Below are 72,089 nucleotides of genomic sequence, written 5' to 3'. Positions count from 1 at the left end.
TAAAGATGAATTCCCTATCATGTTTGAGAGAGAAGGAGTTTTGGTTTTTGGAGTAAACATTTGCGTGAATCTTTGATTATGCAAAGGTAAAATAAAATCCTATTCTGGAATGCTGGATTTGGAATGAAAGAAATCCAACTGCTCCACAAAACAATGACCACTGTGTTTTCTGTGGTCACAGTAGCATTTCTGAAAGATTATTATGGGGTTAACTTGTTTGATTTCTCCTGGGAAGCTAGAACAAAGATGGGGTTTTGGCAGTAAGAGGAGTGAAAATGTCCTAGGAATTTAATTGAGAACTGAGGAATGACTGATGGGTTTTAGGAGTTGTATTTTCTTTTTTTTTTTTTTTGCACTGTAGTTACCTTTTCCCACAAACTTTTCATTTATTCAACAGGCTTTTACTGATCACATACTATGTGCTAGGCAATATTCTAGGTGTTTAAGATACATCAGTGGCAAAACAGACAATGATTCCTGACAGAGGGTAGCTTATATCATAGCAGAATTCCTTCCATGAAGTCTTTTGAAGAACAAAGCCCTGTGTCAGCTGTGTTTTGGAGAAAGGAAGGTGGTGTTTAGTTTTGGAGTGTCGCAGAGCAGAGACAACTTCACCCATATGGGGAGTAATTATGAAATGGTGGGGATGGAGAAAAATGGTGAAGCCATTCATGAAGGTCTTCACTCTCCCAGGTTTGTTTCCAACCTGTACATGGTGCAAAAGGAGTATTTTCCAAAAAGCCTGGCATAGCCACAACCAGGAGAGCATAAGCTCTATTTGCAAAGTCTCAGGACTTGTAAAGGGGTCTGGACTTTGTGTAGCCACACGTAATGGAGGCCCAGATTGTAATTATTTAGGTTTTAAAGGAGGGAGAAGCCAAGAAGCTAGTGGGCTTCTACGTTATACCTATAATCACATGAATTTAATTCTCAAATTGTTAACTATATCACCTGTAGTGGGAGAAAAAGAGGTGGCATCAGAAATACTATACAGGGAATTGAGCTTAAATCTCATTTATGTCCATTGCATTTATGAGTGTCATCATCTCTCATGAATGCTCACTGTGGAAGAAATGCTGAGAATCATTGGTGCGTCTGTTCACCAGGAATACACGTACTAACGTGGAGCTTGTCAATATAGTTTATTAAAAGCAACCTATCCATCCTCTATTTAGTAGAATCCTAGATTACATTTCTCATTAGCTATTGCCAGATGGAGATATTTTTATTATCAACCCAAAGATATTGTCCTTGTAAATATTTCTTCCACTCATCCTATAAGGTCATAGTTACATGATTAATCAAATGATTGTTCTTGAAGAACACAAATTGTGTAAGAATACTTTTGGTTATTATGGTACTTTTCTATTCATTATTCTATTTTCTTTCCAAAGTTCTTCTCTACTAATGAAATTATATTCATTTTATTCCAGGTACATCAGTAAGTAATGCCTTTTTGTGTTCTCTGATTACATTTATCATGTTAAGATGCACTTCAAAATTCAGTTTAGGCTTATATTTTACAATATGTGATGCACTTATTTGGTTTCCTAACTATACAGGACACCAAATGGACTTCTAATTCAACCTCGTGCTTATGGAGTTATTGACCTAAAACAGTTATTGACCTTCTGAGTAGTATTAATGAGATAAGGAGAACTTACAAGAACAAAATAAAAACACTTCAACTTTAAGTCATATATAAATATTTTTTTGTCCCATGTGAAACCCTTCCTTAGCTTCAGCTTTGTCTTAAACATCTCAATATCTTTTAAAATTCCTCATCAGATTCTTAAAATTAATCAGTAAAGTCTGCTGTGCTAGGTACAATAATGCCCCTCCCCAAAGATGTCCACATCCTAATCCCCAGAACCTGTGAATATGATGTTACAAAACAAAAAAGAATTAAGTTTGCTAATCAGCTGGATTTAAAATAAGGAGATTGTCCTGGATTATCTGGATGGGCCCAATGAGATCACAAGTGTCCTTAAAAATGGAAGACAGAAACAGAAGAAGAGTCGGAAGGAAATGCCCTTTTGACAAAAGGCACAGGAAGATGCAATGTGACTGGCATTGATGATGCAGGAAGAGAACCATGAGCCGAGAAATGTGGGTGGCCTCTAAAAGCTGGAAAGAGCAAGGAAAAGGATTCTTCTCTAGAGCTTTCAGAAAGGAAGGCCATCCTGCCAACACCTTGATTTTGGCTTCTGACCTACCTGCAGAATGGTGAAATTACACTTTCTGTTATTTTCAGCCGCTAGGTTTGTGCTAATTTGTTAGAGCAGCAATGGAAAACTAATATATCTGCTATTTGCAAGACTGTGATATTCATATTTTCATTGCCTCATCTTTCTCTTTGTACCTTCTCTGCTTCTTTAATGATATGAGAAGCATGGATAAGTCTGAGTAGATCAATTTGGGAGAATTGACATCTTTACTACATTGAGTCTTCCAATTAATGAACATGGTATGTCTCTCCAGTTTTTTGTTTGTTTGTTTGTTTTTATAGGTCTTCTTTGCTTTCTTTAATCAACATATGTAGTTTTCAGCATACAGAGTCTCAGAGTCTGATCCCTTTTGTTAGACTTATACCTTGTATTACATTTTTTAACTTATTATAAATCATATATTTTTAGAATTGCTTTCCAATTGTTCATTGCTAGTATATAGAAATATGATCGATATTTGTCTATTGACTCTGTATACTGCAACTTTGCTAAAGTCACTTATCAGTACTAGGAGCTTTTTTCCCCCCTTTTGATAGGTTACTAGAGATTTTCTTTATGGACAATCATGTTATCTGTAAATATAAAGAGTTTATTTCTTCCTTTCCAATCTGCATACATTCTATTTCTTTTTCTTGCCTTGTTGCATTGGCTAGGACTTCTAGATGATAATGAATAGGAATGGTGAGAGTCATATCATCGCCTTGTTTCCATTCTAGGGAAAACGTTCAATCTTTTACAGTTAAATATGATGTTAGTAATATTACATTGAGGAGTTGCCTTTTCATCTTAGTTTGCTGAGATATTTTTTTAAATCATGAATAGGTATTGAATTTTGTCAAATGCTTTTCTGCATCAATTGATATAATTTTGTGGGGCTTTTTTCTATAGACTATTAATATGGTGGATTGCATTTGTTGAATTTTGATATTGAATCAACCTTGTGCTCTTGGGATAAACCCCACTTAAGTTGTGGTATATTCTTTTTATATATTGCTGCATTCAATTTGCTAACATTTTATTGAGGATTTTTGCATCTATGTTATAAGGAATATTGGTTTATAGTTTTCTTGTATTGTCTTTGTCTCGTTTTGGTATAGGAGTAATGCTGGCCTCAAAATCAGTTGGAAAGTGTTCCTTAATCTTCTAATTTTTGGAAGAGATTGTGTAGAATTTGTGTTACTCTTTCAATGCTTTGGTAAAGTTCACCATTGCAACAATCTGGCTCTACGGATTTCTTGTTTGGAATGTTTATATCTCTATATTTAATTTCCTTAATTCTTATGATACTATTCCAGTTTTCTGTTTCATCTTGGATGAATTTAGATAGTTTGTGGTTTCTGAGCAGTCTATTTCATCTATGATGTCAAATTTATGTGCGTAGGTCTCTGCCTAGTATCCCCTAATTTTTCTTTCAGTGTGTGCAGATTCTGTCATGACATTCCCTCTTTCACTCCTCTTTTCAAAGTCTCTGCAGCCCTATTTGGATCTGACCTGTGTGTATATTTTTCAGTTGCAGGTCTGAGACATAAGCAATGATCTAACTCTTAGCTTAGTTCTCAGAGTCTTTCCTATGCTGACTAGGGTCAGATCCATGCATGTACAGCTTGAGGGTGAGCCCAGGAGTTCACAGCCAACTTTATAGTATTGCTTTCCTGAACTCCTTCCTATATGTGATTTCCCTATTTCTTTCCAGTTCCCCGAAGCTCCCCTTTTCAGTCCTGCTGTCAGAAAGCTGTAAGTTGATTTACTTTGCTCTGCCAGGCATTTTTCATGACTCCACCAGTGTTTGTGGATTGGTGGCTGAAAGATATATGGAGAGAAAAACAGTGAGGGTTCACCCCACTCTCTTAGGTCTTAGGACCGTAACTCTTCCAAGTGGAGAGGAAGTTTCCCCGCCTTCAGAGTTTTAGGTGACCCCTTACCTACTTCTCAAGCCTAAAGAGTTTTTCCTGGAACTATTTCTATCTTCACTGAGGCTTACTTCTGGGTTTTAGGCTGCTTGGAGTTGAGGTCAGGGGATACCAGTGGTAGAGAAAGGTCAATGCACTGCTGTTTCAGAGGTACTCCAATCTCGTCCTCTTTCCTGTCACACCTGCTCCGAGCCTTCAGATAGCTGCTCATGCAATCTGTCTAGGTTCTTAGCTACATTCAGTGGGAGAGACAGGATAGAATGTGTTTGTTCTATCTTACTCCATACTGGAACTGAATAGAACATTTTTATTAGATTGGAAGGTAATGCACTTTGAACTGATAAACTTTTGCAAGTGGACACTAGTTTCCTGTTGGGATGGTGATGATGAAGAGAGAGTTATATGAAGATTGAAGCTAAACAGCTTCTTCTTCATAACTTCACCCAGAGCTGCCTCAGCTCCTGAACTCATCTTCCTCTGCCCTTGCCCTCTACCCCACCCCCTATACTGGCAGCCTTGAAGGCCACATATTAAATAATTGGAGTCCTTTTCAACTCGGGGACACAGTTTACCATAAGACTCAGTGTCACAAGAGTGCCAACTGAACATCATAGAATTCCACCTCCATTGCCCTATTTTTCCAGTCACTGATGGCTTCATTTGTCACATTTGCTAATTTTGTCATCATTTTCATGTGACATCTGTAGTAACCTTGACGACCATTGCTTATAAGATTTCTTGGATAAAGTATAAGGATGCCTATATTTTTATAGCTTCACTTTAAGGTATTTAAAAACAATTGTTTTAAGTTGTTAGTTAACCAATTCAGGAGCATATTGAAATGGTGAGAGTTCGCACTGCTCTAAAGCACATAGAAAGATGATTACATGTAATTTGCTGGAATCCTCCTTGTGTTTATGTCATCAGTAAATCTCCTGTAAGCAGTTTAGTTGTTCACACACTGAAAAGTATGTGGATTAGGGAGAGTAAAAGATTGTGTGGGAATTTATAAAGATCAGGAACGTTGGCTGGCCCTGCTGAATCCAATTTTCTCTTCTTCATGATCAGCTTAGAATCAGAATAATATTGCTGAAATGGACTATTATTGCTGAAATTAGACTGTTAGTTTAACGTATGAAAAAATCCAATTAAATGGCTTGCTCCAGGTTACACAGCTGGTAGATGCCAAGACCAGGCATGGGTTATAGATCTTCTGACTTCCTGCCAATTGTACCATGTTTATGAAGCAATTCTAAAGAACTCACCATTATCGGGGATGGCATTCAGAGTGCCAGAGGCCATCAACTGTACTAGGCATGCAGGGAGTTTACAGCCTTTTGAAGCCTAGATCCTGGCTTTAGTTCTCGTTTGGGGTGGTTGAATTCTTTTGTACGCTTATGTATACATTCAGCTTAAAATTCAGGAAAGGGCTAAAGATCAGGGAGTTTATGACTCTGCACTTTAGTGTCTCAGCAGGACCTTATCACAAGCTTTTGCTTTTAGTATATACTCGGTTGTATCATCCACAACAACAGTAATGAAGGCAAACATTCACTGAGAGCACAGGTATGCCAAGCACCAGATTAGTCACCAGTGATAAAGCAGGTAAGCCAGGTTCAGTCTCTACCCTCAATGAGCTCAGTGCAGTGTGGTCTGCGTCTGCAGAATTTTTCCTGAGCTAAAAAGTATAATTGGAGGCCAGCCTTTTTTCTTCTTTGCCTCTTATTCTATTTCGTATTCATTACTCTTTCTAAACGTGAGATATGCATTTAAGAAATGTTTAGTCTTGCTTGCCTTTTTTGAAGACCCCGAGGAGTCTACAGTGAATAAAGAACCAGTGTTGGAAGCAGATAGATTCTTAATACTGCCTCATGTAAGGGGTAACCAGAGGTTTTTTTTTTTCCTGGTTTCTTCATCACCCCTGGCAGCCTCAGATCTTGGAGTTCTCCTAAGTCTTACGTTCCTGTCTCATCCCTGCCAGTATCTAAAGGGTGCTAGATATTTCTAGACCCAGCTCATCTCTGGTTCTGCTTTCTCATCACCTGTTCTGATCTTGAGTGGCTGGGCTGCATCCTCCATGGCATTTGCCCGGCTAGACCATGTTCTCTGGTTCACCACTCTTTGTTGGCACTGATATCTTGACTGGACTCACCCTGTTACACAGAACAAGTTACCAGCATACACCTATGTTCCTGCTAAATAAAATATGTGCTAAACACTGAATTATTAAAAAAAAAAAAAAAAAGAAAGAAAGAAAAAAGAAAACCAGAGAAATCTGTTGCAGTGTAGGCTTCTTTGGAAAAAGCGGTGGAGTGGGTAAAGGGATGGTTCGTAGTAGGAACTAAAGCTAGTGTTTGCTCTGCTTTGCACTTTAATTCTGCTAGGTTATAACATCCAATATTTTCAAAGTGATGATAGCTAATGAGGTCAAAGAAGCACAGTGGCTCCTAGGGATTTTATTTGTTTCCATTGACTCGATACCTTTGGCCTTTTCGTGTATTTTGTGTCTTCAAGAATTTAAACAAATACCTAAGAGAAAATGGTAACTCTTGTCACACAATATGTAATATAATATTTTTATTTAGAAGCAATGTAATTGATGATTGTGGTAAATAATCATCAGAGCCAGTTCAAGAAAGAACCAGATACACTGGCTTCTGCAATCTAGGTTCGGCATGTTTCAGAGTTACTAATCTTTGTAGTGCTTTGCTAAGATTGGAAGTCCACCATGTTTACCTGGAGACCTTCAGGTTGAGTCCCCATTCTTTAAAGGGGAATCCAAAAGACTACAGGCTACAACTCCAGACCTGAGGGCTCTTTCAAGGAGTTTTAGTGAGGATTGATTAAGGCAAAACACCTAGATTTCTTCAGGACTTACAGATCCAAGGCCTAGAACTTTTTGCAGCAACTTAGACTGAAGAGGATTCCATGAGGTATCTCTGGAGCCGTGTGCTGTTCTGTGTAGACTCTGAACCTATAAATGAGAGTCAGCCTAAAGTCACTGGCTTATACCTTCAAATATCAGGAGAGAAGGGTGGTAGGAATAATGGTCTGAGGGAGTCCAAATGCCATGGAACAAAATCATAATAATTTAAAAGATAATTAATAAACAATAATTTCTAAAAATGACTGCCATTTATTAGCTGCTTTACTTGTCATATCTGTTTACTCATTATAATATCCCTTAGAGATACTATTATTTTCTCCATTTTACAGACAAGCAAACAAAAATATTGTTAATTGCCCAAGGTCTCATGGATAGAAAATGGAATTTTTCTTTGTGTCAAATGCAAACTGTTTGAATGACTCAAGGTAGAGAAAGAGGACATTACTGCTTAACATTATCTTGTTCTTGCTATGGTAAGGATATTCACATCACAGTTTTAGATCTGGAAGATGCCCTTTGATTTAATGGTAGGTAATCAGAAACCCCAAAAGGCCCATTTGGCCAAGATCATAGTAATCAATGGAAGAGCTGAATAAAACTCAGTTTTTTGATGACCAAGGCAAAGTTCTCCCATTAACTCTGATATTAGAATTCACGGTGTTATGAAGGTTGAATTGGTGGCTACAACCATACCAGGAATCTGCTACCATCTAGTGGGTCAACTGAGTAATTTTTTCGAAAAGTTTCAGATACTGGGCATAGAGCAGCAACAAACACACACACAATATACTGTTGTCAGAGAATATGGGGTGAATAAAGAATTATACAAGTTATATAGACCACTGTCAATATTTTACAGGTGGGAGTTTCAGGAGATTGAATGAAATCTCCAAGGTCACACAATATGATGGTAGCAAAGCTAGGATAAAGCTCTGGTCTCTTCGCTTTCAATTTAGTGTTCTTTTTCTCTGGTACTCCACCAATGGGAAAGAAAGATTCCTTTCAATTCACAGAATACAGAATCAAAGTACTTGCCTGAAGTATTGTGAGGCTTTAAGTGCATATGATATCACTCAACTTCCCATTTTGGCAGTCAGTTCTTAGTTATATTAATAGAAGGAAAAACTGGTATATGTAATATGGATATTCATCTATATCTCCATATCTGTATATTTTATAGCTATGTCTGTACCTCCATCTGTATCTATAATCTTTTTTCTAAGGTTAACATTAAAATAAGTTTCCATTTCTTGGGGCCTTGATAACTTATAATAGCCTAGAAGTACACTGTATGGCAGCAGACTGCCTGGTCAGTATTTTAAAAAGTTACTAAAATAAAAAAAGTTTAGTAAAGTACACATAATAGAGTATACAGCATACATTATATAAAATACACTTTATGCTATTGTAGTCATAGCAGTAGAGGAGTTATGTAATAAGTTTCAATGATGCTTATTTCAAAAACAGATATTTATTTCTACTTTTGATAAATTAATTTTGCATGTCAGATAGCATACAAGATCTACCATGGTAAACTTTTAAATATTTAAGAACCGGTTTGTTGACTCTATGCTTGAAATGAACAATAACTTAAAATGGTGGATTCTTCTCTCTTCCTCACATTTGCTAGTTTGTTTCTTCAATTCTTTTACCTCAAACAATATATTGAATATCTGGAGGAGTTAAGAACTGTTTATTTGGTGGTGTTCTTTTGAAACACAGTGGAGCTAGGAGAGAGAGAAACACAGGCTTCTACCAGGAAAAAGCATTTCTTGTGTTTTGGGGGATGATCTTGTCTCTATGTGAAATATTGGAGATTTAACAAAAATTTTTACTTCTTTTCTAACTTCTCCAAGCCATTCTCATAGGTGGAAGCCATTATCAAATGTCTTATTTGTTATCTCCTTCAATTTTGCAGTATGCTGGACACATTAAAAAAAAATTCCACCACATTTTCAGCAATTTTATAACGACAGAAGAAAGAGAGAGAGAGAAGGGTGGGAGGGGAAGAAGGAGAGAGGAAGGAGGGAGGGAAGGAAGGAAAGAAAGAAGAAAGAGAAACAAAAACCTTTGGATCCAGACAAAAATATATTAAATGAGCCTGGCTATTAGAATATATAGGGAGAAAATGCCTTTCTGACCAAACCATGAACAACTTCTTCTATCATAACTTTGGGCATAATTTAGAGAATTTGCTCTTCCTAAACTACCAGGCCCAAGGGGCAGAGACTGTGGTGTACAAGTTGAGTATGTGGGCTCTGAGTCAGATTACCCAGCTTTGAATCCCAGCTCCACCACAATTTACTAATGGGTAACCTTCACCTAGTCACTTAATCTCCCTATGTGTCAGTTTTCTGATTTATAACATTGACATAATTATTGAACCTATCTCATAGAGGTTTCTGTGTGTGTTTTGTGTGAGTGTGTGAATATGAGATAGTGCAGTTAAAGTGTTTTGAACAATGCCTGGCATATAATAAAGAATAATTTTCAGTTATTAAAATAATTCTTATTAATGGGCTCTAGTTAGAGATCTTGAAGTAATCTAAGTCTAGCTTAGCTCAGTGGGGTCATGACTCACATAACATTTCTCTTGAACTAATCCCCATTCTAACCATTTAGAACTAATTCTGTTCCTTGGAGAATAGTTCTTCAATGTCTTGTAAAGAACAGGGTTTTCTGTGAATGTGTTAAATTTGACTCTGCTCTGTACTATGTGGGGGCTAGGCTACCACAGCAGGATGCAAATTAGTCTAATGCTGGAATGATTATTTCTTTTTTTTCCTCTGTAATTGTTTGAACTGCTTGACATCACAAGAGTAAATGACAATGTAGGCTACTCTTCAACAGCATACAGACAATGCTAAGTTCTGGCCTAGTCCTTGGCTAGCTGGTCCCTGGGCAGGAGACTACAGGTACAACTGGTCCCTGGGAATGATGTCTTAATGACAGGCTGGGCCTGGCCCAGAAGACCTGGACATCGGAGCCCTGGATGATTTACACTGGAGAATTCCTTGGGATAGCACATCATATCCTCCCTATCTCCCTCAACTATTGTTATAGACCATGGGAGAGGCCTTGGACAAAGCCAAGGACAGTGTGGACCTGAACTATACATCGTGTGTAGGAGTGATAAAGTCCTGGCGTAACATTTTGAGATTTCAGACCTAATTTCCATATCTGAGCTAGAATATTCTTTTTCTTGTTGGAGAAGGTTAGTTAAAGATAATCATACTCCTCAGTTAATGCATGTTCTCTTCTTTGGTTCATGTAAGGCCCAGATCTTATTTAATTTATCCCCATTCCTCATACCACATGTCCCTTTGCCTATAAGTAACCATTCTATGTGCTTCCTATGTATATTTTCGTTGTGTCTGTTTTTGTTAAATACAAAATTTTGTTTTGCATGTATGCATTTTAAATTTATGTAGATGGTAATGTGTAAAAATGTCATTGCATTTCTTGTATTTATTTGTCAGCACTATGATTTTAAGATCCACTCACATTGCTATATGTACATCTTCTGATGTTTTTAACATCTGTGTAATACTCCATGGTGTGCATCCCTCATGTTCTATTTGTTTATTCTTCTAGGCTAGGGCTGGATATCCAGTTTTTTTTTTTGACTCTGTTTCCACAACAGTATCCTTCTACATATTCTCTTAGGCACCCATGTGAGATCTATCTATCGATCAATCGATCGATCGATCGATCTATTGATCTATCTATTTCCTGGAACAGAATATTGAGTCAGAGTTTGTACCTATACGTAAGTGACTAATGGCCTCTTAGAACACATACACCAGGCTGCACTTCAACCAGCAGTGCACTGAGGGTTCCTTTATCTGCAAATCTCCAAAGCCTGCATTATCCAGTTTTCCAAGTTCATTCAGTCTCACAGAGGTAAAGTGATATCTCACTAATGTTTTAATTAGCATTTCTTTGACAACTAATGAGTTTGACTATCTCTTTATATGCTTGTAAGCCTTTTGGGCTTCCTCACCAATAAACCACACTTTTATTAATAGGCTTTATTCTTTAGAAGAGTTTTAGATTTACAGAAAAATTGAGCCGATAGTACAGAGTTTCCGTATTCCCTCCCCCACTCCCATAGAGTTTCCCCTAATAACATCTTACATTAGTACGTTACATTTGTTGCAATTAATGAACCATAGTTTATTCAGACTTCCTTAGTTTTCACCTAACATACTTTTCCTGGTCCAGGATCCCGTACAGGGCACCACGTTACACTCCGTCTTCATGTCTCCATAGGCTGTGATGGTTTCTCAGACTTTTCTTGTTTTTGATGACCTTGAAAATTCTGGGGAGTACTGGTCCAGGTATTCTGTAGAATGTCCCTTAATTGGGACTTGTTTGATGTTTTTCTCATTAATAAATTGAGTTTATGGATTTTTAAGAGGAAGACACCAGAGGTAAAGTTTCATTTTCATTCCATCACATCGAGGGTACACAATATCTACACAATTTATCACGGTTGATGTTGACTTTGATCACCTGGCTGAAGAGTGTTTTTCAGGCATCTCCACTGTGAAGTTTATTTTTCCCCTTCTTTTTCCATATTGTATTTTTTGGAAGGAATTCACTATACAAAGTCCATACTTAAGGAAGGAGTATCTACATAACTTATTTGAAATGCTTTTGCAGGGGAGTTTTATTTCTTCTCTCTTATTTATTAATTTATGCAATCATTTATTTATATTAGTATGGACTAATTTATGGACACTTATTTTACACTTTGGGTTATAATCCAATACCACTATATCTATTTTGTTCCAGACTTCACCACTGTAAACTCTTTACGTTGGCTCCTGTGTCCCTTTGACTTACCCCAACCTTTGTGTTTTTTCTTTTTTCCTTTTTTTGAGCATTTTCATTCTTCCTAGCACTACAAGGGTCTCCAGGCTTATTTTTAATATTTCCTCCCCAGTCCTAGAATAGCCAGTTCTCCAAGAATTCCGAGATCCCTTTATTGGAGAATGGCATTAGAAACAAAGATCTGGGTGCTAGGTGTGTTCATTACTCCTGGACTGTTGTTACCTTTAGGCCTTCTCAGGTGACAGAGCAAGCAAATATATGTGTGTAAACTAACCCTTGTATAGACACACATGTATAAATATTCCTGTGTGTAGCCATCTGTAGCTGCCTTAAATTAAACATGAGTCTTACTGGTATCTTCAACTCTAATCTATTACCGCACTGATCATTTCTGCCTCCCCCTCACTTATTTGTAAACTTCCTCTCCAACAGTGAGAGACCTGGCTCCTACTAACCTCCATCCACTTACTTAATTGCTCACTTCCAGAATACATGTATAGCAGTATCCGAATTGTTAACTTGTATCCCCATGGGAAATAACTTTATCAACTGGAGTACAGTGTTTATGTGCAATTCCTTTTGCCTTTAGTCCTACAGACTTCATTCATTTCTCAAGTTATGTAGGTTGATATCTTCTCCCTCTATCCCTTCAGTGAAGTTGTTTCATACATGTGTAATACGGTTAGATTCTCTTGTCACAGTCTGTATTCTTTCCTGGGATCCTCGACCTCCTAGGTGAAGATTTAGAATTGCATACATTAAGGTTCACTATTTGTGTTTTGTACATTTTTATGGGTTTTGAAAAATGTATGTCATTTATTCACCACTACAGTATCATACAGAATAGTTTCACCACCCTAAAAATTCCCTGTGCTTCACCTATTCATTTGATTGATGCATTTTTCTTTTCTTTGTGGATTTTGTCATATTTTCTAAATTTTAATGCCTTGCTGGTTTTAGATTTGCAAATATATTCTTTATCTGCGTATGGCTGTGAAATTTACCATGGTATCCTTTGTTGAACAGAACTCCGTAACATCAACATTTTGCCTATGATTTGTCTTTTTTGAATTTTTATTAGGTAGTTCCTGATTCCATGTTACAAATATATTTACCTACATTTTTTATTAACTCCAGAGAATTATCTTTTACTTTAAAGTCTTTAGTCCATTTGCACGTAGTCTACTTTGCATGTGCTGTTTGATAGGGTTTCAATTCAGTTTTTCTACATAATTTAAAAATTCTACACCATCCAAAATAATCCAACCTTTTCACATTGATTTCTGGTGCCATTACTATCGTGTTTTAAGTTTCCATGTATATCTGGATTTCTATTTTATTCTGTTTAACTCTTTTTATGTTATTACACTGTTTATTATTTGTATTATGTCCTAATATCTGGTTATGCACATTCCCACACATTACATTTTCTTTTTTAGGCTTCTTTGTTGTAGACTTTATATTTCTACACCCATTTTCAAATAAAGATTTTGAGTGACTGATAAAAAATTCATCTGGAATTTTAATGGTGATTGCATTTAATTTATAGATAAAGTTGGAGAGAATTGATATTTTTATGATAGCAAGTCATTCACTGCAGGAGCATAGACTGTCTTTTCACTTACTCAGGCTATCTTTTTTTTTTTTTTTTTCAACATCTTTATTGAAGTATAATTGCTTCACAATGGTGTGTTAGTTTCTGCTTTATAACAAAGTGAATCAGCTATACATATACATATATCCCCATATCTCCTCCCTCCCGCATCTCCCTCCCTCCCACCCTCCCCATCCCAACCCCCCAGGCGGTCACAAAGCACCGAGCTGATCTCCCTGTGCTATGCGGCTGCTTCCCACTAGCTATCTATTTTACATTTGGTAGTGTATATATGTCCATGACACTCTCTCACCCTGTCACATCTCAACTCTCCCCCTCCCCATATCCTCAAGTCCATTCTTTAGTAGGTCTGTGTCTTTATTCCCATCTTGCCACTAGGTTCTTCATGACCTTTTTTTTTCCCCTTAGATTCCATATATATGTGTTAGCATACTGTATTTGTTTTTCTCTTTCTGACTTACTTCACTCTGTATGACAGACTCTAACTCCATCCACCTCATTACAAATACCTCCATTTCATTTCTTTTTATGGCTGAGTAATATTCCATTGTATATATGTGCCACATCTTCTTTATCCATTCATCCGATGATGGACACTTAGGTTGCTTCCATGTCCTGGCTATTGTAAATAGAGCTGCAATGAACATTTTGGTACATGACTCTTTTTGAATTATGGTTTTCTCAGGGTATATGCCCAGTAGTGGGATTGCTGGGTCGTATGGTAGTTCTATTTTTATTTTTTTAAGGAACCTCCATACTGTTCTCCATAGTGGCTGTATCAATTTACATTCCCACCAACAGTGCAAGAGTGTTCCCTTTTCTCCACACCCTGTCCAGCATTTATTGTTTGTAGATTTTTTGATGATGGCCATTCTGACCGGGGTGAGATGATACCTCATTGTAGTTTTGATTTGCATTTCTCTAATGATTAATGATGTTGAGCATTCTTTCATGTGTCTGTCTTTTTTGATTTTATTAGAGTTTTAAACTTTTCTGAGTGCATGAGCAGATTTTAGAAGCTTTCCTCCAGCTTTCTCTGCCCAAGGATGAATCCACTACAATTCAACGCCCCTCTCCACTATGTTCCCAAGTTCAAGATAGCCTTTAGGGGATCCTCCAGCCTTCAGACTCTCCAAGGATTCTCATAATTATTATTATTATTTTTTTTAAATTTTAATTATTATTTATTTATTTATGGCTGTGTTGGGTCTTTGTTTCTGTGCGAGGGCTTTCTCTAGTTGCGGCAAGCGGGGGCCACTCTTCATCGCAGTGCGCGGGCCTCTCACTATCGCAGCCTCTCTTGTTGCGGAGCACAGGCTCCAGAGCGCAGGCTCAGTAGTTGTGGCTCACGGACCCAGTTGCTCCGCGGCATGTGGGATCCTCCCAGACCAGGGCTCGAACCCGTGTCCCCTGCATCGGCAGGCGGATTCTCAACCACTGCGCCACCAGGGAAGCCCTCCCATAATTATAATTATTATTATTATTATGGTTGTTAGTTCCTCAAATCACGTTCGTTTTCTTTCACAGTTTCCAGGCTTGATTCTGGAGAGAGGGCCAGCAGCTGCTTTAAGTCACCATCCTGATAAGCCTGAGTGCAGTTTGTTGTTGTTAAGCCTGTTTGGATGAGGCAGCTGAGTATTGCTTTTGTGTGGGGGGAGAAAGGGAAGAAGTCACTTACTTGATTCATTTTAGTACCTGCAAAATACAGACCTGACCTGAAACTGCAGGCCCAGGTGTAAGAGTCCAAATGGAGACCCACACTGCGTATGTCAAAATATTTGAAAATTTGAAATCAAGCTGGCAAGCTGTTAAATAAATAAAGTATGTTCTATCCTCCTCGCTTGGCAAATATACCTTCATAACAACCTGAAAATCTAGGTTTAAGTTTAAAATCCTTAGATGCCTCCAAACTCTGTACTAGAATTTGGCAGAATGCAGAAAGCCAGCCTCCAGCCCATGGCCTGTCCCTGTTTCCTTCTCAGTTCGAATCTGTCCAGCTCTCCGATGATCTCATTTACACGCATGTGCAGAGCTTGGCCCACGTGTCTAAACCGTGTCCACATCTTCTGCAAACAGCTGCCTCTTGGCCTGCTGACAGTGTGGTCTGCCTGGAGACCTGTGCAGGTGCTGGAATTCTGCAAGGAATTCTGGCATCCTGGGTCCTAGAGTGAGGTCTGGAAGGAGGAGAAATGGATGATTGGGTGGGCATATCCCTTTGGCCCCTTGGATGGCTGGCTCCATGGGGAGGGTCCTGGCTGGACGAAGGCTAGAAAACGATACCTTAAGGTGTGATGCCTAGAGCTGGCGCTCTGTGTGCCAGGTCTAAGGGAGGTCCTGGTCAAGAACTAGTGTTGCTTTCAGGCTTTGAAGAAAAAAATAGAATTCCTTTCATTTAAATTCTAAAGAGGCATAGTTGTTGCTTCACACGGTATAGGGTAGAGCTTTCTGTCTGAGGAGTAAAATGAACTGTGTATGTTGAGAAGAAAGACATCTCCCCGCAAATGCCTTTTCTTTCTGTTCTACTTGATAGTGCAGATTAGAATCACAAGTTCCCTCTTTCTCAGCCCAGCTATTAAATGAGAATGGAATGACTTAAAACAAGGCTGGGAAGTATGTGGATGATGACTGGGGAAACAGGCCACCTTTTAACAAAACCTCACTAAGTGTGGATAGTACAGTTGTTTTGAAGTTGTGTTATGGCCAGTTTTAAAATCAAATGATGTGTTTACTTATCTGTGTATGGAAAAAAGGGCTCAATTCTGAAAATTCCACATCACTGATGTTCTTAGCATTTTATTCCATGGGTAAGATGAATCTTTCATTAAGGAAGGGAGGGTGAAGAGGGCAAGGTATAGACCTTGTTCCTATATTGTAAAGATTGTGCTCTGAACCAGCAGTTGCACAAATCAACCTCTGATTGGGAGGGGTCAACAGTACCATATTTCATATAAAGTAGCAGAAAAGGCTCAAATCTCATAGGTATGCAAGTCAGACAGAGAGTGGAGTTCAAATGACTGGTCATTTATCATCCTTCCTGTACTCAAATGCTTGTGAAGTAGATGAATGGTGACTAGTGATGGCCTCATTGCACTTGGAGCACAAACGAAGGCATGGAGATATTGTGGGTAACGTGGTCTGATAGCTTGAGTTTCTGGGTAGAAGTCTGGTCCCTTGTCTGGTGTTTCCTTTATACAATCCGTCAATTTAAGCAGAGGGGTGGAGGCAGTGACTGGTTTCACGGACAGGTGCTCCTGAGAGAACAGTCTCTTTTTCTTAGTTAAGTATTTAAACCATAGCACACCCTGGCTTCATGGTTGTTTTTCAAAAATAGCTAAGAAATAGAAGAAAGCTCTGGAAGATCTATTTTCAGGAACAGTGATCGATGCTAAATTTTTGGCAATAACAGTGCTGTTTTATTTTTTTTTAAATTCATTTATTTATAAAATTTTATTTATTTATTTATTTATTTTTGGCTGCGTTGGGTCTTCGTTGCTGCGTGCAGGCTTTCTCTAGTTGTGGCGAGCGGGGGCTACTCTTCGTTGCAGTGCACGGGCTTCTCATTGCAGTGGCTTCTCTTATTGTGGAGCACGAGCTCTAGACGCGCAGCCTTCAGTAGTTGTGGCATATGGGCTCAGTAGTTGTGGCTCGTGGGCACTCTAGAGCTCAGGCTCAGTAGTTGTGGCACACGGGCTTAGTTGCTCCGCGGCATGTGGGACCTTCCCGTACCAGGGATCGAACCCATGTCCCTTGCATTGGCGGGTGGATTCTTGACCACTGCGCCACCAAGGAAGTCCCAACGGTGCTATTTAAAAATTTTTAACGTGTCAGAAAAAATTTCCTCAATGTTTGCATTATATAATGATGGAAATGCTTAGAGCAATAGCAATTTAAAATGCAGCTGTGCTAATGGAAAATTATATAATTGACTTTATATAATTGCCGATTGATGAGCGTATTGATTTTATTTGAATCAAAATTAATCACAGGTTACATCATTGCTGTCTTTTGAGTTAATAAACTGATGATCCTTCACAATTTAATTCTCTGCTTTTTATATAGAAACAATCCATTAGAATTAGAGTAACAGCTGAGTATAATTGTCGATTTAGCTTGAGTATATTAGGTATCATAACTGGGATCATATGAATGACAATGAGCCGTATATATGATAGACCGGATGAGAAAAACTTATTATAGATTAGAACTCATTTTTTTCCCTTCTATGTTAAGTTTCTAGCATTTTGGCCTTACTCTGAGTTTATATTAACTTATTTTCATCTGACTAATTTTATAATATCTAAATTTACTCTATGAATGACTTCTCAGATTATTGATGTTGAAATTAATTTTAAAAAATGTTGATGATTTTGTTTCTGCTCAGCAAGTCTACATTTGACTTAGGCTTCTATTTACATTATTTCCCCAACCTTAGGAGTGTTTTGTTCTATTCTGCATGGCCACTGCCAATGACAAATATGTCGATCTTAGAATTTTCCAAATGAGTAAAATTTATCTTAGATTCTTTCACTTTATCTTTTGGTGCCCCTTCTCCTTCTCCAAGGCTTTTCCTAACTCCTTCAGTTATTCCATTCCTGAACAACTCAGCCATATTGGGGGGGAGGTCCATCTGAATATCTGACTATTCCCTTGGGGAATATATAGATAGACACCCCCCCCAACCCCGTATGGCTGAGCCAGTTGCTGGTTGTTCATGGCCATCATCTGTTCTTACTGTTCAGTGTCCTGTTCTGATTAGTCAGGACCTGTGCCATATCAATTGTTAAATATTTTGAATCTCACCCCCATTAATGGCCTTTGGCCTCATTCCTTTCCTAACAGAATTTATTTTTAACAGAGTATCTGTGGTCTCAGTTATTTACACATTTCTATGAATTTGGGTCAGTGTCTTACATTTTCCAGGGCACTGCACTGGAGCATAGCTGAGATGGTTTTGTTTAAGGCAGGGGTAATTTGGAAGAACGGATAAGACCCCTATGGGGTTTGTTGGCCTCACAAATGGGCAGAGAAGACATGTCCCCATGCTGTGATCTGGTCTCCTGGAGAGTCTACTGTTCTAAAACATTTTCTCCCATCCGTGTGTTTCTAAAATTTGAGTTACATATTGAGTCCTTTGGCTTCTAATTTCAGTCAGTATATTTCTTTAAGAAAACAAATATTTCTGGGAAAGAAAATACTAAATTAAATCAACATAAGGTTTTTAGCCCAATTTGGAGACTGGATAAACATATCAAATGTACTAATAAAAACACAAATGCATTGAAAATAGCCAAAAAATATATAAACATAAGATGCTATTATCACTGTCATTAGGGCACTGGAAACCTTGAGGAGAGTTTGAGTAAAAAGGGGAATTAAGTAAAAAGTACAGAAGAAAGTCCAGAGCTGGACATTGAGGGACTTGGAAGACGTATTCTGTCTCCTCTTTATTTAACCAGGTGGGTTGTCTAGAGCCTGACTGTAGGGGTGACAGCATGACTTATTTCTCTTTTAAGTTTTAATATTCTTTAAATTGAAGTATAGTTGATTTGTAATGTTGTGTTAATTTCTGCTGTACAGCAAAGTGATTCAGTTATACATATATATGTATAAATACATATATATGTATGTATATATATATATATATATATATATATATATATATATATATATATATGCATTCTTTTTTATATTCTTTTCCATTATGGTTTATCATAGGATATTGAATATAGTTCTCTGTGCTATACAGTAGGACTTTGTTGTTTATCCATTATATATAAAAGCTTACATCTACTAACCCTAACTTCCCACTCCATCCCTCCCTCAACCCCCTCCCCCTTGGCAACCACCAGTCTGTTCTCTATGTCCATGATTCTGATTCTGTTTCATAGATATGTTCATTTATGTCATATTTTAGATTCCACATATAAATGATATCATGATCTTTTTCTTTCTCTGTCTGACTTACTTCACTTAGTATGATAATCTCTAGTTCCATCCATGTTGCTGCAAATGGCATCATTTCATTCTTTTTTATGGCTGAGTAGTATTCCATTGTATATAAGTACCACATCTTTTTTTTTTAACATATTTATTGGAGTATAATTGCTTTGCATTGTTGTGTTAGTTGCTGCTGTATAACAAAGTGGATCAGCTATATGGATACATATATCCCCATATCCCCTCCCTCTTGCTTCTCCCTCCCACCATCCCTATCCCACCCCTCTAGGTGGTCACAAAGCACTGAGCTGATCTCCCTGTGCTATGTGGCTGCTTCCCACTAGCTATCTATTTTACATCTGGTAGTGTATATATGCCCATGCCACGCTCTCACTTCGTCCCAGCTTACCCTTCCCCCTCCCCATGTCCTCAAGTCCATTCACTATGTCTGCTCTTTATTCCTGTCCTGCCACTAGGTTTTTTAGAACATTTTTTTGGATTCCATCTATATGTGTTAGCATACAGTATTTATTTTTCTCTTTCTGACTTATTTCACTCTGTATGACAGACTCTAAGTCCATCCACCTCACTACAAATAACTCAATTTCATTCTTTTTATGGTTGAGTAATATTCCATTGTATACATGTGCCACATCTTCTTTATCGATTCATCTGTCAATGAACACTTATGTTGCCTCTTTGTCCTAGCTATTGTAAATACTTTTGCAATGAATATTGTGAGATATGACTCTTTTTGAATTATGGATTCTTCAGGGTATATGCCCAGTAGTGTGATTGCTGGGTCGTATGGTAGTTCTATTTTTATTTTTTAAGGAACTTCCATACTGTTCTCCATAGTGGCTGTATCAATTTACATTCCCACCAACAGTGCAAGAGGGTTCCCTTTTCTCCACACCCTCTCCAGCATTTATTGTTTGTAGATTTTTTGATGATGGCCATTCTGACCGGTGTGAAGTGATACCTCATTGTAGTTTTGATTTGCATTTCTCTAATGGTTAGTGATGTTGAGCATCCTTTCATGTGTTTGTTGGCAATCGGTATATCTTTGGAGAAATGTCTATTTAGGTCTTCTGCCCATTTTTGGATTGGGTTGTTTGTTTTTTTTGATATTGAGCTGCATGCTTATAAATTTTGCAGATTAATCCTTTGTCCGTTGCTTCATTTGCAAATATTTTCTCACATTCTGAGTGTTGTCATTTCGTTTTGTTTATGGTTTCCTTTGCTGTGCAAAAGCTTTTAAGTTTCATTAGGTCCCATTTGTTTATTTTTGGTTTTATTTCCATTTCTCTAGGAAGTGGGTCAAAAAGGATCTTGCTGTGATTTATGTCATAGAGTGTTCTTCCTATGTTTTCCTCTAAGAGTTTGATAGTGTCTGGCCTTCCATTTAGTTCTTTAATCCATTTTGAGGTTATTTTTGTATATGGTGTTAGGGAGTGTTCTAATTTAATTCTTTTACATGTAGCTGTCCAGTTTTCCCAGCACCACTTATTGAAGAGGCTGTCTTTTCTCCATTGTATATTCTTGCCTCCTTTGTCAAAGATAAGGTGATGATATGTGCATGGGTTTATCTCTGGGCTTTCTATCCTGTTCCATTGATCTATATTTCTGTTTTTGTGCCAGTACCATACTGTCTTCATTACTGTAGCTTTGTAGTATAGTCTGAAGTCCAGGAGCCTGATTCCTCCTGCTCTGTTTTTCTTTCTCTAGATTGCTTTGGCTCTTTGGGGTCTTTGTGTTTCCATACATATTGTGAAATTTTTTGCTCTAGTTCTATGAAAAATGCCATTGGTAGTTTGATAGGGCTTGCAATGAATCTGTAGATTGCTTTGGGTAGTACAGTCATTTTCACAATGTTGATTCTTCCAATCCAAGAACATGGTATATCTCTCCATCTGTTTGTATCATCTTTACTTTCTTTCATCAGTTTCTTTCATCATAGTCTTATAGTTTTCTGCATATGTGTCTTTTGTCTCCTTAGGTAGGTTTATTCCTAGGTTTTATTCTTTGTTGCAATGGTAAATAGGAGTGTTTCCTTAATTTCTCTTTCAGATTTTTCATCATTAGTGTATAGGAATGCAAGAGATTCTGTGCATTAATTTTGTGTCCTCCTACTTTACCAAATTCATTGATTAGCTCTAGCAGTTTTCTGGTAGTATCTTTAGGATTCTCTATGTATAGTATCATGTCATCTGCAAACAGTGACAGTTTTACTTCTTTTCTGATTTGGATTCATTTTATTTCTTTTTCGTCTCTGATTGCTGTGGCTAAAACTTCCAAAACTGTGTTGAATAATAGTGGTGAGAGTGGACAACCTTGTCTTGTTCCTGATCTTAGTGGAAATGGTTTCAGTTTTTCACCATTGAGAACGATGTTGGCTGTGGGTTTGTCATATATGGCCTTTATTATGTTGAGGTAAGTTCCCTCTTTGCCTACTTTCTGGAGGGTTTTTATCATAAATGGGTGTTGAATTTTGTTGAAAGCTTTTTCTGCGTCTATTATCATATGGTTTTTATCCTTCAGTTTGTTAATATGGTTTGTCACATTGATTGATTTGCGTATATTGAAGACTCCTTGCATTCCTGGGATAAACCCCAGTTGATCATGGTGTATGATCCTTTTAATGTGCTGTTGGATTCTGTTTGCTAGTATTTTGTTGAGGATTTTTGCATCTATGTTCATCAGTGATATTGGCCTGTAGTTTTTTTTGTGACATCTCTGTCTGATTTTGGTATCAGCGTGATGGCAGCCTCGTAGAATGAGTTTGGGAGTGTTCGTCCCTCTGCTATATTTTGGAAGAGTTTGAGAAGGATAGGTGTTAGCTGTTCTCTAAATGTTTGATAGAATGCACCTGTGAAGCCATCTGGTCCAGGACTTTTGTTTCTTGGAAGATTTTTAATCACAGTTTCAATTTCATTACTTTTGATTGGTTTGTTCATATTTTCTGTTTCTTCCTGGTTCAGTGTTGGAAGGTTATACATTTCTAAGAATTTGTCCATTTCTTCCAGGTTTTCCATTTTTTTGGCTTATAGTTACCTGTAGTCGTCTCTCATGATCCTTTGTACTTCTGCAGTGTCAGTTGTTACTTCCCCTTTTTCATTTCTAATTCTGTTGTTTTGAGTCTTCTCCCTTTTTTTCTTGATGAGTGTGGCTAATGGTTTATCAATTTTTTTTATCTTCTCAAAAACCAGCTTTTAGTTTTATTGATCTTGGCTATTGTTTCCTTCATTTCTTTTTCATTTATTTCTGATCTGATCTTTATGATTTCATTCCTTCTGCTAACTTTGCGGTTTTTTTGTTCTTCTTTCTCTAATTGCTTTAGGTGTAAGGTTAGGTTGTTTATTTGAGATGTTTCTTGTTTCCTGTGGTAGAATTGTATTGCTATAAACTTCCCTCATAGAACTGCTTTTGCTGCAGCCCATAGGTTTTGGGCCATCATGTTTTCATTGTCATTTTGTTTCTAGATATTTTTTGATTTCCTCTTTGATTTCTTCAGTGATCTCTTGGTTATTTAGTAGCATATTGTTTAGCCTCCATGTGTTTGTATTTTTTACAGTTTTTTTCCTGTAATTGATATCTTGTCTCATAGTGTTATGGTCAGAAAAGATACTTGTTACGATTTCAATTTTCTTAAATTTACCAAGGCTTGATTTGTGACCCAAGATATGATCTATTCTGGAGAATGTTCCATGAGTACTTGAGAAAAAAGTGTATTCTGTTGTTTTTGGATGGAATGTCCTATAAATATCAATTAAGTCCACCCTGTTTAATGTATCATTTAAAGCTTGTATTTCCTTGTTTATTTTTATTTTGGTTGATCTGTCTTTTGGTGAAAGTGGGGTGTTAAAGTCCCCTACTATGATTATGTTACTGTCAATTTCCCCTTTTATGGCTGTTAGCATTTGCCTTATGTATTGAGGTGCTCCTATGTGGGGTGCAAAAATATTTTCAATTGTTATATCTTCTTCTTGGATTGATCCCTTGATCATTATATAGTGTCCTTCTTTGTCTCTTGTAATAGTCTTTATTTTAAAGTCTATTTTGTCTGATATGAGAATTGCTAGTCCAGCTTTCTTTTGATTTCCATTTACATCGAATACCTTTTTCCATCCCCTCACTTTCAGTCTGTATGTGTCCCTAGGTCTGAACTGGGTGTCTTGTAGACAGCATATATATGGGTCTTGTTTTTGTATCCAGTCAGACTGTCTATGTCTTTTGGTTGGAGCATTTAATCCATTTACATTTAAAGTAATTATCAATATGTATGTTCCTGTTACCATTTTCTTAATTGTTTTGGGTTTGTTTTTGTAAGTCTTTTCCTTCTCTTGTGTTTTCTGCCTAGAGATGTTCCTTTAGCATTTGTTGTAAAGCTGGTTTGGTGGTGCTGAACTCTCTCAGCTTTTGCTTGTCTGTAAAGGTTTTAATTTCTCCATCGAATCTGAGTGAGATCCTTGCTGGGTAGTTATCTTGGTTGTAGATTTTTCCCTTTCATCACTTTAAATATGTCCTGCCACTCCCTTCTGACTTGTAGAGTTTCTGCTGAAAAATCAGTTGTTAACCTATGGGGATTCCCTTGTATGTTATTTGTTGCTTTTCCCTTGCTGCTTTTAATATTTTTTGTTTGTATTTAATTTTTGATAGTGTGATTAATATGTGTTTTGGCGTGTTTCTCTTTGGATTTATCTTGTGTGGGACTCTTTGCACTTCCTGGACTTGATTGACTATTTCCTTTCCCATATTAGGGAAATTTTCAACTATAATCTCTTCCAATATTTTCTCAGTCCCTTTCTTTTTCTCTTCTTCTTCTGGACCCCTATAATTTGAATGTTCATGTGTTTAATATTGTCCCAGATGTCTGTGAGACTGTCCTCAATTCTTTTCATTCTTTTTTCTTTATTCTGCTCTGTGGTAGTTATTTCCACTATTTTATCTTCCAGGTCACTTATCTGTTCTTTTGCCTCAGTTATTCTGCTATTGATTCCTTCTAGAGAATTTTTAATTTCATTTATTGTGTTGTTCATCATTGTTTGTTTGCTTTTTAGTTCTTCTAGGTCCTTGTTAAACGTTTCTTGTATTTTCTCCATTCTCTTTTCAAGATTTTGGATCATCTTTACTATCATTTTTCTGAATTCTTTTTTCAGGCAGAATGCCTATTTCCTCTTCATTTGTTTGGTCTGGTGGGTTTTTACCTTGCTCCTTCATCTGCTGCATATTTCTCTGTCTTGCCATTTTGCTTAACTTATTGCGTTTGGGGTCTCCTTTTCACAGCCTGCAGGTTCGTAGTTCCCATTGTTTTTGGTGTCTGCCCCCAGCAGGTAATGTTGGTTCAGTGGGTTGTGTAGGCTTCCTGGTGGAGGGGACTGGTGCCTGTGTTCTGGTGGATGAGTCTGGATCTTTTCTTTCTGCTGGGCAGGACCACGTCCAGTGGTGTGTTTTGGGATGTCTGTGAACTTAGTATGATTTTAGGCAGCTCTCTGCAAATGGGTGGTGTTGTGTTCCTGTCTTGCTAGTTGTTTGGCGTGGGGTGTCCAGCACTGCAGCTTGCTGGTCATTGAGCAGACCTGGGTCTTAGCATTGAGATGGAGATCTCTGGGAGAGTTTTCACCCATTGATATTACATGGGGCCAGGAGGTCTCTGGCAGTCCAGTGTCCTGAACTCTGCTCTCCCACCTCAGAGGCTCAGGCCCGACCCCCAGCCAGAGCACCAAGACCCTTTTGGGAAGTCTGAGGTCTTCTGCCAGTGTTCAGTAGATGTTCTGCAGGAGTTGTTCCATATGTAGTTGTATTTCTGATGTATTTGTGGGGAGGAAGGTGATCTCCACGTCTTACTCCTCTGCCATCTTGAAGGTCCTCTATACCACATCTTCTTTATCCATTCATCTGTCGATTGACATTTAGGTTGTTTCCATGTCTTGGCTATTGTGAACAGTGCTGGTATGAACATAGGAGTGCATGTTCTTTTTGAATTATAGTTTTGTCTGGATATATGTCCAGCAGTGGGATTGCTGGATCACATGGTAGTTCTATTTTTAGTTTTCTGAGAAACCTCCATTCTTTTCCACAGTGGCTGCAGCAACTTACATTCTCACCAACAGTGTAGGAGGGTTCACTTTTCTCCACACCCTCTCCAACATTTGTTAGCATGACTTATTTTAATTACTATTATTTGATGTGTCATCTTTCCACCTATCACTAAGATAAACCAACAAACAAAACCCAAACAATTTATGGTAACTTTTCAACTAGAGGCTGATGACTGATCTATCATTCTCATTGTCCTTCTGAACTTCAATTCCCAGCTGGAATTTTCAGGAAATTTGACTTGGCTGGTGAGATGCAGGAGAAGAAATGACAGATGGCATGCTTCTTGCATGGGGTGAGGAACATTACAAGGTAACCTGCCCTGGAGGTGATTTAATAGCATAGAGCAGCATCTCACCTTCAAGAGCCTGTGCTAATATCCAAATTTAGAGACTTGCCACTGACCAGGTTTCTTTTCAGCTCTACCTCAGTGATTCCTTTCTCTTGCTGGTGTCATTTCCTCCCTAGTTTGTGGGTATAGATGCCTGTCTTTCCTATTAGAATGGAAGTTCCTCTGACGATGGGGAGTGTCCTTTGTAAATGCTGACCAGATGCTCAGTAAAAGGTAATGTATTCTGCAAAACATAGCCTGGCTAGATCTGATTTCCTTGTGGAAATGGGATAAAGAGAAGTATAGATATAGAGTTTTCCACTTTTTTTTTAACCTGATAATTATAGTTGATAGTGAAATACCCAGTATTGCCAGTGTATATCCAGCTACCAATTTCAATGTCAGTAGAGTATGTATATAGGTTAAGGGTATAGAGCCTGGAGTCAAACAATCTGGATTCCAATTCTAACACTGTAAAGTAGTTGTTGACCTTGGGAGGGTTATTTAGCCACTTTGTGCCTCAACTTCTCCATCTGTAAAATGTGGATAATGGTAGTACCTACCTCATGGAGGTCAATGAAACTAATGTGTAGATGGTGGTTTTAAAATGTCTACAAATTATTTGATACTCCATTCATCACACACACACACACAGAGGTGCAGGCTATTTCACCTCCCATTGAAACTGGATGGATCTTTGCACTGCCTGTTGAATAGAATGCGGTAGAAAGGATGCTGCCTGATTTCTGAGGGTTGATTAGATATGCCATCATATCTTGGGAAACTCACTCTGGGAATCTTCAGCCACCACTTGCAAAGTCTGGCTGCCCTAAGGCTGCTGTATGGAGACCACCTGAATAGACCACCTAGAGAGAGATGCCCAAGGAATCCCATTATTCCAGACCCCAGCTGTTTCATTCCTTCCAGCTCATGCCAGCTTATATGAATGAAAAAGCTTTCAAGATGGTCCCAGCCCCAGCCATTGCCTGACTGTAACTATATGAGAAACTTTGAGTCCAGTCAATCCCCAGATTTGTAACCATATTTAATGATTTATTTATTGTTCTAAGCTGCTCTTTCAGGGTGGCACGTTACAAACAATAGATAAGTGGCACAGTTACAGAGCAGTATGTGCCCTACCTGATTTAAGGAAAGTGCTTAGTAAATGTGCGTTATTGTTAGATCAGTGTTTGTCGTTAGCTTATCAGTGTGCTCATCTCTCTGAACCCATTTTACCTGTAAATTAGATGTATTAGGACCTGGATTATCTGCTTCATGTAATGGTGATGAAGATTAGATGAGATAATAAATGTAGGAAAGTCCTTTGAAAAGTAATACAGTATGTAAAAAGTGGAGTATTTTACTATTTTTAACATCTTTTAACCTAATCTTAGGAGTTTAATATTGAGAAGATATACTTTATCACTACTGCTATCTTTTAAGAGGTAAAACAGGTCCTTTTTTCTCAAAATTTTAAACATTCTAAGGAGCTAAATGAAAAACTTAGATGGATCATTTGATGTGTGTGCACAAAGTTGCCAAATTGACACAGTTAAAATCTCTGAGAATAAAAGTTGAAAATTCTGTTGTTAGCCTGCCTCCAAGCCTTTCATGTTGTTCTAAATAGAGCTGTAGCACAAAGTAAGCTTGTTTAAGGTGATTACATACTATCAATTTTATTAACATCTGAATTTAGAATAGATTTCTGCACAGCCATCTGCATTTATACCTGTCATCCACAAGGTGGCAGTAAAGATTCTGATTTGAAATGGCCATGCCCTCCTGAGGCTATTCATGGCGCAACATACAAGGGACAGAACAACACAACCAAAAATAAATAAATAAATTAATTAATTAATTAAAAAGAAAAGATCCGTGCTTCTGATAATTGAAGAGTGAGGACACAGACACACGATTCATTGTAAGAAACTTTCTTGCTGGGGTAGAAGCAATATAGGAACCTCCAACCCCTGATCTATGGATGAGTAAGTAGCTCCTATCATTAACTGTAAACCAGAATTTGCCAAAAAAGCTTAAGTTACGAAACTAAGAGCCTTGTGGCGGTGGGTGTGGTGGAAAGAACAATTAGGTACTTTCTTGGCCAAATGGGAAAAAGAGTACTTTAGATCCTGCAAGAAATGGACAAGGATGAAATAGCTTCTGGGAAAGGCCATCTTTTGACTTGATTGTCTATGACTGGGTTTTCTATAATGAGAGACGAAAATTTCATTCTACACTTGACAGAATTTTCAAAATGCAACAGCAGATTGAGATAAGGCAGTGTTAGAAAACTTCCCTTCTCCGGTACAATCAGTCACTTAGCCAACTGGTGCCTAACTGGTTGATCTCAGAGGCTTTCCTTTTTCTAAGTGGGGTGAGGTGCCACGCTTCTGGAGCAGTGATTTGCAGTCTTGGCTAGCAGCTTCCATCAAGACTGATTAAATTTGAATCTCAGAGGAGGGGGGTCCTGGGCACTGTTCTGTTTTGTTTCCCTTCAGATGATCCCTTCTTCAGATGTTTCTAATGTGCAGCTAGGCTTGAGAATCACTGGTCTATAGGATGGGTGGGGATGAGACTTCTGTGGTGGGGAGAGGTACACAAAAGGGAGAGCAGAGGCTTAAAAAGACAACCTTCTGAGACTTCTTGTTTATTTTTAGCTATTTATCACTAAATGGAGATAAACAGTTAAGTTGATTAAATTCTCACTTCATTAGAGTATATTACATACTGACATAATAGAACAGCTTTTCCCTTGTGTTTTAAAATTTAAATCTCCACGAAAAGAAGCTTTGTTTTCCAAGAATTTCCAGTTAGGTATTAATACACTAATCCTGTGTAGACCATTTAAGGAGATGGTTCCCAGGTGATGGTTTAAGAATCACCTGTGGGATGACTTAGGCATCCAGAAAAACACAGGATGTTAGTACTGCAACTTGAATGACTTTAAACCTTGTAAAGGGCACAAAGATAACAGAAGGCTTGTGTGATGCTTAAATTTCAGGTGTCGACTTGGCTAGGCTACGGTGCCTTTTTGTTTAGTCACACATTAGTCTAGATGTTTCTATAGGTATTTTGTAGATGTGATTAACTCTCCCACCAGCTGATTTTAAGTAAAAAAGATTATCCTTGATGATGTGTGTGGGCGTCAGCCAATCAGTCAAAGGTCTTAAAAGCAAAGACTGAGGTTTCCTAGAGGAGAATTCTACCTCAAGACTGTAACACGGGTGAGTTTCCAGGCTGTTGGCCTGCCTTACGGACTTTGGACTTCCCAGCTCCATGATTATGTAAGTCAATTTTAATAATAAATCAATCTCTCTATCTCCTATTCTGTTTTCTTGGAGAAACCCTGACTGACGGAGTTTGTGAATTTCATTCTTGGAAACAAAGTATTGTTTTGTTTGTTTCTCCCATGCAGACCAGTGTTTTTCAAGGAAGGTGATATGTAAGGTATAGAAAGTTGAGGACAACTTATATAATAGACATTAACCAGTAAAGTCAGCTATGGTTGATAGTAGTAGGTGGAAATTCAGAAGTGTCTCTTTAATGTTGGGAAGCACTTAGGAAATAAGCATAAATTCTGGCAATATCTTCTCAAAAAATCTGTTTCCTACCAAATGGAACAAATGCAGGCATAATTGTGGGTATAAAGTCTAAAATTAAGATTCTTGTACTAAAATGATGGAATATTTGGGTCAGTGATTCTTAATATTAAAAAATGGTGAAAGGTGTTCAGAGTTTGCTGGAAAATATATCCAGGGGAACCATGACAACACTACTTCAACCAATCATGTAATATTTATTGAATACTTAGTGATAAAAAAAAACACCCAGGTCTGCCTAGTCAGGCATAAAAATACTTGACCAAAATGGACCAGTTTGTAAGCAGTTCATGAATAATTTGTAAATGTGACCTCTCAGATAAGAGCAGAGCAGAAGTTTTCAAAATTAATTTCACAGAGCCATAATTCCGGGCCATACTGAAAGGAAATGAGGTCACTGGTTAAATGTAGACAGTAATAAATTATGTACCGTAAGTTGTAACTCTTGAAGGGACATACACTACATTGTGATTCCAAAACTAATTTGATCAGTGAGCACATTCTTCAAGTATGCCCATGAATCTTGCCTGGTGTGCTAGAAATGAAAGCTAAGTCTTTGTTTTCTACTGACTTTGCTACCTTGGGCCCTTCACCCACCTTTATGCAGTCTCATTCCTCATATCTTTTATCAATGCTGTTTACTTCCCAGAGTTGGTATTGAAGCTTCAGCAAGTTAATTTTAGAAATGAAAAATAGACTTTAAAAGGTCTAAAATGCTGCCTACAAGTGAAATGGGTAGGTTGTTGCTTTTTTACTTCATGGAATCACCTAAAGAACTTCCCTGTTGGAGGTTAATTTTCCCTCTTGGAATCTTTGTGGGAGGGTAGAACTGCACATTCTGCTGCAGAAGCTGCAAGGGGCAGGCATTGGCTTTCCCAGTTCTTGGCAGCTGAAGTCTTGAGCACCTGATCTTGGTTTAGTTAATGAAATGCAACCTGCTGGGACTTAGAATCTTGCGAGGGGACCAGGGATGATTTTGGTTAATATGACTCCAGTTATATTTCCTTTAAAACATGCTTCGTCTCTACCATAAAACTCTACATCTACCACGAGATGAATTTCAATTCCTTGAAGCAGTTAACTATAAATATAGAAGGCTTTCCTTGGCTTGTATTGGTTTCAGAGGAGTATTTATTCTGAAAACATAATCTTTCTTTCAAAGCAAAATCTGTTGAGTTAGAACACCTTCAGTTTCCATGGGCAAATCAAGCACATAGAAAGAATATCTTATAGTGTAAATATGGTAAATTGAATTCAGCTGAAATCATTGTATTTAGAACTTTGACCCAATAAATTGCTCTGAGGACTCGTCTTTAGCAACAATAAACTTGTTCAGGCTCCAAAGATTTTCTTTTTGCCAGGCAGATACTACCTAATTAATGGCGTACAACTTGCAGCTGGGAGCAAGAAGGTATCCTCAGGGGGCTGCTTTTTCTTTAATTAAAAACAAATTTTTTCTTTAAGAAGTGAGCTATTCCGGGCTATTTATGGTAGAAGGCTGTTAACTTTTTCTTAATGGTACGTATTAAGCCTGAGAAGCGATCAAGGCATGGAGCTCAGTGTGCTGGGAAGTGTAAAGTGGATGCATATGCCGTGAATCTTTTAGGACACAGCGAATCTAGAAAAAAGCAGGGGCTTGTGAGGCTGAGGCTGCCTCCTGTAGTGTCTTTGTGAAGGTCACAGGAAGAGTGCTGGAGATCAACACGGTAGCATCATGCTCAGTAGCATTTATGGTTTGCATTGTAGTTCAATTTATTTTGTTAACAGATCATCATACTCAACATTAACAGTAGTACGAGGCTCTTGCAGCTGATAACAAGCAGGGAGTATCCTAGTTGTCTCCCTAGGAGCTCTGGTTTTGCTTAGGTTAGGCTGTCAGATGTCATTCCCAGAGTGGTTCCAGCTCTAGGTCTGTGGGAATAATGGAAATAAATGTTAGAAAACCAGAGCTAATGGGCAACAATCATCCTGTTACAGTTCAACAGATGCATATAAGGTCAGGTTATTATGCATAAAGATAAACCTGTCTAGTGTGACCCGTGTATCCACTACAGCCCACCTGATGGGTCCAGAGTCAATGTAAGAAATTCCCGAGGCCTGAATATAAAGCCGTCACTGTTATGCTAAGGTACATCATACAGTTTTTTTTTCTTTGAACTAATGGTGTATGTAAGTTTCTGATGTATGAGTATGAATAATCACTGCCAGAGCGAAAAAAAGCAACCAATGCACATGAGGCCCCTCAGTCATGGGACTGAGATAATAGTTCAGTCGTTACTTTAGTAACTCACTGAGTGTGAGGTTTTAATCAAATCACCTTCCACTTTGTAATGAAGCAGATGTGTCTCCCCCTTGTTTATTTTCTTTTCCACGACACTACAGCAGAGTTGTATCATAATTCTATTTGCACAGTGCAAGAAATTCCATCTTTCATTGACCCAATGAGTTTATGCCTTGGAGTGAGGATGAGAAAGGAGACACCTCCATGCCTCCCTCATATGTTTCTCTCGTGGTGTCAGCACCTAGTTGTGCTGAGTGTGATTCTAGTAGCATTTTCCCTCTGACTCGATTCTGCAGCATGAGCTAACTCCTTTATCTGTTGGCAACCCAAGGAACACTAATTGTTTCCAAAGCTGAAGGAAAAAGATAACTGGCTTTGTGGGATTTATTAAAAGACAGTAATTCCTTCTCCAATGAGGCATGCAAATGTGGTCACAATCAACTTGGCGGTTAGAAGAAATTGATCAAGGGGCCCAATAACTGTCAAGATGACAAGTCAGGTTTATAAAAAGACTTTAGTTAAGAATGAAATAGCATCAAGCTGTTGAGTGGAAGACATGAATTGTGGGTGTACCTAAGGATGGGAACACCTTGAGACAAAGGCTTCAGCTTCTACAAGCTGTTGAAATCTCTAGAGTGAGGTGGGCTTTCAGTGAAAAATACATAGCCAGCCAAAGTTAGTTTAATGAATTTAGGAACTGCTTCACACTAAATAATGTGCCAATTCCATCATCAAGAGCATAATTATTAGAGTAAGAAAAACCATAGAAGAACTTGGATATATTCTAGAGCAATTTAAGATATGAAGAAAAGGCTGGTCTATGGGGAGAGGGGGGAGGGAAGACAAGTGCTCACTACTTAGTTTGGAATCAAAGTCAAGTGCTGGATTCAGAGCAGCTCACAACTGCTGATAATTAAATGAATCCAGGATTGTCCTACAGAGCTACAGAATTCTACCTGGAACCCAAGAATCATAATCTGCTGGCTGTGTTCTAGAAACCTAATAGAACTTTTAGGTTATGGCATCATTATGTCTAGACATCAAGTGCCCCAGTCCCACAGCCTTGTGAACAAGGTATAATTTGCTCTTTCAAAGCCACATAACTGCTCCAAATATAACAACCCTTTATAATTGCAGATTGTGATTATAATAAACAGGCAGTGGGTAAAATAGAGCTTGAAACCTATGGAAGGAATATGTGAGTGATTTTTAGGGCTTCCTTCTAGCTGATCAAAATATGTTTGGGTGGCCAAACAATTGGGTGATGCAGAAATTGAAGGACTAATTAAAGGCCATAGAAAAATATTGACTAATGCGGGAGAAATGATAAAATATTTATAGAAGATAATGACTAGAACCAGAAGAATCAGTCTATTAGAAGCCTTCGTTAATCTGTCACTGAAAAAAAGTTTACCTGTTGATTTAGCTAGCATTAAATATTTCAGAAAGTTGTTAGGTTAAAAAAAAATCTCTTAATCTATCAAATTAGTGTTACCTTTCCTTAAAATACTCTCTTTTTCAATTTGTGCTCCCAGGGACTGAAAGAATATGAATATACATGAGACACCAAAAAATGCACTGAGTTCCTAGAGAATAACATAATCTGGTGAAAACAAATTCAAAGGCGAAGTTATATGGCTTTCCAAACAACACGAATTCTTATTAAGGCTAGGGATACTAGGGATACCTCAAAGGGTGGGAGGTGAGGTAATGTTGTGTATTGGGATTTTAACTCTATAGATTATATGTGGATTGAGATGAAGGGAGACTGAATTAATTTAAATGAGGGAAAACGATTAGTTTAGCAGCAACAGAGACCAGATACTATTTTTAACTCTAGAATATTTATACTCAAGTAACTTGGCTTTTAATTTTTTAATTGAGGTATAAGTGACATAACATATTAGTTTCAGGTGTGGCCTTTAGCCTTTTTCTCCAGAAATAGTTCAGTGAACTTACTTTCCCTTTAAGACACAATATTCATATGCAAAAGCACAAGAATATATAGGCAGGGAAACTTGTTTTAGTTTAGATTCATATAGTGGACAAAGAATGTTGCCTGCCATGCCAATAAACAATAAATGTTGCCTGCAATCAGACACTGCAGCTGTCCTGACAGTGTGCCCTGAGGGGAATTCAGGATGGAGAAAAACAGAAAACTTTCTCGGCTTCTGGATGCTGGCCCTATGCATATCTAAAGCAGTAATTTCAGTGACCCCAGATTCTTGCACCTTCCCATATGATAGAAAATAACTGAAATCATTAAATTGAGTTGTCTGTTCTTTGTGATTAACAATAATCTTTGATGTTCAACTTCATGTTTGTTTTTTCAGCAAAAAAACTCCTATATATCCTGACTCCTCCCTTACCTCCTCAGAACTATCTGAGAGGCTGTCTCCTGGGCTGTAGTCCTCAATAAGGTCCCCGAATAAAACATAACTCACAACTTTCAGGTTGTATGTTTTTCTTCAGTCGACAGTTGTATCAGTAGTAGAAGCGGCAGCAGTAACAACTTTGCTAGTATTACTGCTACTATTTTCTAGGAATGTTATATGCATAATCATTTCACTTAATCATTGCAACAATGCTGAGAGGTAGATATTACAATTTCTTCTTACAGAAAAGGGAACTGAGCTCTAGGCAGTATAATTTAAGTTTATAAAGATAGATGGAGAGGGGATTCTAATCCAGATTGGGTGATTCCAAAAATGAGTTTCCTTGATCATCTCCATTGCAGTGCCTCTCAGAATGTTAATTTTCTTTTGCTGTTTCTAATGATTCATATTGTTGATAGTTGGAAGCTTGAATTTCATTAGTCAAAGACTTTTGCTTCCATATCATTTTAGGAAAAGATGTCAGTAAATCAGCAAAGTTAAAATTTTACATCATTGAAAAGCCTGTTTAAGATCTGAGATAAACCAAAACCACTTTTTTAAATCATTTTTTTAAATTTCAGAAGCAATATCTTTAAAATGAATACAATTAAATCTAGAGAGAAAATATTTTTGTAGAAATGTGCACAGTTGAGGTCACCTTCAGTTTAAAGTATGGAGTTCTATCAAAATTATTTTGTACTTTTAATATCTTTATCAGGCATTTTTTAATGGGTGAAAATGTACTATCTGAAAGAAGCAAGTAGTACTATTTCAACAGTGTTGCTTTAATTTGAGGAATGCCGCTTTCCTTCTGAGAATCCTGCCATGTTATCTTTAAGACTTGATGGTCTGTCTTCAAACTCAGTTTTTTCTATTGAATGCATTAAAACCCCTGAAATGATCTCTATACTGTCCTTATCTTTGATGTGAGGTTAAGATGGATATAGTACCAGGCTGGGGATCTGAATTCTAGTCCTAAATTTGTCAGAAGTTGGTCGTATATACTTGCATAAGCTTCTTGACTTTTCCATATGCTTAATATTTTCATCTCATAAAATAGTCTCATAAAATGACTTTAAATAACTGTTAGAATAATTTGGACAAATAGTCTCCTTCCCATTATGATTTTAAAAATACATTGTACAAAGCTGGGTTCTTTGCTGCCTGTAAAAACCGTACTTACCTAAGACAATACACATGCATCAGGACTGTAGGGTATTCATTTCAGCATCAATCTGAAATGAAAAAAATTATTTAAATCATGGAGTGTTTTGTTTGTAGACTAGTAGGTCATTTCAGAAGGTATAACAAATTTTTTTGAACCTTGTTTAGAGGAAAGGGTTCTTGTCAAAATGCAGTTTTTTAAAATTTATTTATTTATTTTATTTTTTATGACTGTGTTGGGTCTTCGTTTCTGTGCGAGGGCTTTCTCTAGTTGTGGCAAGCAGGGGCCACTCTTCATCGCGGTGCGCGGGCCTCTCACTATCGCGGCCTCTCTTGTTGCGGAGCACAGGCTCCAGACGCGCAGGCTCAGTCGTTGTGGCTCACGGGCCCAGTTGCTCCGCGGCATGTGGGATCTTCCCAGACCAGGGCTCGAACCCGTGTCCCCTGCATTGGCAGGCAGATTCTCAACCACTGCGCCACCAGGGAAGCCCAAAATGCAGTTTTATATTGAACTTTTAATTGACCATCCTTCACATCCTTATTTAGTTTCACAGTGTCCCTGCTCTTGAAGAGTTTACAGTATTCCAGGAAAAAAGACAAGGAAAAAATGACAATAGTTAATAGGTGCTAATTATTGGGTGTGCACTGAATGTTAAGGCATAACACCTTGGGTGCCAGGGAAGGATTCCCAGAGGAAGTGGTGTCTAAATTGAATTCAGAATCTTAATGAAAGATTGAGCCATGTTAGAGGGTGTGAATAGGGCAATCTGGGATGAGTCGTTAGGTGCAAAACCTTGAGGTAAGAGCAAGCTTAATGTACTTGAAAAATTGCAAGTAGTTCAGGAGAACCAGCACAAGAGGAACAAGAAGTAATGATCAGTTTGGAGAGGAAACCAAGGGTCCAAATTCTTTGATTAAAAAAAAAAAATTGGACTTCAATTTAGAAGCAACGGAGAGCAATTAGAATGTATTAACCATTTTGTGCTTTGCAAAGGTTATTTTGACCTCAGTATAGAGATGGAATTGGGTGTGAGGCACTGGAGGAAGACTGGAGATGGGAGACCAAGGTTGTAATCCCGGCAAAAGATTGCCTAACAGTACTGATAATGTAGAAGAAGGTATCTACTGAGAGATATTGAAGAGTTAGAATTGATAGGATTTGGAATTTAGTTGAATGTATATAGAAGTCAAGGATTCCATTTTAGACAATGTGTGAATGATGATAATATTTATACATTTCGGAAATAAGAGGGGGTTTTAAGGGAAAGACTTTGGGCATGTTGAGTTTGAATTTCTTGTGGGACAAGAGAGCCCCCATGGACAGTTGGATAAAAATGTTGGTGCTGAGGGGAGAGATTCTGGCTAGAGGTAGAGATTTGAAGATTGAAGGCATGTCCATGGATGAGAACACTCAGGGAAAATGTCATGTCATGAAAAGTGAAGAAGATCATGGAAAACATGGAAACTTAAGGGATAGGTAGAAGAGGAAGACAATACTGAAGAGAGTAAGAAGGGAAGAGTCAGAAGGAAAAAGATAAAATATGATAATGCAGATGACAGTTGTTTCAAGAAGAAAAATAATTGTGGGTATCAAGTGTTTTGCAGAGAAGGCTGGTAAGATAAGGACTGAAAAATGTTTATTAGATTTAGCAAGAAGATTTCAGTGTGACTTTGCCATTAGTGGTATGGTAGCATCAGAAGCCGTACTGCAAAGGGTAGAGGAATTAATAAGAGGTGTAAGGAATGAGAGTATATACTGTTCAAGAATCTTGGCTCTAAGGGAAGGAGAAAAGTAGCTAAGGAGTAGTGTCTAAAGTATCTTAGTTTTTTAAGATCAGGAGATAAGTAACTTTAAATTAGAATCATTAAAAAGGTATTGTTGAAACAAAAGAGTGTAACTAATGAAAGAAGCTTCGAAGGAAGTGGGATGAATGGAATTCAGAGTGATATTACTGACCTGGTATCATGTTTGCTATTTTAACAATAATTTTGGATTTTCAGTCAGTAATTAATAGTTTTCCGGTATCGGTAATTTGCCTTTGTCATTATTAGCTAAATTAGGGCTGAATTCTGACAATGACATGGAGTGACAGTAACGGACTCATGAAATAAACTTATGATTTTCCGTATATAATCTCTGTATATCTCACTCAACCCATGTGTAAAAGGGGAATTAAAATGTTACCTAACATTTAGAATTGTTTTAGATCATTCTCTAAATACATGTAAAGCTATTAATATTCTGCTTAACAAATAGAAATGGTTTAATAATTGCTAGCTATGACACTGAGGATTATAAAATCTACTTATACTGAGAGATGTAACAATTTTTCCTGAAGTATGGGAGAGAAGACAAGGGGAGGGAGAGAAGGAGGTGAAGGGGATGAGAGAGGAAGAGTCAGTCTCCTCTTTGCCCAGCTTCTCTTGGTTATTTGCATTTGACTGTCTTCGAAATTTTAATGATCAACTCCAGCACATAACAGTGGCTTTCTGAAAACTTTGGGAAATCTGTTGGGACATCTTAGGGATAGCATAGTAATGAGTTTTCAGAAGAATGAACAGGGATGCCTTGCCTGAATGATGGAGAGAAATAAAAATCAAGTCTAATTTTGCAGTTGTAAGTTTTTCTACAGTCAGTGGGCCTCTATGGAAAATAAAAATGGACCAGTTCTGAGTGCCATGGTAGAACCAAAAGAAAATTACACTGATGGTTCTGTTTCCTGATCATTTCAAGATCAGGGTGAGGGTAGGTAGGGGTAGATGACCACATAATGAAACACTGATTTAGTATGGTTCAGAGGCCCCTTCTGCCACTCTTCTAGCAACTGTGCCAAGTATATTTAGAATGGCAGACAGAAATGGATCCCTGGATATAAATGACTTGGAGTGAATGTAGTAGATGGGCACTACTTATAAGGAAAAGAAACTGTCAAGCATTTGGACAAGGAGATTAAATGATAAATTTAATGATAAATTATAATCCAAATTATAGGGTAAATGGGACAAATATTTACACTAAGCATTGAGAATTAAAGTGAATGCTGTTCTAGCAGATTGAAGTCAGAAAGCAGAGGTGAGCACACCTACCTCACAATGAGATTAATGTGGAAAGACAATCAAAAAGGCTAACAAACACCAGAGGGTCTAACGTCCGAGGGCTCTAAATAATCAAATGTTCATGAGTATCTCAACTCCATTCCCCTCACTGTTCTTTAGCAATTGAAAGTCTGGCTACTCAGAAGCAGCACTGCTATAAATTTACTGGTTATAAAGCAAGAAAATAGAACATTACAAAACTGCCTTCTCATCATGGTTGTTGAAAATAAAGTTTTAAAATGGCAATGTGTTATAATGAAAAATATAGTGAAAAGCAGATTAAAGACATGAAAAGCAAGAGGCTTGAAGGAAGCATGTGCTTCGTGCATAAAGCTCAGTTTGTCTCGGATGAGGTCAAAAAGAAAAGTGTGTAGCTGGATGAACAGATGATGGGACTAGAGACGGGTTACAGAAGTGGTATTTTTGACAGAATATAAGAAAAGGATTTAGGCTTTTTTTCCCTTGATGACTGCATGAGGCCGTCAGAGCAAATTCTGCTGATAGAAAACACCTTTTAGGTAAGGTGACTTTTTTTTTTTTTTTTTTCCCCTTCTGGAAAAGGCAGCCTAAGCAGCTATTTATGTTACCCAAAGCCAGTTGGTAGTCCAGGAAGGAACTGTTCGATTTAGTTGCCTTATGCTAAATGTTTTAATGCCGATAATGACCAAAATATCCTAATACTCCAACTCTTTCAGTTTTTGTTTAGAATCTTACTTGTTTTGAATTTTAATGAAAGGTGAGCGTGATATATTTCTCAGCAGAATTTAAAGAACAGGCTTTTATTGTACTGTACCCTTTTCATCTGGAATTCTGACTTTACAAATTATTACAAACAAGGTTGGCAAATACGTTTGGGATTGGAGTGTATACATGGAAATTGGAGGAGAAATCAGAATCTTCAAGGGTATAGAGAAGAAAGACAAACAACATGATGTAGCTCGATTTGTTAATTTAAGGCTTTGTTTGGCAGTATACGATGAAAACCAAAACTTCACTAAAACGTTCAGAGAATTGGTACGTATAACCCAAAACTTAAAAGAACAAAAACAAAGGCACAAACAGCTTTTCCCAGTCTAACTTTCCAAAAACCACTTCAAATATAAAAGAGCCTCTACTGAGAAGAGAGAAAAGACATTTTCTAGTTGGTAGAGAAAGCCAGACTAGACTCAGTAGAAATTATGAGGAGAATATCATGGTTTAGTTTATAGAAAAATGTTCTCATACATGAAGCTACCGGGCAGTGAAATAGTCTACCTCTAGGAGAAAATTAATTGACTGTATTTAAATGGAAGCTGAATGACCTGTGGAAGGGATTAACTGAGTAAAAGATTACACTAAATGAGCTTCAAGGTTTTCTTCTGACACATAAACTTTTGTGATTTTTATTAAGTTCTTGGATATTATCAAATGTGCTCTAATAGAATAGTAATAGAAATAGAATAGAAAAATAATAGAATAATAAAATGAAACCAGGCTTTGTTGCTTTCATGGTTTAAATGAACAAAATTTCATGTAAGTTCTTGAAAAAATTCTTTAACTTATAGAAAAGGACTTCTGATTGGCATTAAATCACTGGCCTAAGTAGTATTAACTTTTACACTGTAGTTAAATTATTTTTATGTAAAGGCAAAAATGATGGGTCCAAAATAGATCATAAATGTTTCCTTCCCAATAGACAACAAAACCAACAATAGTTGAATCCGGCCAAAAGGGATACAACTTAATAACATGAACTTTAGAAAGAGGTGAGCAAAGGAAGATACTATTTTGGTATGGCATAGAGTTGTTTTAACCCTGGCTCTATATTCCAGAAATAGAATGCGTGAGACATCAAAATTCTTGGAATTGTCACTAATACCTCCAAATTAGCTGTAAAGTGAAATGGAGTGCTCTCTTTACCTTTTTTGACTATTCTAATATAGCATTCTGAAATGACTGCTGGAGAATAATGGGTCAAATGGAGGATATAAACAAATGGATTACTGCATCTGAAAAGGCCAACAAAACATTTCCCCATGAATAGGACAGGCAATCAATAACAAATGAGTAAATCTTACTATATAAGTTCTTAATACTATGCAGTGATAAGTAGAGGGTTAAATTTTCTTACCTCTGAATTGCAGTAGAGAGGAGGTGAGTTTATAGAACAACACTTGGAGGCAAAGTCTGAGCGCTTGGCAACCAGCTCTTCGAGTTCTGTCTCTGTGGCATCAGGCAGTTTTCCTCTTAGCCTCTCTGCCAGTCTGAAAGGCCAATTTTATGTAAAGTTTTACTAGATGTGTTTTATAAACATGTCTAGTGCAAAATGATAGCCACTTCAGATCTTTAGCAACAAAAAAGGAAAATATAGTTGCCCTTCTTAACAAAATTTAATATCTGTGGAATGATTTTTAGTGCCTCAATTTGAGATTAGAAAGTGAAACCTGTCTCTTTAGGTCATGAAAGTAAACATACAAACTGTTGCTGAATTTGAATTCCCGCCCTTCCCCTTTCATTCGCTCAGTTGCATCAATCAGCATGGATGACTTCCTCCTCCATTCTCCCTGACCTTTCATCTTCTCTCAAGTTCTAGATTTCAAACTCCTCGAAGAATACTTCCCTTACAGGACTTTGTCACCTTCATGTATTCTCCCTCATTTTATGTAATTTTCCCTTCAGTTTGCCTACTTCTTAACTACCTATGCTAGAAAACACAAGAAAGGTTAGAAACTTTGGCTCTTGTTTTTAGCTCTACTATTACTAACTATCTCCCTTTCAAGACGGTGCTAGGATCTGAATTCTCTTGATTCTCTCCCAGTTTGATTGGTCTATGATCTTGGTAACTCTCTACCCTCATAATGGTTTATGACTCAGCCTGGTTTACGACTTTCTCCAAGAAATACTTGCCAGCCCAGTCAGTAGTGGGATTGGGAAGTAGTAGAGACCCAAGTTTATCTGGAGTTGGGATTAGTAAAATGGATACAGGGAAAGTCCAAGAGGGTGAGGGGGATAGCCTGCTTATAAAAGCATTATTGAAAAGAGTTGGTCCCAGCTGGGAGGGAAAGCAAGTCAGACCAGAAGGAACTCACAGGATAGGGAGAAAAAGGGCACGTATGGGATTGTAAATACCTAGACGCAATCGTTTCAATCTTCTCTACTTTCAAAACTCAAAATGTCAATTTTACTGCATTAACATTTTTAATGTATTGAGATTATATTAATTATCACTCAGTTGCCCCGGGTAATCCTGGAGTTCAAAACTGTTGGCAGAGAACTTAATCTTGCATTATCTGTAACATTCTATAACGCCTCCATAATCTATTAATTATGTAATTTCCTGATAACTGGGAAATAACCATTTTGAACTTAAGGATTTCACAGCTTTTTTTCTTTTAGAGCTTTGTTAAGGTAGACTTCATGGGGGTCACTGAAGAAGGTGTCATCCTTTTGGGATTCTTTATAAAGGTCTTTTTGTGGGGTTGTATTTGTGCTTACTTGATCTGTGTTGTTCAAAATGATTGGAAATGAATCTAAGAAGTTAATAAAGTTGAGAATGACATGATCTTCTCAACAGAGATTTTCCAGGAAGCCAGTAAAGCTTTTCATTATTATGGCCTATTATTTTAGTGTTAACACTTATTTATAAAGAAATGCCTTCCTTTTTTTTTTTTTTATAAACAGTTTCACTTAATTTTTATTTATTTATTTATTTTATTTTTGGCTGTGTTGGGTCTTCGTTTCTGTGCAAGGGCTTTCTCTAGTTGTGACAAGCGGGGGGCCACTCTTCATTGCGGTGCGCGGGCCTCTCACTATCGCGGCCTCTCCCGTTGCGGAGCACAGGCTCCAGACGCGCAGGCTCAGTAGTTGTGGCTCACGGGCCCAGTTGCTCCGCGGCATGTGGGATCTTCCCAGACCAGGGCTCGAACCCGTGTCCCCTGCATTGGCAGGCAGATTCTCAACCACTGCGCCACCAGGGAAGCCCATGCCTTCCTTTTTGACTTAGCACATCTAAAGTCTTCAACTCTGCTTCAAATAGCAGTACTGGGCTACTATGATCGATAAATTTGGAGGAATCAGCCAGAACAAGTCCCTTACTTTTTCTTGTACTCAGTAAATGTGTTTTCTGAATAATCGGCACACAGTTCTTGTCCCTTTTCAATGAAAGAAGATAGTTCTCTCGTCAATTGAGGGCCCTGTAAGAAAACAATTATTTGTCTTGAAACACTGTTCAGGGAGATGTGAAATCAGAACTCCATGCAATGTATCAAGATGAGTGTTTATTATCTCTATCAGATATTGGCTAACGTATTCTACATAAGACCAGATGGTAAATATTTTAAGCTTTGTAAGTCCTGTACAGTCTCTGCTGTACCTACTCAACTGCCACCATGGCAAAAAAGAAGCCATAAACAATAAGTAGAGCTATATGCCAATGAAACTTTATGAACACTGATGTTGGAGTCTTATATAATAAATTTTCATGTATAATGAAATATTATTATTTTTAGGGCATTTAAAAATGTAAGACCATTCTTAGGTCACAGACACCAGGCCAGATTTGCCCTATGAGCTGCAGTTTGCCAACCCTTGATCTATATAGCAAAGTTGATAAAGAAAAGGTAGCACATTGTACCTTAGCGTTGAAACAGGCAGTAGAGTCTTCAGAGTGGCAGCATTCATCAAGGCTTTTCAGGGTTGGCTCAAGTATTTTACTGAGGAATACTTCTGGAATATGAGTCTTCCTACTTAGGTCAAAGGTATACCTGGGATGAAAGAGCAAGGAGATAACACTCTTTAACATGGGTAGATTTGTGTAGGCATGTCATGTTTTGAAATTTGACATCTATTAAGGCAGAATACCTGCCTTCTTAATTAAAAATACGCTTTAATTAAAATTGACTCCAAATCAACAGGTTTGAAGTTAAAATCAATATTCTCATTTGAATGCAAATTATTAACAGTTGCTTTGAAGTATTGTAACTAGTTAATTTAACTCAAGTAAAATGGTGTATGTACTACATATAAATTTGTTTATGTATTTATATATAAACAGATCTACTTCAAATGCATATGGAACTGTCCTTTATGCAACTATAATACAATGAACCCTATATAAAGCATCAAGTGAGTGACTTAGGTAGCTCTTCTGTGAAAGTAGTTTGTGTAAATTCTTCCATTGTCTCATCCCATTGTTTATGCATTTATAAAAACAATGAGTACTTAGACAAATGTAAATTAGTTTCAATCCAAATTCAGTCTAAATCCTGCTCTCTAATCCTGGTAATTGATTTTGGGGCCTGTTGACTTAATTGAGAAATATTTTTACACCTCAAGTATGCACATACTCGTAGTTCATGCAACTCAGTATACACAACCAATGGTTTATTTTAGTTCTTAGCTGGAGGAAAACAGATAAAGGCTTACCATTTCTTCCCATTTTAATTTCTTTGTCACTTAATGCTAGTGAATATCAATACTGTCAAATTAGATCAACCCTACTTACTGATCCAGGACTTTGGTGTTTCCTTTATCACACATGTCTTTGTTTGTGGGCAACTTGACATCTGGCAGGTCGGGGTTTTGGGCAGCTGGCATGAAGTAAGTGCACACAAAAATGTCCATGGGTGTTTTTTCTTGACAACAGTCCTTAAACTTAGAATTCTTTGTGGATAAGTTGTCACAGATTTTTACTGTGTATTCAGGCAGCTACAAAAGCAATTGTCAGTTTGTGCATTGTTAGTTTCCTAGTTAGTCTAATTAAAAATAAGGAAGGCTTACAAAAGTCAGTGTGAATGCTCTTTCAAGGTACATTGGTAGGACATTTGCGGAGGGCAATTTGTCAATGTGTACTAAGAGCCTTAAAGTATACAATCTGATTTCCACGCATTTACTCTCAGAAAATAATTATGGGTGAAGGGAAGATTTAGCTATAAGGCTATTAGGGCAGCATTGCTTAACATATTAAACTGAAACAACCTAAATCCAATAAAAGGGGACTGGTTAAATAAAAAGATGGCATATCTAGGTAGATAAATGCAGCATATGCAATACATACATAGAGTCCCACTTAACCATTATAAGTCAGGTTATAGAAAAACACCTATGGACACAGACAGGTATCCTTAATGAAAAAAGGCCAGGTAACAAAGTATCTATTTCTAAAGAGGTCCACAGACACGTAGTGACTTTTATTTAAGTAACAGTTCAAATTTGTATCTACTTGAAAGGATTATATAAATGAAAGGTGAGATATTTGGATGACTATCAAATTTTAATAGACATAACAAAAACATTAGACACTTTTAATAATGGTTGTAGTGTTGTCTAATAGAACAGATGATGAATGATGAAAAATAATTTCTATCTGTACTGTGCAATACTGAGCATTTGAAAAGTGGCTAGTGTTACCAAAGTTGAAGTTTAATTTAAACTTAACTATATATGACTAGTAGATCTGCATTGGGCTCTGTAGGTAGAGTAAGGTCTTGGGAATCAGAATCTTGTCCTTGTGTGTGGACTTTGCCACTTGCTAGTTGTATGACTTCAAAGTATTAATCCTTGCTAATCTTCTGTTTCCCTCATCTGTAAAATTGAGTTAACAATATATTTAAATTTCATAGGATACATATGAGGATTCATTGAGATGATGCATGTAGAAAGCTGCTTAGGAGAATGCCTGCCACTCAGTATGTGGCTCGTGATGATGACGATTTTCTTACCTCCTTAGCCATGCAGTCCTCAGAGGCAGACTCACAGCACTTGGAGACGATTGTAGTAATACCTTCAGCCAGCGGCAAAACATCTTCCAGATTCGCAGTAGGCACTTTCTGGGCAAATTTTATGAGATGGCTAAACAGTTAAAAATGAATTAGTAGTTTACCCATATTCTCAGTTTTTTTTGGTTTCATTATGAACACAGAGTCGGGAGGAGTATTAGCATAGTTTTAATTCCTCAACAGCTGCGTAGAGCACAACTGCTATGTGATGGATCCTTTGTGCAGAAGTCACTATTCAAAATTCAGTCATCCCCAATGGATCTTTTCATATTTTCAGTACTGATATAGAGCTTCTCTTCTGGCCAGATCTACGTAGTTGAAGCATGCCTTTAAAATGTTAGATCTAACGTATAGCTGATTCACTTTGTTATACAGCAGAAACTAACACAACATTGTAAAGCAATTATACTCCAATAAAGATGTTAAAAAAAAATAGTTGTGATAAAAAAAATGTTAGATCTAAAATGGCAATAAAGAAAGCACTAATGTCTATTCATTAAGGCCAGCGTTGTGTTTTTGTGACCCCTCATAGTCTTTAAAAATTTTCATAAGTTCATTTTAGAAACTACAGATAAAAGAAATAATGAAGACCTATAGCCCTAGACCACAGAGTTAATAAATGTTGATGTTTTGGTGTATTACCCTGATGTATTTTATAAGGCTTACAAGGTATTTTATAAGCGATTGTGCTCTGCTATACCATTCACCTATTTTCCTTTTTCACTTAATATATCAGGAATAGGTTCTATATCAATCTTTTTAAATTGTGGCAAAAAACATAAAATTGGCCATCTTAACCATTTTTAAGTGTATAGTTCAGTAATGTTAAGTATATTTACTTTTATATAACAGATCTCTAGAAATTTATCTTGCAAAATTAAAACTCGATACCCATAAATACTGCCCCCTCCCCACTGATCCACCCTCAGCCTTTGGTGAGCTTCTACCTTTTTGCTTTCTTTTTCTATGACTTTTATTACTTTAGATATTCTATATGAGTGAAATCATACAGTATTTGTCCTTTTGTGACTGCTTATTTTGCTTAGCCTAATGTCCTCAATGTTCATCCATGTCGTAGCATGTGACAGGAATTTTTTTAAGACTCTATAATATGTGATATAGGTATGTATTGTATGTATGTATCACACTTTATCCATTCATCTGTCAGTGGACATTTGGGTTGCTTCTACCTCTTGACTATTGTGAATAATGCTGCAATTAACATGGGTGTGCGAATATCTCCTTGAGGTTCTGCTTTGAATTTCCCTGGATATATATGCAGAAGTGAGATTGCTGGATCATATGGTGACTCTATTTTTAAATTTATGAGAAACCTTCATACTATCTTTCACAATGGCTGTACCATTTTGCATTCCCATCAGCAGTGCACAAGGATTCCAATTTCTCCATATCCTTGCCAACACTCATTTTCTGTTCTTTTGGTAGTGGTCATCCTAATAGGTGTGAGATGATATCTCATTGTGGCTTTGATTTGTATTTCTCTTATGATTAGTGATGTTGAATATATTTCCACTTACGTATCTCTTGTTGAATCATCTATTCAATTATTTTTAATCAAGTTATTTTTTGTTGAGCTGTAGAAGTTCCTTACGCATTCTAGATATTAAACCCTTATTAGATAGATGACTTGCAAATATTTTCTCCCATCCCATAGATTGCCTTTTCACTTGGTTTTTTCCTTTAAAGTGCAGTAGTTTAAGCTTGATGTAGTGCTATATATCTATTTTTGCTGTGACCTATGCTTTGGTGTCATTTCCAAGAAATTGCCAAATCCAATGTCCTGAGGTTTTTTCCCTATGTTTTCTTCTAGGAGTTTTATAGATTTAGATCTTTAATCCATTTTGAATTAATTTTAATATATGGTGTAAGGTAAGGGTTCAACTTCATTCTTTCGCAAGTGCAAATCCAATTTTTCCAGCACCATTTGTTGAAGAGACTTTTTTCTCAATCATGTAGTTTTGGCACCCTTGTGGAAAATCATTTGGCCATATATATTAGGGTTTCTACATGAGCTCTCTATTCTTTTCCACTGGTCTCTCTAGATCTTGTTATGCCCGTACCACAGTGCCTTTATTACTGTTGCTTTGTAATATGTTTTGAAATCAAAGTGTGAGACCTCCAACTTTGTTGTTCTTTTTCAAGATTGTTTTGGCTATAAGGAGTCCCTTGATATTCCATATGAATTTTAGGGTGATTTTTTTTTTTCTGTTTCAGCAAAAAAAAAAAAAAATGCCATTGGGATATTGATAGAGATGACATTGAATCTGTAGATTGCTTTGGATAGTATGGATATTTTTACAATATTCTTCCAATCCATAAGCATGAAATGTCTTTCTATTTGTAGTTTTGATTTCTTTTAGCAACACTTTGTTTTCATTAAATATTCTTTTAAAATATAATTATAACAAACTGGCATTCTCTCATAAATGGATATATCATGATTGATTTAAATATGCTCTATTAGGAAATATCTGTTTTTCATATTTAAAAAAAAATGTGGCAGCAATGTTTTTAGCTAAATCTTTGTCCACACTCAGTTCCTTGGAGTAAATTCCTAGACACTAATGCAAGTATAAATTTATGATTAAGACATATATGTATATTGTTATAGGGGGTTTTATACTATGAATTCCTATGCTCTGCATGCCAAATACTCTAAATGCAAGGAAAACTAAAGGGAAGTTTTAGAGAAGATGCCATTTAGTATTTCAGTAGTTCTAATGGAAGATTATTTTTAAAGGACTCATGAAAGTTTCTATGCCCTTTGGGGGAACCTTAAGATCTGGTGCCAGCATGAATTCTTTCATTACCATTAGAGGAAAAAACTTGTGGATCAGAGTAAAAGGAATTAAAGAGACTCTAAATACTGAAGATATAAAGCTGGCAAATCTAGATGTCTGAGGAGTTGAGAGACGTGTAAACATAGAAACTGTCAAAATTGTGAAATTAACAATAGCCATACAAAAATCAAAGTGAAGCTTATAAACAAAGTAAGTAATTAGAATAAATTCATGAAGCTTATGAGATGTACACTATAGAGCACTAAGCTTCATATAACAAGAATTCAGGAAGTTTTTTCCCAAGAAAAACATGGGCAAAGCAAGTAATAGGTGATGAATAAAAACAATTGTTTTTGCTCGTGTGTTTTGTAATACATGCTAATATGAATACTGAGGAGATAATTTCTAGTGGTCTACCAGTCTTCCCATGTGAATATATGGAAAAGGTTGATTAAAATCAAATTATGTTTTAGGAAAGTTTTGTTCCTTATTCATATTTTGTGTAGAGAAAAGAAAAAATAACTGGGCCCTATTTGAGGATTACTAGAGCATAACACTATGGTTTGTATCTTCTATTACAAACATTTTCTTAGAGAATCCTAATATTATGGATCAATAGTGCAGAAACAAACAGCTATACATGCTGATGGTGCTAAATCTTTACCTGAGCCTTGATTTCTCCTTCCCATAAGCAGAGTATTGTGAACAGATTCTATTTGACATTGTGGTGAGAAGTGATAAATGTTTAAGCTGAAGTCTCTAGAAAATAAATGAGAGAATGTCATTAGATGGTCAGGATCCATTGAAAGCAGTGTGCAGAAATGGCCAAAAAGAGACCATTTGGACTCCTTTTGATGACTAGAAAACTGAATTCTGACCAACGGAACTTTTTCCGCAGAGGTGGTTGTGTGTTTTTTCCAATTAACAAAATACAAAAGAGGCATTTTAAAAAGGTTTATGGATTCCAGAATCGGAATCTTTCTAACGTTATTTGAAAGGAACGGTATTAATAGAAGAAGAAGAAAAAAGAACATAACTATGTAACAAAATGACACTTACCTCTTTCAAAAAGCATACTGTTGGGTTTGGTGAGGTACAGCACGACCCTACCATGGAGAGAGAACTCTTGGTGTAACTGACTAATAGTGTCAAAGGAGCTTGTCCATAATTAATGGAATATTCATACATAAATCTGTGGGGGGAAAAATAGGATTGGTCAAAACATTTGTGGGAAACAATCTTTTTCAGAAGTATTTTGATGGAAAAAGGGTGCATGTTAGTTGATAGTTATAATATCTAAAAAGCACTAGGGATTTAGAGAAAGGGTTATAATACTAGTCACTTTTAATCAATATCTTCATTTAAAAAATCTTTTCTAAATTTCCATGTAGATTACTTGGGAGGGGTCATTTGTTCCTTTATTCCTTTAGCATCTACCATATGCATGGCCTATGGTAGCTGCTTATTAACGTTGGTGGAAAAAATTGAAATGAAGGTAATGGAATTATCTTTCATTATCTGTTTATTCTAGACAATTGCTATGTATAGGCTTGTTTGTTTGTTGAAATTATTTTAATTTTTGTGAGCATAAGCCACTAAGTGTCTAAAGAGACTGAGATCTTAGGCAAAATCCTCCCTGAATTTACAGGGATGGGCAAGCCAACCAACTTTTATGAAATCATGACTTTGATTTCATACTTCTAAAGCCAGTTTGAATGATGTTGCTTTTGACTTCTGTGTGTGTATATATATTTTTTCTATTATCATAATTTTTTTTCCAACTTTATGATCTTCTGAGAGTAAAGAATCAATATATAATCGGCTTTTCATGAATGTTAAACAATAAGGTGAAAGTATTATGTCCACTAATGTGGTACAACAAGTGTCATGTTCACAAGTGTTTCTGGGAATGTACTGTAAGAATGAAAAAAAGCTGTTTATTTCTTATGCTCTACTGGAAATTAAATACTTGTGCACAGCAATAAAATTCTATCAGATGGAGTATGCAAGGATCCCTAACGTAAGAGGAATCCCAATAGCTGCTGTCAAATACTTGAACATGTCATGTGGACAGGGGATCCAAGTGAGTCTGCTTCAGATACTAGAACTAGGATGAGAGAGGGTAGGCATTTGGGAAAGTTGACTTCATCTCCATCTGAGAAAGCTATTTGTAATAGGCACTGACAGAGATGGGATATTGTGGGTGACAGTCAAGTTTTTGTTATTGGTAATTGTCTGGGTTGCAGTATAAGAGGTGTTTATATAGAATAGGGGGTTAGATTAGACATGTATGTTATTTTATGCCCTGAAGTTTTACATATGATGAAAGCAGCTTACTGATCAGCAAACCCCTTGGGATCTTTCCTGAATGCCTCACAGATCTCATCATTTGTTGGCTCTACATAGGTAGGAAATTCTTGTGGCTGGTGCTTCAGGGCAGCCATACAGAGTTTCTTTTCAAGGCCCTCTTTGGTGCAGCACTCGGGAGTTCCTGGGTGCACTGGGAATGGAGAGTCACTTTCACAGGACTTAGCAGACAATGCTGAAGTCTAGAATGAGAAAAGAAAAGTAAACTCACATATGTGCAAGTTTCCAGGCTTATAGTTCTCCATTTAGTATAACATCTTAGTCTTAAATTTTAAAATTCTCATTAGTAACAAACTGGCCATGACAAGCTGCATTATTCTAGTTATAGGCTAGTACACGGTCTTATGTTAAGACTCAGAGTAGTACCAAAAGAGAACCTTCATTAACAAGTGAACTGTATGTGATTGCAGCTGTTAGAGGTTTGATCCTCTAGTTCAGTGTTTATCCACAGGGATATTAACATCTCTAAGGATGAGGGAGGTCATTTGAAAAAGCTCCATTGATTCTGATGTGATCTCCCATCTGTATTCTCTTCTAAATACCGCTAAGAATGGGGACCTCCCTCTTCCCTCCTCCCCTCCCTTTGTTAAATGAACAGGCTCTTAATCCTTGACTGCTTTCATCTTCAACATTGATTTGCATTCTCCTACTCAGTGGTTCTTGAGCCTGCTTTTGCATCACTGTATAAAAATAAGAAATGCCTGGGCTGCATAACACAGAAATTCTGATTCAGTAGGTCAAAGATGAGGCCTGAGGGTCTGTTTTTTTCCCAAAGTCCCAAAGTTTATTCTCCTGTGCATCATGGGTTGAAGCACTGGTACAATTTAATTTACTGCCTCAACAGTGGTACATAGATACGTGTGGGCAGACTAAGCCCATGGTAAGAGTACCACCAAAGCAGTTGTAGCAACAAAATGTTCTTTTTGGAAAGAATTTGATATCTGGAATAAAAATGTGGAATAGAAATAGTCCCATGGAAATAGAAATAAGCCCATGGAAAAAATCGGGGATTTACATGGGAAAAAGATTTTGACATCTTTACAATTATTTTATAAGATATCTTTTGAAGGTAAAACTTCTAAAGATCTTTCCTATCGATGAAGGAAAGCAACATGATGAATCATTTATGTAAACCAAAAGTAAACAGTGAATCTTTTCCCATTTCTTTCCCTGGCAACTTTCCTATTTTTCCTTTTTTATTACCTCCTTTCAAATAAAAAAACAAAGTTTACAAAAAAAGTAACATATTTGTAGAAAAAAAAATTGCTTTGTACAGCAGGAAAAAGGTGTTATCCAAAAAATGTCAATGCTATCTCTGTTCTTATGATCTGTCTCTAACAATCTTGGATGGGTTATGACCAAACATTTCTGGTCAAGGGATGGATTAGCAAATATATAAAATAAAATGGAAATAAACATGTGTTCTGTTTTTTTGATTGTAGTTGGTAGTTTGCTTGTTTATTTTAAGATAGTGCAGAAGGTTGTGTTGAAATGACATGTTATTTGTGGAGTTGTTGTTGGTGGGAGAAAACGATAAAGTTCTTAGAAAGTAGTTAAGGGCCAGGTAAAGAAATTAATAGGTAAGAGACATAGAATATATTCTAATCAGATCTTTGGAGCATTGTGTCTGTTGGGTAACTGCTGCAGTCTTGAGCAGGGAGACATTTGTCTGTAGAGGCCTTTATCAAGATGCAGCTAAATGTCATTTTTATTCATCCTGATGGACAGTATCAGTAAATTGCTAGAAACACCTGTAGTTTCACATTTTTCAGCTGTTGTCTATATTTTGAGAACTGTCATTTCAGCATTTTTTATTTCTGCGTGTATACTCTAAGGTAGAAAACGCAGAACTGTGTGTGTATATATAGGGCAATTTTTGAACCCCCAAATAACTTGAAACCAACACTAAGTTTTTCCAGGGCAGTTGGTACCAGTCTTGGCATGATACAGGTATGGGTATTGGTAGGCTTCTAAGATACACAGACTATATTAGAATTATTTTGAGAGGTCCATGAATTAATAATATACACCCCAGTTTTCTCATTTGAACCTTGTAGGACTAATGGGCAGAATTGGTTCACTATACCAGAATAAATTTGGGCTCTAGGGTAATAGACTTCATATCTCCCTCAAACTTGGAGTAGGTGGGTTGCTGTCTAAAATTTCCCCAAGATATGACGTAAAGGCCTGTCCTGACCCCCTTCTATGGGCCAGCATAGACATGGCCAACCACACAACCCACACAACCCTACCCTGTTGTCATAACAGTCAGGGTCGGCCCCCTCAGCACAGCAGGCTTCTGTCAAGGAGACAACTTCATTCACAAGATGACTGATCTGTTCAAAGGTGCCACTGGGAAATTTTCTGCTGTATAGGACCATTGACCTGAGGAGAAATAGAAGTCAATGTATGCAGAATTTTTTAAAGTTTTCACATTTGCACTATTTTAATATGAAATCTATTCAATTTTTTAGTGGACTATTGCACACATGTTCTTGACTAATGAAAATATGACATTGGCTTTAAAAATAAGTTTACCTAGAACAAAAACGCATCTTGTAACAGTAGAACTTGGGTTTGGGAGTTCCATCAAACCAGCCTCATGTTCTTTCCTCTCTCAAGCCTCCCCAAATGAACCTGTCCTTTACCTTGCTGCCTTTGAGTGCCAGCGTCCTAGCATGTACTATTTGCCTTTTAATTCACCTTAGAAAACTATGCTTACTTGTTTTCTCAACTCATTAGTATACTTGTAACAAATTCTTAGACCATATTAACAGTAGTTCAACTGGAATCTTTGGATGTCCTCCATTTGCCTGACATCTCTGCCCACTTTGACCCCGGGGCTCTATCCTCTTAATCTTAATGGAGATCAGTTCAGTCCCTGACGCAGAATTGAAGATACCTCACACTTAGCTTCATTCAAGGTCAGGTAACCAGGAGAGTGAGCGAGTACCTCATACTTACAAAGATGTGAAGTCATCTTTTCCCAGGCTGGCGAGTTCCTTGCAGACTTTATCTTTCTCATAATCTCGACCTAGGAACCAGAAATATATATATATAAAAGTATCTTTTTCCTTTTAAATGAATGTTGTATTAAATGTATATATACAAAGGGGGATCTTCCACATGATTCATCAGTGGTGAAAGTACCATTTTTCTCAATACCTATATGCAATTTCACTTTTTGGTGCCTTTCTGTTTTATCACAATGGATCAAAATTTGATGGCATGCTATAAACTTTAATGAAAATTAAAGAAATAAATTAAGAAAAAGAATGAACTATAGAGGGCAGACAACAGAAGCAAGAAGAACTACAATTCTGCAGCCTGTGGAAGGAAAACCACATTCACAGAAAGATAGACAAGATGAAAAGGCAGAGGGCTATATACTAGATGAAGGAACAAGATAAAAACCCAGAAAAACAACTAAATGAAGTGGAGATAGGCAACCTTCCAGAAAAAGAATTCAGAATAATGATAGTGAAGATGATCCAGGACCTTGGAAAAAGAATGGAGGCAAAGATTGAGAAGATGCAAGAAATGTTTAACAAAGACCTAGAAGAATTAAAGAACAAACACCTAGAAGAATTAGAACAAACAGATGAACAATACAATAACTGAAATGAAAAATACACTGGAAGGAATCAATAGCAGAATAACTGAGGCAGAAGAATGGATAAGTGACCTGGAAGATAAAATAGTGGAAATAACTACTGCAGAGCAGAATAAAGAAAAAAGAATGAAAAGAATTGAGGACAGTCTCAGAGACCTCTGGGACAACATTAAATACACCAACATTCACATTATAGGGGTCCCAGAAGGAGAAGAGAGAGAGAAAGGACCCGAGAAAATATTTGAAGAGATTATAGTTGAAAACTTCCCTAACATGGGAAAATAGCCACCCAAGTCCAGGAAGTGCAGAGAGTCCCAGGCAGGATAAACCCAAAGAGAAACATGCCAAGACCCATAGTAATCAAATTAATAAAAATTATTGAAAGCAACAGGGAAAAATGACAAATAACATACAAGGGAACTCCCATAAGGTTAACAGCTGATTTCTCAGCAGAAAATCTACAAGCCAGAAGGGAGTGGCATGATATGTTTAAAGTGATGAAAGGGAAGAATGTACAACCAAGCTTACTCTACCCAGCAAGGATCTCATTCAAATTCGACAGAGAAATCAAAAGTTTTACACACAAGCAAAAGCTAAGAGAATTCAACACCACCAAACCAGCACTACAACGAATGCTAAAGGAACTTCTCTAAGTGGGAAACACAACAGAAGAAAAGGACCTACAAAAACAAACCCATAACAATTAAGAAAAGGGTAATAGGAACATACATTTTGATAATTACCTTAAATGTGAATGGATTAGATGCTCCAACCAAAAGACACAGGCTTGCTGAATGGATACAAAAGCAAGACCCATGTATATGCTGTCTACAAGAGACCTACTTCAGACCTAGGGACACATACAGACTACAAGTGAGGGGATGGAAAAAGATATTCCATGCAAATGGAAATCAAAAGAAAGCTGGAATAGCAATACTCATATCAGATAAAATAGGCTTTAGAATAAAGACTATTACAAGAGACAAGGAAGGACACTACATAATGATCGAGGGATCAATCCAAGAAGAAGATATAAGAATTATAAATATATATGCACCTCAAGCACCTCAATACATAAGGTAACTGCTAACGGCTATAAAAGGAAATTGACAGTAACACAGTAATAGTGGGGGACTTTAACACCTCACTTACCCCAAGGGACAGATCATCCAGACAGAAAATTAATAAGGAAACACAAGCTTTAAAAGACACAATAGACTGGATAGAGTTAATTGATATTTATAGGACATTCCATCCAAAAACAGCAGATTACAGTTCACAAATGCACATGGAACATTCTCCAGGATAGATCACATCTTGGGTCACAAATCAAGCCTTGGTAAATTTAAGAAAATTGATATACCAAGCATCTTTTCTGACCACAATGCTATGAGATTAGAAATCAACTACAGGGAAAAAAAACGTAAAAAACACAAATACATGGAGGCTAAACAATACGTTACGAAATAACCAAGAGATCACTAAAGAAATCAAAGAGGAAATCAAAAAATACCTAGAGACAAATTACAATGACAACACAACAATCCAAAACCCTTGGGATGCAGCAAAAGCAGTTCTAAGAGGGGAGTTTATAGCAATACAAGCCTACCTCAAGAAACAAGAAAAATCTCAAATAAACCATCTAATGTTACACCTAAAGGAACTAGAGAAAAAAGAATAAACAAAACCCAAAATTAGCAGAAGGAAAGAAATCATAAAGATCAGAGCAGAAATAAATGAAATAGAAACAAAGAAAACAATAGCAAAGATCAATAAAACTAAAAGCTGATTCTTTGAAGATAAACTAAATTGATAAACTTTTGGCCAGACTCATCAAGAACAAGAGGGAAAAGACTCAAATCAATAAAATTAGAAATGAAAAGGGAGAAGTTACAATGGTACCGCAGAAATACAAAGCATCCTAAGAGACTGCTAAATGCAACTCTATGCCAATAAAATGGACAACCTGGAAGAAATGGACAAATTCTTAGAAAGGTATAAACTTCCAAGACTGAACCTGGAAGAAATAGAAAATATGAACAGACCAATCACAAGTAATGAAATTGAAACTGTGATTAAAAATATTCCAACAAAAGTCCAGGACCAGATGGCTTCACAGGTGAATTCTATCAAACATTTAGAGAAGAGCTAACACCTATCCTTCTCAAACTCTTCCAAAATATAGCAGAGGGAGGAACACTCCCAAACTCATTCTACGAGGCCACCATCACCCTGATACCAAAACTGACAAAGATACTACTAAAAAGAAAATTACAGACCAATATCACTGATGAATATAGATGCAAAAATCCTCAACAAAATACTAACAAACAGAATCCAACAACACATTAAAAGGATCATACACCATGATCAAGTGGGATTTATCCCAGGGATGCAAGGATTCTTCAGTATATGCAAATCAATCAATGTGATACACCATATTAACAAATTGAAGGATAAGAACCATATGATCATCTCCATAGATGCAGAAAAAGCTTTTGACAAAATTCAACACCCATTTATGATAAAAACTCTCCAGAAAGTGGGCATAGAAGGAACCTACCTCAACATAATAAAGACCATATATGAGAAACCCACAGCAATCATCATTCTCAATGGTGCAAAACTGAAAATATGTCCTCTAAGATCAGGAACAAGACAAGGATGTCCACTCTCACCACTATTATTCAACATAGTTTTGGAAGTCCTAGCCACGGCAATCAGAGAAGAAAAACAAATAAAAGGAATACAAATTGGAAAAGAAGTAACACTGTCACTGTTTGCAGATGACATGATACTATACATAGATAATCCTAAAGATGCCACCAGAAAACTACTAGAGCTAATCAATGAATCTGGTAAAGTTGCAGGATACAAATTTAATGCACAGAAATCTCTTGCATTCCTATACACTAAAAATGAAAGATCAGAAAGAGAAATTAAGGAAAAAATCCCATTCACCATTGCAACAAAAAGAATAAAATACCTAGGAATAAACCTACCTAAGGAGACAAAAGACCTGTATGCAGAAAACTATAAGACACTGATGAAAGAAAGATGATACAAACAGATGGAGAGATATACCATGTTCTTGGATTGGAAGAATCAACAGTTTGAAAATGACTGTACTGCCCAAAGAAATCTACAGATTCAATGCAATCCCTATCAAATTACCAGTGGCATTTTTTACAGAACTAGAACAAAAAAAATCTTAAAATTTGTATGGAGACACAAAAGACCCCGAATAGCCAAAGCAGTCTTGAGGGAAAAAAATGGAGCTGGAGGAATCAGACTCCCTAACTTCAGACTATACTACAAATCTACAGTAATCAAGACAATATAGTTCTGGCACAAAAACAGAAATATAGATCAGTGGAACAGGATAGAAAGCCCAGAGATAAACCCACACACCTGTGGTCAACTAATCTATGACAAAGGAGGCAAGGATATAAAATGGAGAAAAGACAGTCTCTTTAATAAGTGGTGCTGGGAAAACTGGACAGCTACATGTAAAAGAATGAAATTAGAATACTCCCTAACATCATACCCAAAAATAAACTCTTAGAGGGAAACATAGGAAGAACACTCTTTGACATAAATCACAGCAAGATCTTTCTTGATCCACCTCCTAGAGTAATGGAAATAAGAACAAAAATAAACAAATGGGACCTAATGAAACTTAAAAGCTTTTGCACAGCAGAGGAAACCATAAACAAGGCGAGAAGACAACCCTCCGAATGGGAGAAAATATTTGCAAGCGAATCAATGGACAAAGGATTACTCTCCAAAATATATAAACAGCTTATGCAACTGAATATTAAAAAAACAAACAACCTGATCCAAAAATGGGCAGAAGACCTAAATAAACATTTCTCCAAAGAAGACATACAGATGGCCAAGAAGCATATGAAAAGCTGCTCAACATCACTAATTATTAGAGAAATGCAAATCAAAACTACAGTGAGGTATCACCTCATACCAGTTAGAATGGGCATCATCAGAAAATGTACAAACAACAAATGCTGGAGAGGTTGTGGAGAAAAGGGAACCCTCTTGCACTGCTGGTGGGAATGTAAATTGATACAGCTACTATGGAGAACAGTATGGAGGTTCCTTAAAAAACTAAAAATAGGATTACCATATGACCCAGCAATCCCACTAATGGGCATATACCCAGAGAAAACCATAATTCAAAGAGTCATGTATTGCGATGTTCATTGCAGCTCTATTTACAATAGCCAGGACATGGAAGCAACCTAAGTGTCCATCGACAGATGAATGGATAAAGAAGATGTGGCACATATATACAATGGAATATTACTCAGCCATAAAAAGAAACGAAATTGAGTTATTAGTAGTGAGGTGGATGGACCTCGAGTCTGTCATACAGAGTGAAGTAAGACAGAAAGAGAAAAACAAATATCATATATTAATGCGTATATGTGGAACCTAGAAAAATGGTACAAATGAACTGGTTTGCAGGGCAGAAATTGAGACACAGATGTAGAGAACAAATGTATGGACACCAAGGGGAGAAAGTGTAATAGGGGTGGTGGTGTGATGAATTGGGAGATTAGGATTGACATGTATACACTAATATTTATGAAATAGATAACTAATAAGAACCTGCTGTATAAAAAATACAATTTAAAAATTTTTAAAAAATGGTCCATATCAAAAAAAATTAAAAATTAAAAAAACCAAAATGAAAACAAACTCAGATACAAATAGGTGTTTCCTTGCTGATACTGGGGGGGATGGGTAAAATTGGTGAAAGGGATTAAGAGGTACAAGCCTTCGGTTATAAAATAAGTAAGCCATGAGGATGTAATATACAGCATAAGGAATATGGTCAATAATATTTCAATAACTTTGGGGACAGACGATTACTAGACTTACTGTGGTGATCATTTCATAATGTATGCAAATGTCAAATCACTATGTACTACACCTGAAACTAACATAATATTGTATGTCAACTATATTTCAATAAATTTAAAAAAAGAATGAACTAATACTGAAAGCAGGTAAGTCAAAATATATGTGCCAACTAGTGAGTCAGAACCTACTGATATAGCAACCATTCTTAGGTCCCATCTTTATAATAATGCTCAAATAAAGCTTTTTATCCCTCCTTCCTTTCTTTGCCTCAGTTTCACCTAAGGCCTCAAAAGAACCAAGAATGAAAAATAAATGGAGAATATGTCTACCTTCCAAAGTGAAGAGCTAGGCCCAGTAATGCGGGCCTTTAAATGGGGTGTGTGAGCACTGGTGTTGCCTCCCTTGCTTCATTACCCACCTCCAGACTCTCTAAGGGAAACCTAGGAATTCAGCTGAGGAAAAAGATGGAAAGTAGGCAAAATAAGTTTTGGAGAAAGTTGTCAGTGTGGTGGGTTTGGGAGAGTGAGGCGAGAGTGCATCTCCTTACTTTAAGCATAGTGAGAAGGGCTTCAAAGAAAACACTCAGACCTTGATAGCTGACCCTTGGAAGGTGGGGTACAATGGACAGGTGTCTGATTCAGACTGGAGAAATCTATGAGGTTAGAAGGGCTGGTTAAGTGGCCTGAGGCAACAAAGGAGAGGGTTGTGAGTGGGAAGTTCTGCTGTGGCCTGTGTACCTGATACAGATTGAGCAGGAGAACAAACTGTCCTGGGACCATCCTATCTTTTTTTTTTTTTTTTTTTTTTAAGGTAGAGAGACATTTATCTAGAAGGCGGCAGGCTACCAAAAGTAGGACACCTCTGTGCAGATGCAGATAACTTGAAAATCAAAGGGAGGTCTTAAGGTGCGAGCTGGATGGGGAGATCCCCAGGGATGATGGGGAAAGAGATCTCCAAAGAACCCAGAAAGAGAAAATATCAACTCTGAACATCTCCTGTAACCAGAGAAAACAACACTGTCTCACCAAGCTGCCCATTGAATGTTTGCTGCTGCTTACCTTTCCTACTAGCTTTTCTTTTTCCTGTGTTAACCCTGGAGGAACTAAAAGCAGCCTAGAGAGTAGCAGGAAGGAGAAGAGAACAGGCAGAGGAAAGTGTATGCCTCCCTTTGCCACTAAAGGCAACAGGACTGAATCATGCCTGATCTGGGGGAGTAGCTTCAATTTTAAATGAATTTACAAATTTTTGACTTTAACCAGACAGTCCCATGACTGTTAACAGGTGGTTATTTTGATGTTCAAAAGGACCAGAGGACCTTATTTGAGTGATCAGAAAAATCATAGAACTTACTCTTAAGTCCATTCGGGTGGTTGGGAAGAGCTAGTTTGCACAGGGGATGAGTTTTTTGTTTTTTTTTTTTAATTAATTAATTAATTTATTTTTGGCTGTGCTGGGTCTTCGTTTCTGTGCGAGGGCTTTCTCTAGTTGCGGCGAGTGGGGGCCACTCTTCATCGCGGTGCGCGGACCTCTCACTGTCACGGCCTCTCTTGTTGCGGAGCTCAGGCTCCAGACGTGCAGGCTCAGCAGTTGTGGCTCACGGGCCTAGTTGCTCCGCGGCACGTGGGATCTTCCCAGACCAGGGCTCGAACCCGTGTCCCCTGCATTAGCAGGCAGATTCCCAACCACTGCGCCACCAGGGAAGCCTACAGGGGATGAGTTCTTTATGGATGGTGAGACCTACTTGTTAACGCACCTGTTACATATACAATAGATGGACACATGGAAGGCTGCCAGTGTTCTTCTTCCCCGATTCATCATTTATGCAAGAAAGTCTAGGAAATTTGCCAACATTTTGATGCTATATCTTTCCAAAAAAAATGTAAAAAGTATAGAAATGGCCCAGTTCCTGTTCTAAATGGTCTTAACATTTAGTAACTTATCCTTCTGGATTTAAATATTGGGAAATGCATCTTGGATGATATGATGGCAACTACTGGTATGCATTTTACCCCCTGAATGTCCTCGCCTCAGCTCCGTGGATGAATGAATATACATAAGGCAGGGTAGGAATTCTTTTTTTTTTTTTTTAAATTGGAGTATAGTTGATTTAAAATGTTGTGTTTCAGGTGTACAGCAAAGTGATTCTGTTATACATATATCCACTCTTTTTAAGATTCTTTTCCCATATAGGCCATTACAGAGTACTGAGTAGAGTTTCCTGTGCTGTACAGTAGGTCTTTATTCGTCGTCTATTTTATATCATATGATATTGCTTATATGTAGAAATTCTTGTTTTATGGTTTGGAGTGGAGGTGGTAGTGGTTGGATACTGGCTGGGGAAGATTTTGGGGGTTTTTTTGTTTTTTTGTTTTTCTTTTAAAAACATTCTCGGGACTTCCCTTGTGGCGCAGTTGTTAAGAATCCACCTGCCAATGCAGGGGACATGGGTTCGATCCCTGGTCCGGGAAGATCCCACATGCCGTGGAGCAACAAAGCCTGTGCGCCACAACTACTGAGCCTGCGCTCTAGAGTGCCCACGAGCCCTAGAGCCCGTGCTCCGCAGCAAGAGAAGCCACCACAGTGAGAAACCCGCACACCGCAATGAAGAGTATCCCCTGCAACTAGAGAAAGTCTGCGCACAGCAAAGAAGACCCAACACAGCCCCCCCAAAAAAAAAAATTAAAAAAATAAAAAGATTCTCTTTGGGATTTGTTAGAATTAATGTTAAAAATGCCTGATTTCAGTGAAAATTGCCTTTAGAGGAAGCTGCTGTACTCTATGTCTTTCAGGTGGACTGTTCAATGCATATAACTAAGGTGAGAAGTCAGAATTGAGGGACAAAGTCCTTCTTAAGAGGCATTTTGTAATAAGGGACCAACTCAAATACCATCAAAATCACAAAGGAAGTGGATAAACCTGCATGATCAAATCTCACATTATCTTGGAAACTAGGACAAGACAGTAGGATTGATAGTGGCTTTTTATACTCTATTGACGGAGAACCTTCATATCTAGTACATTTTCTGTAATTTATTGACTTGTTTACAAGGTTGGATATTGTCACAGTTTCAGAAGGTCAAAATAAGGCAGAAATTTTCTGTTAATCATTAATGGTATTCAGTGGGACTGAAGATTAGAGCACAGAGGGAAAAAATTTAGGGTAGATCTGTCTTCCTATAGTGAGAAGATGTAGTATTAGGATGTCAATGGAGTTTTATGCTGCTCCTGGGTAGAACTGGGGAAAATGGCTGGCAGTGGATTTTAGTTCAGTGTGAGAGAACTTTATAGCTGTGGCTAATTAGTAACTGAAATGATGAACAGCTTTTTGAAGTGAGTTTGTTTTGTCCTTAAAATATTCAAATGGAGTTTAAATAACGGTATGTATTAAAGATTCCTGAATTTAGTACACAGTCGTATCCTCATGATCTTTGAGATCACTTCTAAAAGCTTACAAAATCACCCATTTTAGAAACAGTAAGAAATTATACAGAATCTTTTTTGTCCCAAAGCTTATGGTTTCAAGCCACAAAAAATACTCAAATAAGAACCCCTTTGTTCTTAATGCAAAGGAAATAACTTTGCTTAATAAACTCTCCCTATAAAACTGCAGAGGTCACTTTTGTTTTATTGTGACCATGCAAAATGAGAGCCTGCATTCAATGGGGGCACCTCTGAACATTTAAAAAACTATTTTGTTTCTAACTTTCCAGATTTCTCACTTCATTAAGAAAGTAGAGTTTCATTCAGTGTGTTGAGAACGTGAGTGCATGTGAATATAGTATAAGTGGAGACCACAGTTTATCTCCTGTTTAAATAGCTTTAATTAAATCAACTGAGATTGCACAGAAACACATTGGAATCCATGGGTGTTATGTACTGCTTTAGTTAGAATGCAGTGACAGAAAACTGGGAAACTAGATCAACTACACGAGACTTAAAATGGTTTTGGAACCATTTTTGCTGGAATATTCAGTCTTGGGCAAAACAGAAGCAAGGGAAAAAGCCCAAATAGGCATTGAAGAAATTCAGAATTAAAATATGAGGGTAAAACTGCTCTTACAAAAGTAACCTGTAGAGGAAGCCGTTGCACCATGTATTTTTCAGGTGGATTACTTGAAATATTTCTGATTAAAAAAAATCCATCTATTCATTTATTCAAAGAGAAGACCTGGAGCTGAACTGGTTAAGCGAGTATGTCAATCACTTTCTCATCTTCCAAACATAACGAATACGGAACTTGATTTGCCATGAGATTGATATAATCAATTCCCTATTCCATGGAGTACCGCTTAATGTTTTCACACCAGTTGAGCTCACTCTCATTTATGTAATTAAATCCTATATCAAATGAATTGTAAATGACATACTCTGTTCTTTAACGTGCCATGTGGTTATGAAGAGGGTAATCTGGACTTTGATACGGCGCTAGTAAATATTGGCATAATCCTAGTGACACTGGCGAAATCATTTTCACATTGTGACCCCTAAACACTCAATGTTTACAAATGTCGTTAACAGAATTGTTGCTTTTTGCAATAGCATGTCCCTTTTCTGTCTGTATTGTGAAACACTCTGGTAAGTTGTGCCTAATTCTGGACTTTTGAAAACATTTGGTTTACTTTTGGGAAATCTTTACTGCTTCATGCATCTCTCCTCTCCCAACACAGCTGACAATACTCATTCATACATGCAACATACATGTCTTGAAGACTTACTCTGTGCCAGGCATTGGGTTCAGTATTGAATATACAATAAAGAGCAAAATAGACACATCCTTGCCCTTATGGAACTTTTAATCTAGTGGCGATAGACAATATGATACTCATTGTTATGGTACAAACTTTACTAAAAAGGGTATTTTGAATGCTTTAACTATTGTTATAATCATTCTCTGAAACCAGTTTGGTCCTCTAGAAAAGATGTTTGTATACCAGGAGCAATGGTTGGACCCTATATAACGCTAAGTTGAATAAAGACGCTTATATAGGATGCTAGGAACTGTCTTACGTTGCTATTCTCCTATTCTGGAGAATCATGGGCTTTCAGAACTGTTGGGCATTTATATTTTTGAAATTTTATTCCTTTGACTTTTTTAAAAAATAAATAAATTTATTTATTTATTTATTTTTGGCTGCATTGGGTCTTCATTGCTGCATGCAGGCCTTCTCTAGTTGCGGCAAGCGGGGGCTTCTCTTCGTTGCGGCGCGTGGGCTTCTCATTGCGGTGGCTTCTCTTGTTGCGGAGCACGGGCTCTAGGCGCGCGGGCTTCAGTAGTTGTGGCACGCGGGCTTCAGTAGTTGTGGCTTGCGGGCTCTAGAGCGCAGGCTCAGTAGTTGTGGCTCACAGGCTTAGTTGCTCCGTAGCATGTGGGATCTTCCCGGACCAGGGACCGAACCCATATCCCCTTCACTGGCAGGCGGATTCTTAACCATTGTGCCACCAGGGAAGCCCCCTCCTTTGACATTTTTATTTCCATTCTGCACTGACAGACTCATCTATGTCAGAAAAGGTCGGTGTATTAGTGCGTTTTTTTCTTTAACTTAAGGAATATGGTTTGTAGTATTCGTTCAAACTAGGTGGGCTAGATATTCAGAGTAGCGGTTTTAGTTGAGAAATTAAATATTGTTGGGCTGGTTTAGGAAGTTGCCCTGATTATTGGAACTAAAGAAAACTGCTGATATGTCATTAAAAACATTGTCAATGAAGAAGTGGTATTCAAATTAGTACTTTTATTTCATTTTTCAGGCTTTTTGGGTCTCATTTCCATTGACATTTTAAATCACTATTATATAAAGCATTGATCTGGTTTCATACTGATGTTTGCAAGCAGGGGTGCAGTTTTGAGCTTAAGTCAATGGAAAGTAAACCTAGAGTTCTGCATGACATCTATAGATTAATAATCTAGAGGAAATTAACTGTACCTCTTAGGATGCCATCAGTGGAACATTTCAGATGTTGAAAGTTCAAAACCAGTAGAAGATATATGGGCAATGGGTCAGTTGCTCCGATATTAAAATTGCCATAGAGGATGGCCTCATAGACTCACTCAAATTTGATGCCTTTGGTTTCAACACGGGTGGTAGCCCATATAGATGCTACACTCACCAAAGTCCCAGAGGAGACATTCTTCCTCCACACATCTCATTCCACCTCGCTTTTCCTTCACAAGTTGAGCACCTTGTCATCAACAAATGCTTTTGCAGAGGTGAAGATAAGGGAGCAAGTTTCCCTCTTCCACCTTTGGCATAAGTGAGGGTGGTGTCTTTGGTATCCTGAATTGGAAACTTAGAATGCATTACAGGGCTTAGTTTTTAAAACAATATAAGAATACATAACATGATAAAGCACATACAAGAAACTTGAAAGCCACCAATACTTAAGGAACTGAGGTCTGATAGTAGAGATAAGAATAAGAATACAACATCAATAGCAGCAGTAGTGATCATTGCCATGGAAGAGATTGAAACAAAGCATATGAACCCATGGAATGGAAGAGAGCTTTTAGAAAACCTCATGAAAGGAACTATTACTTGAAGTGGACCACGAATGATGGGCAGGATTTTAACAGGAATACGTGAATTGGGAGAGGAATTTTGAGTGGAGAGAAGAACATGAAGAACTATCTGAAGTTAGAAAATCACCAGTCATATCTGGAGAATGAGTAATCCAATAAAACTGAAGCAGGGGAATTAAATACTAGAAAACTTGATCACCAAAGTTTTACTTATTTTTTAAGGTAATGGGGTATCTATTGAAATACATTCATGGAGAGGAATGACCAACTCAGAGCTGTACTCAAGGAAGAGTAATCTTGGGATCTAAGTGAAATAGTACCTTGTTATTAAGGCTGTTCTGTGAAATATGTTAGTCTATGTAAAAATGCCTAGCACATCTCCTGCCTAACGTGGTAAAAACACAGTGAATGTTAGCAACTCTTCTTATAGTAAAATCCAGTGATGATACCTATTATGAGATACATTATATGCCCTTGTGATAAGGATCCCATGTGACTTGCTCCAGTCCTTCTCTCAGATGGTAGGCTAAATTACTTTCTGGTCAGAAGGAAATGGAAGAGAAGATAGAAATAGAAAACTCCCAGGAAGCACAGAAATGAGTTAACATGTACCCCAGTTATCTCCTGGCCAGTTCTCCCTGGATCTGGCCAATGAGATTATAGTCTATCAACAGTGAGATGATTTCACTCAATGATCCTTTCCTTGGGGAAGTCCCAGCCTGTCACAGAACCCAGAAACCTACAGTATTAGGTTTCTATTGCTACTGTAACACATTACCACAAATTCAGTGGCTTAAACTTACTGCTTTACATTTCTACTGGGTAGACTGACACAGGTCTCACTGGGCTAAAATCAAGGTGTCAGCAGGATTGTGTTCTTTCTGGATGCTCTAGGGGAGAATCCATTTCCTTGCCTACTCCAACTTCTAGAGGTGGCCTAGGATTCTAGGCTCAAGGCCTGCTTCCTCCATCTTCAAAGCTGGCAACTTTGTGTCTCTTTGTGCCTTTTCTCTTTAGTGACATCATCCTCTGACTGATTCTCTTTTGCTCCCTTTTTGTGATTACATTGGCCTCACTCAAATAATCCAGCATTGTTTTTCTACTTTAAGGTCTGCTGACTAACAACCTTTATTCTGTCTGAAACCTTAATTCCCCTTTGTGATGTGAGCTAACCTCTTAGCAGGTTCCAGGCATTAGGATGTCAACATTTTTGGAGGACGCTCATTCTGCCTAACATACACATTACTATTTAAGCCTGAGGTTGTACCCACTATCGGATGACTCCAAACAGAGACCAGAATTGGGGTGGGTTTGTATCAGACAGTCTGATAGCTAGAATCCCACCAGTCAGCTCTACATGTTCACCCCTAGCATTTCATCTACCTCCCAACAGTGATCCTAATTTATATGTATTTCATTTTTGAACTCCACTTACCATGTTATGTCAGGTTTTGCATTGTATTTTAATATGAATTGATTGGGGAAGGGATGTGACGTAGGAATTTGGTTAGGGAAGCCATTACAGTAGCTGGGTGAAGGTTAATAAGGGCCTGCACAAGGACAGTATAAGAAAGTGGAAATGTAGTAGACAAAAGAGCCAATGTTCCCAGGCTTTGAGAACTAGATCTATGCAGGGGGTAAAGGAGACAGACAAAAGGGAACACTGAGAAGGTTTGGTATAAGGCTGACATATTTTAGGGCTGAAATTTATAGAATATAGAAATGATTGAATACTGATAACAAAAATGAATAAAATAAAATCCAACAGTGCTCTACAGGATTGAACATAAACGATTTAGAGGTGATAGTGCCAGGAAAACAGGAAGTTAGAAGACAGAGCTGGTTTCATGGAAGAGGGATGAACTGGGATTTGGATCAGTTGTGGATGACTGTGGTGGACAGAATGAATTTCACGTACTTCCCCCTAAATTGGTGTCAATGATTGGTTCTCTCTTACACTTATTCTAAGATTAGTGAAAGTATTTCAGGTATGTGTCTCATGAGAGGCAGCAAAGCAGTGATTTTGAGTGATTGTCTTTGTAAACCCAGTGAATTGATGTAAAATTCTGATTCTGACACTAGCTCAGTTACTTTGGATAAGTTACTTAACCCCTCTTTTCCTCAGTTTTCCCCATTTATAAAATGGGGATAATAGTACTGAGCTCATCGTGGTGTTAAAAGGATGAAATAAATCTATCTGAAAGATTTTAAACATGTTAACATATTGCAAATAAACTATTAGCTATTTTATTCAATGGATAAAATCTAGTGCCAGTGCTTCACAGTGGATACTATATATAAAACTTATAATGAAAATAACAAAAGACTTAAAGTTTACTCCTTCCAGGATATCTATTATGTGTCCTAGTTGATATTTAATTTTTCTTAAATACTCAAAACTACCTTATGAGGTAGGTACTCTAATAACCTTAGTTTTGTGATTTTACACACAAAAAACTACTACACATACTATATGGCAAGTAGTGTTCTAAAACTGAGAATTCCAGCAAGGAACAAAAAGTCCTTGATTTCATGGAGCCTTACATTCTACATCTTACTTTCATTACAATAAACAAATGAACAGCTGGTAATAAGGTGATGAGTGCTAAAAATAAAAGCAAAATAAAAAAAACAAAAACAGGGTAAGGGAATAGAGAAAAATGGAGTAGTAGGTGCTATTTGAGGTAGATTGGTCAGGGAAGTCTTCTCGATATGTGAACTTGGAGCAGACAGAGGGGATCCATGTTCTAAGAGGAGGGAGGAGCTAAGGTAAGTCCCTGGGGTGCAGAATTCAGAGAGTGGGAGCTAGTGTGGAGGCCAGTGTGGCTGAAACAGACTGAACTGGGGGAAAATAGAGAGGAGGGTAGCAGTGGGCAGAATAAAGAAGTTAAGTGACCATAGATACTAGGGGGAGGGTAATCAGTTCCTTTTAAGGATTTTTTCATCTTCTCTCTGTATAGGTCAACCTTGTGGCCTTTTAAAGTATGCTTACTCATCCCCATACCCCATATGTGATGGTGAATTCATACTGGCATTGTACCTCATAGCAATGAAGCATAACTTTGCTATTAGGTTAACATTGCTTTTGATGATGGAGTTAGCCTACCTCTTTGACTTCAGCTCTTCCTCCTTTCCCTTCTCAGCTAAGCCTCTTTAATGCTTTTACTCTGGGTGCTTTGTGAACTTGGATCAGGCCATATTTGTTCCTAGCTCAGGACATTTGCACCGGAGTTCCTTCAGCTTGAAACATACTTCTAGATATTTGCATGGCTGTCTTCTTTTCATCATGTAGATCTCAAATCCTATGTTGCCTCCTCAGTCACCATTATGCTTATTTTACAGAGAGCATATACAGACATATCTGGGAAAGTATCAATAGAATATCTTCTTATTCTAAATTACTTCTCTTTAGCATTCTGTACAGTTATGTTCCTGAATCAAACTGAGGACAATTTTGGTTTTCACATGGCTCCTGATGAAGGTGTGGGCAACTTGTAGAAAAGAGAAACAGTGATTCAGTGTTGGTTTGGAAGATTGGGATGAACCACATTGTCTTAGGGCTGCTTTGACAGGTAAGTGGGAGAAGGAGAAATACAGCTTCCCCCCCCACCTCAAGGGGAATTTACTTTCCTCTTGCTATTTGATACCATGTTTAATAAAATTATGCTGAGAATGAAATGCTTAAAGCAAAAGGAAAATGTTCTTGCCAATAGCTCTTATAAACAGCAGTGCTTTGCTTCCTGTAGCATTATGTCTTTGGTAATTGCGTAGCAGTGTCAGTAGGCTTCTTGTTTCTTGGGAAGAGGAAAAGATATGATTTAGATTAATGCTTTATCCATTTCAGTTTTGAGTAAAGAAGCCAAGTGGAGGCAATTGGCAAACATAACTTTCTTGCCTCTCACAGGGTAGCTAAAGTGGATATTATAATATCATTTAGATTTGGCATATTTGGTAAGCCCTTCTCTCTCAAGATGTACCCAAGGGCTTGTGAACTGAGTCCCCAATGCCATTTGATAGAAGAGGATGAGCTGACTGGAGCTAATGTTCATATTGTATCCACTTTAGAACTGAGGTTTTCCAAAGACTGCTTCCATGGGATATAGGCATTTTAGGAAAGAGCCCATGTGTTTGGGAAACTTTATTGTTTTGAATAAAGTTAAATTATCTTGTTTTGATTTCTCAGAACTCTTAGGACAACAAAAACATTGATTATGAACCAACCAAGAAAGACTGATGTCTGGCTTATTTCTTAAATATGTTTGGCCATAGAAACATCTTTCCAAAATGAGTCTTGAAGGAAATACACCTTGGAAAAGAGGTTCTAGACAAATGCTGTGGGTGGTTGGTCAGCTCTGTAGAACTAGGCAGAGAACTGCAACCCAAACCAATCCTCCAGCATCCAAAGTTCCTCTCAACTCCTTCAATCTGTACACTTCCTGCCAGGAGTGAGCACACCTAGCTTCCAGGTAAAACACTGACGTGGTATTTGGGTTATGCTCAGGTATTACAGAACAGAGGACTGATGGGTCAGGACTACTGTCCCCAAATATTGGACATTTATTATGTAGGTAATTGTATTTTATGTCTCAGGAGTCATGATCTGACCTATGGCACATAGGTAATCAAGTTCACTGTGAAGTCCAGACCTTCAAGGGTGCTTACTTGAAGTTTTTTAGCATCCGTTTCATCAGAGGCTGAGAGAATGCTAAAGGATGTTGAAATAGAGGTTGCAGAATACTGTTATTCTCCAAAGCACTGTAATTCTTTGAAGTGAAGCCAAGGTACATTTACTGAGTCAGTAGTTCAAAATGGCACATTATGGCATCCACATATAATCCCAGGACGTAACCATTACTGGACTTTCTGTGTTTTGAAAATCCAGATCTGAACCTACTTCAGGAGGACTTTTCAGGTTCAGATCTGCCTCAGGGAAACCATGGGTGAAGGAGTAAGCTTTCAGGGTTCCTTGGGACCTGGGCTATTCAGAGGTCTCGTAAGGGACGTGAATAAGACAAAATTTAAAATAATTTGAATGACAAAAATGAGGTTTTTAAAAAAAAATGATTGTAAAAAGAATAAGAAAGTCAGGAGTAAGGTTATTCTTGTCATAGTTAATAACTGTTGATTCCTGGGATACACGCATTTTATTCCACTGGTTAAATGTTATTAATATGAGTATTAATGTATGACTTGGATAAAGCGGTTAACTGGCAACACTACAAGAAAACTTTAATTTTTTGAAGCCGGATGAATGCAGATTCCTTTTATAAGCATTAAAGAATCAGCCAGAAAGTAAATTGGAACTGATTATGATTATGAATTTCGCAGCTTGGGAACTTATAAAGTTGTATATTGCTCAAAGACGAAGACACCATGTGACGAATGAACGTAATGAAAAATATAGCTCAGAGACCTTGATAGTCATATTTCTTAGCTAATGAATTCTTTTATGTGAGATATTTTAGAAACTATAATGCGTTTTCAAATATTACATATAGAGGATTCCTTGAAGATCGAAGATATCTGTTGACTTCATCATTGATATGGTATATTGTACTCTCAATGGCAATGAATATTTGAAGTCTGAAAAACAAAGCTCAGTGATGGATCACAACCTCCATTTGAGTTCTCCTTTAACAAATAAAAAAATTCTAATTTTGAACCATTTTTTTAGATCTTGGTTATCAAGAAAACAGGGAAAGATAAGTGACAAATTATATAGTTTTTCTTTCATGAGATTCTTATCGTGATTTCTTGGCTATTCTAATTGAACACTCTATGTGACATTTGAGCTGAGATTAACCCCCCTTTGATTCCTCCCTCTCTCCCCAACATATTCACTGATTCTTCTGTTTTTCACCTTGTGTATAATTTTTAAAATGGTAACAAAATTAGACTAGTTGAGAGTTCTTGTAAATGGTCACAGCACTGGAAGTCTTACCTCTCTCTAGAGCATGCACAAATGCTACAGCAAGCAGGAAAACCAGGATCCTCTTCATTTTTCTGCCGGCAAGTCCTGTAGCACCCCCGTCTCCTGTATGTTACCCAGTTAAAAAAAAAAATGGCATCCAAAAGTAACCAATTCCCTTTTACTAATAAGACTCCTGACTGTGAGCTAATCAATTATTAATCTCTACATGGAAGGAAGGGCAGTCATCCCTTCCACAAGAGATAAAATATCATCAATCAAGGCAAATAGACAACCTGGGGAAAAAGTAGTGGAAAATCTAGGAGATTTTAATCATTAACTTTGTCAAACTGCAAAAGAGTCAGGGTATATATAGATTTTTCCCCCCACTTCTGCTTTTTGCTAAAGCTTATCTAATGTATTTATGGGCACATTTTCCCTCCCTCTTTCTGTGTTGTCTTTGGACATTCCCTACCCTTCTCATGCGTATAAATGGAAACTTGGAGGTGTCTCTTTGTTTAAACCTACTACAAATAAAGATTATCTTAAAATATCGCAGACTAGGTGTTTAATAAGGGCAAAAAAAGTGAGAACCCAATTTATCACAATTGCTCAAATCCATAATTTTAATGCTATATATTTTATTGAAGATGATAGGGATAGTACTTTATATTTATGTGCTATATTACACAAATATATTTCTAAAGCACTGACATACATATTAGAAATAACCCTTGAAATCACAAAAGTTAGTGGCAAATCTTGGACTCCACATAGCTAATTTAAAGTTCTTTTTACTAGTACTATACAACTAGTATATTTTAGGATAATATAACTTGAGAGTACAGAGTTGGTTTTGTAGAATACAGAATCCACCATCTTCATTTTACAG

The 72,089-nt window shown here is 37.3% G+C and overlaps 1 protein-coding gene across 1 annotated transcript; it reads right to left on the bottom strand.

Moving 5' to 3' along the window:
* Positions 1 to 31,169: 31,169 nt before the first annotated feature.
* On the bottom strand, positions 31,170 to 71,446 carry GC (GC vitamin D binding protein). Its single transcript, XM_036853818.1, has 13 exons — positions 71,231 to 71,446; positions 53,246 to 53,315; positions 52,534 to 52,666; positions 50,252 to 50,463; positions 48,974 to 49,106; positions 48,579 to 48,673; positions 45,057 to 45,186; positions 43,841 to 44,043; positions 42,971 to 43,100; positions 42,433 to 42,530; positions 40,469 to 40,601; positions 35,282 to 35,333; positions 31,170 to 31,353 (listed from the first exon to the last, which is right to left on the bottom strand). Exons 1-12 carry the CDS (start codon positions 71,286 to 71,288, stop codon positions 35,301 to 35,303), a joined length of 1,428 nt encoding a protein of 475 aa, XP_036709713.1. The 5' UTR covers positions 71,289 to 71,446; the 3' UTR covers positions 31,170 to 31,353; positions 35,282 to 35,300.
* Positions 71,447 to 72,089: the final 643 nt, after the last annotated feature.

The sequence above is a fragment of the Balaenoptera musculus genome, chromosome 5 (genome assembly GCF_009873245.2).
Source record: "Balaenoptera musculus isolate JJ_BM4_2016_0621 chromosome 5, mBalMus1.pri.v3, whole genome shotgun sequence".
Taxonomy (NCBI): domain Eukaryota; kingdom Metazoa; phylum Chordata; class Mammalia; order Artiodactyla; family Balaenopteridae; genus Balaenoptera; species Balaenoptera musculus.
Note: the sequence above shows the minus strand (reverse complement) of the source record. Positions and strands in the feature narration are given on the sequence as shown.

What these genes read in the sequence shown, in the direction of transcription:
- GC (XM_036853818.1), bottom strand. Translation starts at nt 71,288, where the DNA reads ATGAAGAGGATCCTGGTTTTCCTGCTTGCTGTAGCATTTGTGCATGCT. An exon ending in AAAGATGACTTCACATCTTT is followed by an intron (nt 52,667 to 53,245) that starts GTAAGTATGAGG and finishes ATTTCTCCTCAG; the next exon opens with GTCAATGGTCCTATACAGCA. An exon ending in CAGTATGCTTTTTGAAAGAG is followed by an intron (nt 48,674 to 48,973) that starts GTAAGTGTCATT and finishes TTTATTTTCTAG; the next exon opens with AGACTTCAGCTTAAACATTT.